This window comes from Stegodyphus dumicola, chromosome 9, assembly GCF_044657685.1.
Source record: "Stegodyphus dumicola isolate Sdum_Otavi_A_Nest chromosome 9, ASM4465768v1".
Lineage (NCBI taxonomy): Eukaryota > Metazoa > Arthropoda > Arachnida > Araneae > Eresidae > Stegodyphus > Stegodyphus dumicola.
The window spans coordinates 162,020,011-162,092,099 of NC_140776.1; positions in this window are offsets into that span (position 1 = coordinate 162,020,011).

Genomic DNA, 72,089 nt, shown 5'->3' on the forward strand with positions numbered 1-72,089 from the left:
TGTAAAAGTTTTACTGTTTACTATTATTGGTATATATATGTTTAATGTTATATTTATATAAATATTTGCAGAAGGTTAAGCTGTTGTTGGTGGGAGAATGTTGGATTTCATATGACATGAAGTTTATAATTTATGAATGTTTTCATTTAATTTTTTTAGTTTTGTGTCTTGCATGTGGCAATAGAAAGATGTGGAATATTTAAAGCTTTGAACGTAAGTTGTTTAGTGTGTTGAATTCCACGACGATAGTAGCTTGAATATTTTAATTAGTTTTATGATGCTCAATACGCATAATTTGCTATTCTGTTTACGTTTAAAACTGACTTCGCAGTGCTCCGATCTGATAAGTGTGTACATTTATTTACTCAATAATTATTTACAAGAATTGTTCATTCTACTATTTTATGATGAATTACATATATATAGGACTAGGCGTTTACTTGCAAAGCTGTTGGACTTTTACTCATCTAGTATTTTATCATCTCATTTTACTATTCTGTGTACATAAAATAACGGCGTTTCACTACTGCAGAACTTAAAAATTACTATTCTGTTGACGTTTAAAAATCACATTTTAGTGCTTTCATTGCCGCCTAAACAATTCGCCAAATTTTGAAGGCCAAAATAGTTTGGCTCCAACTTACCCCGCTTATGGAATTTTAGCCAAATCTTTCATAAAATATTATATTTAATTACCATTACAATAAACAGGGTTTGTAGTGAGTGATGCGTAACTAACTCTATAATTTAACTCTAATGAATAAAGTTTGTTATACTACTATTTACTTTCTGTTGTTTTAAGTATTAAAGGCTGCTTATGCAAATACGCTTATAACGTGTTTTAAAATTTACATGTGGCAAATGACTGATATATTAACTTCGATTTGATATGCCTCATCCAAGGAATTTTCCAACACTGTTGCTAAGTTTTCGAGTCCTGACTTTCGAGCTGCTTGTTGAATTAAAGCTTTAAGTTCGAAGTAAAACTTTGTAGTGTATTTACGTTAAATAACCATTTAGTTTATGTTCTGAATCTGTTCAGTCACTTCTCTCCTTCTGTTTTCCTACCAGAGTGTAAATTAGCTCAACTGCGTTTAAGTGAAGGTTTGAGATTGTTTAGATAGAGCGTAGCGTGTTTTATCTGCTGCATTCTAAGCGTTCATATCTTCAGCATTGCTTTATATTTACCGATAGTGCTTTCACACCTGTTAAAGTTTTAACAGCCGAATTCCGCGTTTAAATTCCTCTGCGTAACCTTGCGATAATATATAGTTAGATTTTTGTTTTAATTTTAAAATTCTATCTTGAGTTCACGTCATAAATGCTGTCTGATGTGTAAACAACAGATATGACTTTTGTTCAGGTTACGTAGTTTTAACACTAGATTGCCCAAGGAAGTCATTTTGACTAATTTTTAATTTCAGTTAGAAACACACAGTTAAAGTATTATAAATATAAGACACAATTTCTTAGAATTTTGTGACTTTTTTTTACAACATATAAATGCGTTTATTAATAATTGTAATTACCTCGCCCTTTTTCATTCCGGTATATATATATGTTATACCTATATTGCCCAAAAGCGGTCAAAATGACTGCTTTTGTTTAGGAAATTTTAAATAATCAAATGACTCTTATTATTGAATTGAGTAAATTTCTTATATGACCAGTTCGGCTCTACATTGAAATAACATTTTTCATTTTTTTCGATTACGTCACATGATAACATACAAGTACATGATAAGTTGTCGATTTGGGCTTATACTTGATAAGTTGCAGTTTCTCAATAAGCTAAAGTAGTACTTGTTATTCGAATCTCAGTGAACACGTTGTTCTGAAACTTGTCGAGCCGTATACAAAGAAAAAATATCACGACCGATAACGTTTTCCCTAGCATGTTACTCACTACAAAATTGTTGGCCAAATAAACAACTCTAGTTGGAACTATTAGAGGAAACAAAAGAACCCAAATCAGTCAAACAAACGAAGCATAACATGCTTCGTTTTTCCACTCTGCTATATAAATCAGAGAATTGTGTTCTTACAATATATGAAAGCAAAACGAATAAAAGAGTAGCTGTTCAAAGTTCTAAGCATAAATTTGTGAAAATTGGTAAAAGTAATAAAAATTATACAGTAATTTATTCAATTTTATAAAAGCACAAAATTTGGAGCTGCTATGACGGATCAAATGGCTAGAAAATATACAGTAAAAGCTAGTTCTCGTAGATGGCCCCTCCAAATATTTTCAATATTTTAGATTTGGCTGCTATAAATGCTTGGATCCTTTACAAATAAACGACAGGAATACAAATACAACGAAAAGAGTTCTTGTTTCAATTAACAGGAAAGCTTTACACCGAAAACAGAGGTGCAAGACAAAAAAGTCATTAGAACATGAAGACCCACAAAGATCAACTGCAACATCGTCAAACGCAACTCATTCTAACAAATGCAAAATTTGTCAAGTAAACCTTTGCCACAACAACAGAATAAATATTATATGTGAAAAATATCAAACGTATGTTTGCAGAAGATATACACAAAAAGATTTCCACCTTCATTTGCAAAACAATGTACAAATAATAATGCATAAATTATTTTTTCCAAGTGAAGTAATTTTTATTGTTAATATTTACTAATAACTTGTTATATAATTGTAAATAATATAAAAATATTAAAAATTAATTTTAAATAAATTTCTTTAGACATTAGTTATTCTTTCACAACGCATTCATTTTGACTGCCTTTTAAGCAATTAAGTATATACTAAGTTTCAGTCTTTCTAGTGTTAAATAAAAGGGTCTTTTACACCCTTCTTACTTTTCTGTTTCCTTTTGGACATAGCGACGAGTTGCGTACGGTCTAGTGAGGATTCGCTACAAGTAACATTTAACAAAAGGCATAATCTCTATAACTTTTATGGTTCGTTGTATTAAAGCTTGTATGGTTCTCTAAGTATTTGTACAAAAGTTCCCATTAAATGGTCCAAAACAAGAAAAATATGTAGTTATTAAATCCAGCCATCACGATGACCAGTTAAACTTCGAAAACCCTAAAAGTATGCAGCCACCAAAATTTTCCCTAAGATTGGATTGGATTGGATTATTCTATTAGGGCAAAGCATACGAGGGCTATCTGCCTAAAGGGAGGGATACCTTCGTGGAGGACCTTTTAAGGGGAACTGGCTGGTATACACGTTACACATGGGGAAAACCACGAAAACGCCCATGCAGCCAGCCCGTTTGCGGGATTCGAACCTCGGGCCGAACTACCAGTGTTCAGCGTCTTTACCGCTCGGCCGCTGGTGGGCCAATTTTCCCTAAGAAAACCATTGTGCATCGCTGAAATGTACAGAACCACCTAACATGTACAGAAAGTGCAAGCCTTGATACCTGCAGATTTTGCTCCAAGTGTAGAGTTTGCACGTAGGTTTTTGCAGCAGCTAACAGCGCAACCTGATTTCAGTGCACATGTGTTATTCACGGATGAATGCACCTTTACTCGTAAAGGTATTTCTAATACGCATTTTTATCGCCCCTTAAATTTTTTCCCATGAGTTTCGAAGCACTCTGTATATATGTAAGATTATACGATAGCTGCTTTAAAAAAATAATTGGGGACCTCAAAATTAACATTGTAGATTTGGTGCTCTCCCCCTAAATTCATCTGTTCTCCCAAATTCGAGATCTTTCTATGTACATTGGTTTTTAAAAGGAATGATTGAGGCATTTTAAAGAAGGGGAAATTTTAGCGTTGTAGAAGGTAGCACAATAATAATGACGTAGTTATTGTGGCAAGCGTATTTATACCAAGTCTGAGGTACAAATAGAGCTAATCTGTGATTGGTTAATATTAGTTTTAGTTGCCCTTTTTCAGTAACAACTACTCAATTTCATTACAAGAAATAGAATTCAGACCATAACGCCTCGTGGTTAATGGCTTTGTTTACTGATTGCTACTTGATGATGGCGAACTTTGCTAACGCCACATTTTGCTAAATATACCTCACACATTGTTAATATAGAAAGAAGAATATATCAACTACAGTTTAAGTTCCGATTAGCATGCACATTTCTTTACGGAATTTTATTTTGAAGCCCATTCCTTAAATTTACTTTTGCCTGTTTATAATTGGGATAAATATCTACTTCATATACAAGGTGATGCTTTCTTTCTTTAAAACGTAAATGATTTCTTTTCTTTCATAGAAAAGGAATTTCCGTCAAAGCTCTTCATCCGGTCTTTAAAAAAATCATGGATAAATTATTCTAATTCTCTTAGCACATTTCATACCGAATTGCACGTTAAAAATAAAATGTAATTTGATAAAGGTTTGAGGCTCGGTGGCGCAGTGGCTAGCGCTTGGCGCAGAAGCACCACAGGTTCGGGGTTCGATTCCCGGGCTGGGCAAGGTCGACTAAGCCTTTCATCCCTTGATTTTTGTCACTTGGGTCGATAAAATGAATACCGAGATCGCTTGGGAACTAAACACTGGGGGTCCTGTGACAAGCTGACCACTTGTTCAGGGCATATACTTACGCACCCCGGGGCCCACGGTGAAGAAAGCAGATTTCGAGCACTGCAGACCTTGGCCCATTAGAGCTGTTGCGCCACTGAGTTTAATTTTAGATAAAGGTTAAGGCTGATAATGAGAGAAAGCTTTTTATTGTCTGTTTTTAGAGCTCGAAATGTTTTTGCACCTTATAGCTATTCGTTGGTTTTATTTACGTAGTTGATATTAATCTCTGTGATGCACAAGAACATATTATTGTACAGAGTTTGCCAGAAAACCGCAATCAATACTAAATGGAAATATTAAATGACCAGGGAGCATAATATATGTTTTTATTGCTCACGTAGAAGGATGGCATTTTGCCATTCATCATTATCAACGAAGATGTTTTAATTATCACTATATCTGAATTATTTAGAATTTATCACACAACGCGTGCACTGCGCTTTATTGCAACTAAACCTTATCATGTTATTTAAAAAAATCTGATGTGTACACCACATGACTTCCTTGTATTGGAATATAAAATTGGAATATTAAATTATACGCATTTTTTGCTGCATTTCATTTAAACTTATTGGATTGAATTAAATCTACTTCGCCGACAGCGCATAAAACACAATAGAATAAATGCATTCTTTAAAATTCACTCTAGTATTTGTTTACCTTAGCGACACTCTCGCGCTAGATTCACTTAACAGTATTAATAACTATGTAACAGTTAACTTATATATTTCGTTCATATTATAACTCATAATGCACAAAATTTATATCATTTAAAGAATAGAATTATCTAATCGATGCCACATGTTATATTCAAATACTATAATAAAGCTAGAATGATGTATAAAAGAAATTAAGCAAACAAAACAAAAAAGAAACAGTTTTTCACAGACGATTGATTATTTCTCATTTAATTAATTCAGTTCTCACTTCGCGAAAAGGCAAAAATACATAAAAATTCAAAATATCTATATTAAAAATTACGAAGTAAATCTCAAACACTTATTTCCTCGAAAAAATTCCAGAAAGAATTAAGCATGATTTAATTGGCAATAATAAATGAATGCGTTATGTTTGTTGTTGCGAAGCTAATCACTGAGTCGGGTAACAGAGTGGATATATATATATAAATATATTTATATACGTTTGTTGCGGCCGATTGCAACCAAAATACGAGGTGCACATCTACATGTTATAGCAGTCCTATATACAAAATTTCAACGTTCTGAGGCTACTCGTTTTTGAGTTATGCAAGATACGTACGTACGTACGTACGTTCGTACAGACGCCACGAAAAGAATCTCTTCAGAATTCATTTTAAAGCAGTTTTATAATTTTTTTGAAGGAAAAGAGTAATTTATTCTGTCCTTAACTACAGATATCACGCATAAACATCGTTAAATTGCATTCGATAGCGGTCAAATGGATATTTTCGTTGAAATATTCTGCCTGAAACTTTTCGCGATTACAATACTTCCTTTTTACGTCGTACAAGGAAGTAAAAAGATATCGTTCAAATAATTGGCTTCATACTAGATATGTAATATTTATTTTAATTAACACTGTGTTGCTTATGTTTGTTAAAACTGCCTTATATTCCTATTGTTTCCTCTACTCCGGATAATATTTAAATGAGAGAAATTTTTAAATATGAGTAAGAATGTAAATAGGGTTATCAGGTTTAACAGGCAGTTGTGAAACTCTACTGTTTGTATCCGACGTGAGCGATACTATTACTAGTTGATGAGTTTTAATTTGAATATTTTGAAATGATTCATGAAATTAGTCGACATAAGGGCTAGGATAGGACTTAAGTTGTAGTGAGAATGGAAGTTCCTCATACCACGCAGTTCATCAGCATGGACACTACGTAACATTAATCGGAATCGCAGAACTACACGTGCATATAAATACTCGCCAAACACGTTTTTCCCTCTCTTTGCTGAATACGTCTCGAACAAGTATGCGGGGCTGCGGATCTTGCATATCTCACGGTCATGGAACGATATCTTTTTGATGAAGAAGAAGGAGAGAAGCAGCATGAGAATTGCACATATTATCCTGAGAGATTATGTTGAAAATTAATCCAGCTAGGAAACAATTATGTTAAAGTTTAAGAAATTACTTGTTAATGTGTATTTCGTATTAAGAAATTGCTGCTATTGTCATCGGCTCGTCTCCTCGTGGTATTCACCTTGTGACGACCAGAAAAATGTGTGTAAAAAAGAATAATCTAAGCGTATATAAAGCAACATCTGCAATGGTAACGTGGAAATATATATATAATATAACGTGTAGATAACGTGGAAATATTTCCAATACGAAAAGCGAACGATGAAATAAATGTAAATTTTGCTTTCGATCTTCACTAGACGGCGCCGTTCTTACGTTCTTGTGTTTTTTGTGTGCTATGTTATTGTGAGAACACAGAATTCTCACAGTGAACACGGTGGCTGTATCGATTCTTAAATCGTTATCGCGCCCTGCCACGTGCATCGCAGTTGATAAAAACTGGAAGGACTGGTTTTGTCTCTCTCTTTCTGCCTGTCGTCGTGTTAACGAGCGTGTGTGCCTTCGGGCCACACACACACACATACAGCTCTCGCCATCGTCCACGGTACTCGATCTGAGGTCCTTTTTCAAGGATTGAGGAGAAAATATGTTCTTGTACGAAGAATATAAGAAATCAGGTAAACTTTACTGATTAGGCTGCGAGGTAAAAAATTGTTCCTGTGCTGTGACTCAACGTGTATAATCCTGACAGTTGGATGTTTCGAAGTGACGACCATGTGCGCCAATTTCAAGCCTATCTGCTAGAAATTTGATCTCTTCTATCACGAGTAAGTGAACTGCATATTAATTAAGCTTCTTGCAAGATGCTGATAAGTAATGTGCCTTTGATGCAGCAAGATTAGGAATTGCAATATACCGTAAAAATGAACGCTGTGACAGTCCCGTCGGACTAACGAGTAGCACATGCCGCAGGGCATTCATGAATGTGTTTTTTTCTTATAACATATCGAATATAGGCTAATCAAGAAAAGTGTATTTTTGTGATTTATATAGGCTAATCAAGAAAAGTGTGTTTTTGTGATTTATCTAGGTTAATCAAGAGATGTGTGTTTTTGTGATTTAATAAATGTATATTTAAAAGAGAGATACTGATTTATGCATGCCTTATTGGGTAAGTCATTTGATTCTTATTATTAATAATCATGCAATGTACTAACTACTAAATTTTTAGATTAACGATTTACGCGGAATTAATTCGCATTTGATACTCTTAGTATATTTACTTTTATACGATCACGGCCAGCAACACCACAGTTATCAAACTGATATACTTATTCCACATGTTTAAATAATTGAATAAAGAGAGATTGAGAAAAGAAATGTGTCTCCGCAAGTCACATGCATATGTGTTTCTGGGGTCATGCATATGTGTTTGTGCGTAATTTTATTACTCTCTATTTTAGGGTTACAACGCAATATACGACATATCTTTTTTCAGCCCAGTAAATATTGGACACACGTAAGTTTGATTTGATACTTGTAAATATCTAGTTAGATAGTGATTTACACACAACACCACAGTTGCAAACTATAAATAAACAATTTTTCTGTTTGTCATTTCTGCGAGAAGCAGACTTACATTTGTGTTAGTTAGCTCTAAACCGCTAGCTGAACTCATTAACAGTTTATTTATTTATTTTTTTTTATTTTTACGTAAGGTGTAAGGTATTTTTTCTCTCCTTTCTGCATGTCTTCGTCGTGTAACAGTAGTACACTCGGGGCATAATCGAGAGGTCTAGGTTCGAGTTCCGAAGAGGACACTGCTCAGTTTTCATGTATTCTGCTTAAAAAAATAAACCTAATGACTCTACAGTGTCGCCCAAACTAAAAGATGGTAGATGATGGTTTATAGACTGGGTCACCTAACACCTATTCGACTTTTGAAGTGGGCGTATGTAGGACGTTTTCTTCCTCCTTTTCGCAAGCCTTCGTGATATACTGGAAACACACTCGATGTGTATTCGCGAGGCCCATGTTTGAGTTCCAATAAGGGCATTGCTAATTTTTCTAGTTTCCTGCTTCAAAACAACCTAATCACTCTATAAAGTTTCTGGTGTTGTTAGTTAAAAGCGGTGTAAAATTTCGTGTGGAAGGCTAGAAGGTTAGACTAGCAATTATTCGGTTGAAACATAAGTTATAGCCGTTTATATTGTGTTTAAAATTACCCGGTAAAAATAGGATGTATTGGCATAATGTTTTACGTTTATTCGAAAAACAAATCTTTGTCTCTACAAGATGGCGTATTTGATTTTTTTGTCTGAGGTAATTTTTGTTATTTTTCAGATCATTCAAATTGAGTGTCAAGTCGACGAAAATAAGCATTATCGACACCTTCTTCTTTTTGAGTTTAATCGAGGCGCCAATGCTGCAGCAGCCGCCCGATAGATTTGTGAAGTGTATGGACAAAATGCAATGCCTAAGCGAACTGCAAGGAATTGGTTTGCCAAATACAAAAGTGGAAATTTCGACCTCAAAGACGCTGATCATTCTGGACGACTACATGAGTTTGATGGAGAACATTTGAATCAACTTCTGCCCGAAGACGCGTATCAAACCGCTGGAGAATTAGCAAAACGAATGGGTTGTAGCCAAATGAGTATATTTAGACATCTTGGGTCTATGGGAAAAGTCCAAAAACTCGGATAATATTGACTAATTTATTGTTTTTGTTTTGTTAAAATAAGAAATTTTAAATTAAAAAAGCGGCTGTTAATTATGTTTCAACTCAATAGATTAAGCAAACATGAACTTAATCTGATATATGCATACTGTTGAAGGTTCATTCTAATTTTCCACATAGCGCATATTATTTTTCCTGATATGTTGCTGTACTTTCCTTTCAATTCTTAAACGTACAGTTAGCGCACATGACTTCAAGATCTAGTCGTAGTTCACGCCTGAACTACGACTAGATCCACTTTCAAGTGTCCTCAAAAAAGGAAATACAAATTACGAGCCCTGGCGTGTTTGTGTGATGCGGAATGTAATCGTTAGTGAAATAACGGAAGGGGAACAAATCTCTTAAGAAATGCATGAATGGTATTTAGTAAGTAGTATCACGATTAATCCTTCTCCAGAATTGTTGTTATTATAGTCGTGTCTATGATGAAACCTATTCGAATAGTGCCATGGGCGAAGATGACAGCCCTGGCAATCTGCAAAATCTTATGATCGTAGAGGTTTGGTCTTTTCAAAAAGATTACAATCCAATTCAGCAAAGGTGGCTGGACAATCAAAAATGTGTGCAGTTGTCGACGAATGGGTTGTAGCCAAATGAGGATATTCAGACATCTTGGGTCTATGGGAAAAGTCCAAAAACTCGGATAATATTGACTGTTTTGTTAAAATAAAAATTTTTAAATTAAAAAAGCGACCGTTACTTATGTTTCAACTCAATAGATTAAGCAAACATGAACATAATCTGATATATGTATACTGTTGAAGATTCATTCTAATTTTCCACATAGCGCATATTATTTTTCTTGATATGCTGCTGTACTTTCCTTTCCTTTTTAAACGTACACTTAGTGCACATGAGTTCAAGATCTAGTCGTAGTTCACGCCTGACGACATCCACTTTCAAGTGTCCTCAAAAAAGGAAAGCCCTGGCGAGTTTGTGTGGTGCGGGATGTCATCGTTAGTGAAATAACAGAAGGGGAACAGATCTCTTAAGAAATGCATGAATGGTATTAGTAAGTAGTATCACTACTATCCTTCTCCAGAATTGTTGTTATTATAGTCGTGTCTATGATGAAGCCTATTCGAATAGTGGCATGGGCGAAGATGATAGCCCTGGCAATCGGCAAAATCTTATGATCGTAGAGGTTCGGTCTTTTCAACAAAATTACAGTCCAATTCAGCAAAGGTGGCAGGACAATCAAAATTGTATGCAGTTGTCGATTCTTTCCCCAGGCAGTTATCGCAGTTTCTTCCTACTCTCTCCGTCAAATTTCAATCCAATAGGATGGCCAGTTCTAAGCCTTGGCTTTAGTTATCAATCAATTCCTATTGATGTTATGGACATGCTGATTTATTCATTTTCTCAGTACAATATTAATGATACTGTGTAGAGACATTAGGTTGTTTCGATGCAGGAGAGATGAAAAATGAGCAGAGCCTTCGCCGGGAATCGAACCACCAGCCTCTGGAATACGCGCTCAATGTGCAGACCACTACACCAGGAAGGCATGCTAAGAAGGCGAGAGAAATACCTTATATGCTTCCCCTTTTAAAGGGCGACTGCGGTTTAGGGAACCCAGTCGTCAAATCCTGGGTGTGGAGAATCATCATCTACCATCCTTTTAGTTGGGGCTCCACTGTAGAGACATTAGGTACTTTTTTGGAAGCAGGACACTTGAAAAATGAGCAATGCCCTCGGCGGAAGCTGAACCACGGATGTCTCGAACACGCTCCGAGCGTGCGGACCACTACACTACGAAGGCATGCTAAGAAGCCGGGAGAAATACCTTATAACTGTTCCTCATTCACAGCAAGAAATAGATAGATTATTAAGATTATTCAGTGGCTCTTCCTGTTTGTGTAATTTTCATTTCTCTTGCGGCTGTTATTTCCATTTTATATCAAAATAATTTAGTTAAAAATCTTTATAATAATATAACAGTTTTCTTGTCCTTTTCTCAGCTAATCATAACGAGATTAGGAGGAAAAAATATGATTGCCGTGTTTTAATTCACTTTCACCAATTTCACCCTTTAAAAGAAATAAATAAAGCCATTCTATCACCAATAATTCTAATCACCAATAATCTTCATTCCACTCTTTTTTAGTTTCTCACATAAGGCAGTGGCTATTTAGGGGATTATTTTAAACAATTTCTTTTAAAATGTGTGTTACTTATCGTAGTTTAGTTTAGTAAGAAAATGAGAAGTTTTTTATTAAATAAGATTAACTGCTTTTTTTTTTTTTTGTTACGAAAGCTTCGTAAGCCTATGATGTAATCTAATAGTAAAGAGCCATTTTTATTTTTGAACTTGCTTCCTTATGTTATGTAATCTTTTGAGTAAAATTTGTAAAAGGTTGTTGAAACAAAGCAAAGAATCAATTATTTGAATTTAGTTTGATAAAGGTTCCACTAACAGATTTATTTTTATCCGCGGAGATGTAATACAAGTTTTAATTTAGCAAATGACTTTAAAACGAATGAATTAAAAAGTCCACCGCAAAGAGGCAATAAAGTATGAAAATTGTATTGTCTGTAATCTCCAGTCACAGTTCAGCGTATAAGACCGTTAAAGAAAGCTTCAGTTGTATGATAGTCAATTTATAAAATATTTTATTGCTGTTACTATTTTAGTTTCAGAACTGAAATGTATAATTATATAAATTTTAAAGTATTTTTCCATCATTGTCCATGTTCTTAAATGAAATTAGACAGATATATATTTTTCATTTAATTGGAGGAAGAAGATATTATAGATAAGACATGATCTGTAATCTCCAGTCACAGTTCAGCGTATAAGACCGTTAAAGAAAGCTTCAGTTGTATGATAGTCAATTTATAAAATATTTTATTGCTGTTACTATTTCAGTTTCAGAACTGAAATGTATAATTAAATAAATTTTAAAGTATTTTTCATCATTTTCCATGTTTTTAAATGAAATTAGCCAGATATATATTTTACATTTAATTGGAGGAAGAAGATATTATAGATAAGACATGATCTGTAATCTCCAGTCACAATTCAGCGTATAAGACCGTTAAAGAAAGCTTCAGTTGTATGATAGTCAATTTATAAAATATTTTATTGCTGTTACTATTTTAGTTTCAGAACTGAAATGTATAATTAAATAAATTTTAAAGTATTTTTCATCATTTTCCATGTTTTTAAATGAAATTAGCCAGATATATATTTTACATTTAATTGGAGGAAGAAGATATTATAGATAAGACATGATCTGTAATCTCCAGTCACAGTTCAGCGTATAAGACCGTTAAAGAAAGCTTCAGTTGTATAGTCAATTTATAAAATATTTTATTGCTGTTACTATTTTAGTTTCAGAACTGAAATGTATAATTAAATAAATTTTAAAGTATTTTTCATCATTTTCCATGTTTTTAAATGAAATTAGCCAGATATATATTTTACATTTAATTGGAGGAAGAAGATATTATAGATAAGACATGATCTGTAATCTCCAGTCACAGTTCAGCGTATAAGACCGTTAAAGAAAGCTTCAGTTGTATAGTCAATTTATAAAATATTTTATTGCTGTTACTATTTTAGTTTCAGAACTGAAATGTATAATTAAATAAATTTTAAAGTATTTTTCATCATTTTCCATGTTTTTAAATGAAATTAGCCAGATATATATTTTACATTTAATTGAAGTAAGAAGGTATTATAGATAAGACATAATCTTAGTTTAATGAATGGCTGTTCAGATTAAATTAAAAGAAACTGATACGGTTATGTTTGCATTTGTATTACGTTGTTGCTTTCATTGTCGTGACTTTTCTCACTTGTCTGATAGTGTACTAAACAATGTCTGTTACATATTTATGTTTACATGCAGGCCTTGTATGCCCATGTAATATTTATTTTTTTATATGGAAGAAATAATCCCTTCTGCCAGGATACCTATTAACACTGTAAGACTTATACAATAAAGTCAGGTCTGTGGTTATCTCAGGCAGCGCGAAGTAATATCAGAACAAGCCCACGGGATTCCTCGTGGCAAGAAGGGCACATTTGCGCCTGTCCCTGGGAAGAGCCTTGAGTACCATTTAGGTAACATCTGAGGATGGTTTGTAGCTTTTTATAGGATCTGGCATTATATAAACCTTGTACAGAATAACTTCTCTATATCATGTCCATCACAATTGGGTATAAGTTTCTGTTTTCCAGTAGATGTTCTTAACTATTTTAAGCATTGTGAACTATTACAACCAATTCAACTTAGAGCGGATTTATTTTATTAGCTGGCAAATTGGAATACACTAACTGTAATGAAAAATTGGTTGCAGTATTTGAAACATGTGTATTTATATGGTATAATTGATTGGTATATAATATGTATATCATATTTGTTACAATTGGGAATTTGTTCTTCTTTTTCTGTAGATGGTTTTAATTATTTGAAGACATTGGGCACTATTATAGCCATATTACAAGAATGATTAGCTATATTTGAATATGTGTTCTTATATTGTAGGAATACATGTCAATTTGTATAGATTTAAATTGTTTATTTGTGCTATTTATAATTGCATAATAGAAATTTATTATTTTAACTGTAATGAAAAACATTAGTTGCAGTTTTTAAAAAAAAAACATGTGCATTTGTAGTATGTTTGATTGGTAAATATTCTAACTGTAATACAAAATGAGCTGCAGCATTTGAAACATATGTATTTTTGATGATTGGTAAATAATATGTGCTGAATAATTATGTATTTTATGTCTATTTTAATTGGGAATTAGTTCCTGTTTTCTATCAGACGTTTTATTTTAAAATATGTGCTTTATATTGTTGGAATACCAGTCAATTTGTAGTGACTGGAACTGTTTAACAAATCTGTAGTTTTGCACAATTTAGAATTGTATTGGAAAAATTTAAGAATTAGTTTCCTTCTCTTTTATCATCTGGGAGCCAAATCATTATTTACAAAACATTTGCTTCTGTGGATAATAGTAAAATAGTGTACATATTACAATGAACTTCCTAATTGCAATTTCGTGATTGCTTTGTGGATAATTGAGACACAGTGTGCAAATTGCTATTGACACACATAATGAGGTGTGCAAACTGTTAAGGACATGAAGGTATGATGTATCGAAGCGAACAAGCAGTATTTACTTGAACAATGAACTTAACAAAAGTGTACTTCGAATTTATCTAACGTTAACTTAGAATTCAGTTTATATGAACATAGAATAGCCTACACATACAGTATATCATTATCATCATATACTTTGGGCTATGGAACTATCAACTGCCTAAGCTGATGTGACTGACCTACTGCCTGAGCTGATGTGACTGGCCTACTGCCTGAGCTGATGTGACTGGCCTACTGCCTGAGCTGATGTGACTGGCCTACTGCCTGAACTGATGTGACTGGCCTACTGCCTGAGCTGATGTGATTGGCCTACTGCCTGAGCTGATGTGTGGATAACTGCAAAAATAATACGGACACACATCATTAGGTGTGTAACTGATAAGAATATGAAGTTATGACGTATTGAAGAAGACAGAGGTCTAAAAACTGGTTAATATATAAGTTCCGCTTTCCACAACGTAGATCATATCCATGACAATGTAATTATTAATTGATCGTATATTTATTTTTTATACGGATTATTATGCAACTATTATTGTATACATGACATTGTCAATTTAGCATTGTAATATTACTATCATTGATTCAGTGAATGCCGCTGGCGGTGGATGGTAGATTCTTTTCCGTCGCATGGACATATAACTCTGATTGGTGTAGAACCTTAGGTCGGAGGTCCATGCGACTGCGTTTCAGTACCATTTAGGTGACACTGCGACTTTGCTCAATTCCTCTTCTAATTTTGAATGAGAACACACCAGGGGGACGCGCTCCTCCAACTCTACCTCCATCCTCTCGAGAGAAGTTTCAGCTCGCCGCATATTTAGAGTATCCCCATGCCGGAAAGACCCTATACATTTACAAACATCCATGCGTTCTCTGGTATTCGTACCCGGATCTGGTACGACAGTCGATACTGTACGGCAATCAGCATCGCTAATCACTATCCCGGTTGGGTTGCTGCGTTTGTATAACATAGAAGTATTAAATAATTACTTGGAAGTAGCACAAATTGCCACTTTGAGATTTAGTTTACTACGAAATAAGATGGGAATCTTTCCGATTATCTATAACATCCTCATTAAATATACAGTAGTACAGACTTTTCACTTTCTTCATAAATATCTCTTGACACATGCAGGTCAAAATATGCCACCTTGGGACCATTACTAAAATTCTATTACATGCCACTTGAGCATATAGCTGATAAGCCCAACTATAAATTGAATATGACTTACGTATTCCCGAGACGCTTCCGAAACATGACACTGCACATAAATTATTCCACAGTCATTGTAATTCTTAGAGCCCTTCAGACATCATTTAAAATTCCTTATGAGACATTATCTTCCTTTACATCTTTTATGACTGACAATTATATTCTTTCGTCCCAGAGCAACTCATCATGTCCAAATATTTCTTTAAAACATTATTGTAATATGAGCAGAATAACAGAAAACTTTTCTCAATATCTTTCTGCATGTAATCCCTTTCAATTTTCTAATATTTTTAATGTTTAAACACCAGCTGTAACTATTCATCGGATATTACGCTATCGATCCAATATTACACCGTATTTGGCTCCGGTTATAAGAGATGTTGGAAATATTTTCAGCTTATTATTTAACATTTATCCAAATACAGAGAAAAGTCGACAAAAATATGCCTATTTAAAGTTTCCGCTGAAGACATTTGTTTCCATAAGGAATTTAATATAGTCACCACATGACTTCCTTTTACGACCTATTCGATTATACACCTTATTTATTGCACTTCATTTAAACTTATTTCATTGAATTATTCTAAGTTAATAAACCGATCCATCAAGTTGAAAATGACATAAAAAATTGCAAGTTTTGAATTTAAATATTCTTATCAATTTTTTTCGTACGGGAGTCTAATTTTCTACAATTTTGTTTTTTCATAATGCATATAAAGTTCTTCGAATATAAATATAGGAACGAGAGACTGCATTAAAAGTTAGATTTCTGTATTTATCCAAAATTAATTTTTTAAAGTATTATATTATACTACCAATTTTCTTCATTTAGAACACTTCTGTACTTTTGCTACATTTCATTTAAACTTGTTTCCTCGAATTCTTCCTTGTCCTAACTTAATTAACCGATCGCTCAAGGTAATTTGAAAATGACATCAAAAATTGCAAATTTTGAGATTAAATATTTAATTCAAATTCATCATTTAAAACACTTCTATAACTAGAAGTTTGACTACTGCCAATGATTGCGAAAATAGAGGCAGGCTAAAAAAAGAGGCACATATATGTAAACTAGGAAAAAAAAATCTGATGTGTACACCACATGACTTCCTTGTACGGAATATTAAATTATACGCTTTTTTCTTGCATTTTATTTAAACTTATTAGATTGAATTAAACCTACTTCGCCGACAGCGCATAAACCGCGATAGAATAAATGCATTCTTTAAAATTCACTTTGTTTACCATAGCGAAACTCTGGCGGTAGGTTTACTTAACAGAATTATATTTCGTTCATATTATAACTGTGAATGCACAAAATTTATATCATTTAAAGGATTATCTAATCGTTGCCACATGTTGTATTCAAATACTATAATAAAGCTAGAACTATGCATAAAAGAAATTAAGAAAACAAAACTGAAAAGAAACAGTTTTTCACAGACGATTGAGTATTTCTCATTCAATTAATTCAGTTCTCACTTCGCGACAAGGCAAAAATACATAAAAACTCAAAATATCTGTATTAAAAATTACGAAGTAAATCATAAACGCTTATTTCCTCTAAAAAATTCAAGAAAGGATTAATCATGATTTAATTGGCAATAATAAATGAATGCGTTATCTTAGTTGTTGCGAAGCTAAGTTTCTCTAGATTGGCAACAAATCCACTAGTCTCCTGTTTCAAATGTAAACATCAATGGCCGCCATCAAATTAGGCTTAGCGGCACTTAAACAATTTAAAAATTGTTGATAATTCTAAAAATATATATACAGATTTACTAAAGGCATAAAACCCTTAACCGGAAGATAAAAATAACATAATTCAATCATTTTTAAAGCAAAAAATGTACAATTTACAAACATATAAGAGTAAAGAAGCTGAGATCACTGATCCGATTGACAGGGCCGATTGACGAAATTCAACTTGCGTTTTTCATCTCTCGAAAGGCCGACTTAGGACATGTATTATTTATATATAGCATCGTTCTAATATATTTAGTTTGATACAAAATCCGACTTTTTCTGAAATAACATGCCAATTGTTTTCCATATTAAGATTCTACGAGTCAAGTTACGCCAAACTACCAAGTTTTGTAAAAATAGCACGAGCATTTTTTAGAAAGTTAGGTATCAAAATTTTAGCTCCTCAATGTTAATTGACTTTGGTATATATTTATTAATCTCTCTTTTTTATTGAACTTATTTGATTCTTCCTTTCACATTTCGAAACTCAGGTTCATTCCAAATACAATTCACCCATTTTTTATGATTTATTTTTAAAATTTGTATTTTGAAATAATTTTTATAAATTTTTAAAGAAAAATCTTGAATTATAATCTATAAAAATTTTACCATCATTTTACCTGCAAAAAATTGCTGTTTTTTATCCAAAACTTCCGAAGATATACATGAATTTATATATTGCCCCGTTTTGAAATTTGGCATTTTTGTTGAAAGCGATAAAAAATTTGCTAAAATTATTTGAAAGTCGGAATGATGTGACTTTTTTTCGCTTATGCACGATGTAAGAAGATACGAGTTACCTTTCTTTCCGCTCCGGCATAATGGAAGGTAAAGGAAAATTGGTTGCCATATTTTAAGAAGTTCGCCAAGTGGCGCAAACTGAAAAAATTGCGCCAAGATAAAAATTGGAATTTCTCTGTAAATTTCGCACCAAATTTTACAGAATTTAATATCCAGACATAATTTGAGTTGTAGAATTGAAATATGGAAAAAAAATTTTATGTTATTTCAGAAAAAGTCATTTTGTGTCCAAATACCTATGTTAGAACAATGCTATATATAAATCTAATATATGTCCTTAATCTTACTTTTGAGACATGAAAAACGCAATTTGAGTTTTGCTCATCGGCCCAGTAGAACGGGAGATATAGAACTGTTGCAATTTCTTTTTTGCACAGTGTACCTTTTTTGCTACCGATTGCAAAAAAAGAGCGACACACTCAACTAGATGTTACAGCAGTCCCATATACGAATTTCAACATTCTACGACTAATAGTTTTTGAGTACGTACGTATGTACATATCTAATATACGCACGCATTTACGTACAGATGTCACCCAAAAAATCTTCCGAATCGGTTCGGTAATTGACAGAATGGATATTTCTGTTGAAGAATGATACCCGAAATTTTTCGCGACTAAAATACTTCCTTTTTATTTCTTACTTTTAAAAAGCTAAATCCTTGTTCTAAAAATAAAATGAAATTATTACAATTATATTGTTTTGAATAACTTTTTAAGTATATTAATGTGTTTTCTAAATTCTGAAACTTGATACTGAATAAACAAACTGTGCAGTATCAACTTTCAGAAACAATACAATGAAAACCGAGAACAGAAAAGTTAAATTATTATACAGACTATATACCAAACTTTCTTATCACCTGTTTGTTTGTTTGGTGGAATGTAATTGCTCAGTCCAGAACAGATTACCACACGCAAAGAATTTAAAACCTAGCAGCGCTTAATTGCATCTTAGTGCCTTCCTGAGCGTAGAGAGGTCTTGCTGTTCGGATTTACTAGCCAAAAACAGCTACTTACTCAGAAGGAATTTATTATTGCTGGGAAGCCACATCATGTCCCATTGCCATCCCATAATTGGTAAATGTCTTGTGTCTATTGTTGTAGCTGAGGAAAAAACGAAGTGACCTGTTTTAGAGGTTTTGATTTTGATAATTGTAAATTAAAAAAAATCAGCTTAATTATTTCCAGTGATTGTCATTAAATAAACAACTCTCAATTTGTAAATCGTTTTAGTTTAGTCCGCCAACAGGGGACAATTATTTTGAACTTATGCAATCTGATAGAAATCAGAATCACTAGTTAATCAGGAAAGTAACACGGTTACAGTTAGAAAGTAACGCGTAATGAAGTACCATTTCAAAAACATAATTTTAAGAATAGTTAATCCCATCAGCGGTGAGCGGTAAAGTTGTTGATCACTGAAATTTCCCTTGGAAAATCCTCTATGAAAGCATCCCTTCTCTTAGGCAGATAGTCCTCGAGTGCTTTGCCATAGTCAAGATATGAATAGTTAAGTCTTAGAAGTTCTTATAAACTATTATTGTTGTTGCTGTGACTAATCTTGCTTGTTTGATATCAGAGAAAGCCAACGAAATTTATCGGGGCAAGGAAGCAAAATTATACCTGTCGTTGACAAGAGTCTTGTTTAGCATACAAGGGACAGTACGACTTTGTGTTTAAAACCCTCTAAGCGGCAAGGAATATTTATTGTGATATCTGTAAGAACGTATATATACGTGCATATTAAAATATGTCAACGAAATTAAGGCAATAAATATATCAAAAGAAAACAACTCCAGGAATGAAATACCAGGAGAGTTTTTACATTAAAATCAAAAAATTAATTTGTTCTCATAATTACCATAGTTTTGGGTAATCGTAGTTTTGGGAAATTTGTGCTTTCTTAGAGAAAACCCTGGCCACCCAGAGGGTTAAGTTTCGCTCCCAGTTTTCAAGAAGAGCAGCCCGGGGTGACGGGTCCGAAGGTCTTCTCCTACCACCAAACTCCCGAGAGGAATGTTCTGCTAGTCACATATTTAGAGCGTCCCCATGCCTCATAGACATTATACATTTACGAACATCAATGTGTTATTCGGGGTTCGAACCAGGGCCCTTCGGTACGGCAGTCAGCATCGCTAACCACTGTCTAGGTTGGGACCCTTTTATAAACTGTACTCAACTAATAGCCGTTTGGCTTTTAATTCTGGAAAACTCCTAATTAAATTAGAATTTAAGAGGACGGTTGCCTTCTATCTATCAAATAAAGCTAAGGAAAAGGCCAGGGAGTGACTCACTAGTTCAAAGCCAATTATTCCACATTTCCCTCGTGGTGTAACCGTGGTATTATTTCGTCTTTTGACTCTTCACAACTGTCTGAAGGAACAACGTTTTAAAATTCGACTTAAGGACTCTTTAGTCTGTATCCTTTGTAACTGTGGATACTCCATAGATAAGGAGCACATTATGCGCTGCACTATTATCTTTTAATTCTATTGTTTTTAAGTATTGGGAAGCAGGATCAAGGTTTTGTGGCCAAATGATTGGCATTTTTATAGATAAATAAATAAACTATAAAGTACTAGAAAGAAAAGTTGCCAGTTGAAACTACACAGATCTCTAAACACGATTCTCTGTTTTTGTAAAACTGAATTGCGTAAACAAGGTGCAGACATCATTGAAATATAGATTAAAATTAATTACGATAATGTTTTTTTGTGAATTGGGGAAAATATATCCAGGCTCGCCTTTCATTTTTATTTTCTATTTCATGGAAAATATCGGATATGATAAACGCGTTCTCGGCAGTTTGAACAATTAATAACACAAGACTTCGAAGTTCTACATCATTTTTCTCTTTAATTATCGACTATATAGATTGAAACTCACAATTCGTTAATATAAAGCACTTAATTAGGCTAATCCAAAGTGTGTCTTTGAAAGTTTCGTCATAAATCACACGAACCATCTTAATTAAGAAGCTTCCTTTCAACGCAGTCGGTTTTGAGAGAGATTCAAGTTTGAAGACATAAGCAGGAATAAAAGCCAGAGATGTTAAGAGCTGATATCAAATTACACTTTTATAATTCGTAAACTTTGACTGTTCAAATGAAATAAAAATCCGAATATTCAGTGACATTGTAGAGGACAGTGCAATTTCTCTTTCCATCAAAAGCATATTTTTTAAAAATAAATATGACGTATTTAAAGCCAGCTAGCATTTAGAATTAGAAAAATTAGCATGAAAATTATAATGTTCTTAAAAAAATAAAGTACAGAAGAGAGAATAGTATTTTGTTTCTTTCAAAAATGTACCTATATATCATTTAAATTTAAAATATAATTTAGAGTTTAAATAATAAACATTATTTAAAAATTTCAGCAAAAGAAATGAAAACTATTCCTCTTATACTTTGATTTAGTTTTAACACCAAACTAAATGAAAAGATAAGATTATAAAATCCTCTTCAGTACTTATGGAGAACAAATTTTCGACTTTGTTTAAACAATAATATTATATTTGTTCCATTCAGTTTTGAATGTTTTTAGTGTGAAATGGTTTCCCACAATTTTAGCATTGATATTAAAAGAAAAATGTGAAATGTTTAGAGAAACTTTACCAGTTCACAAAAAGACTCACTTTTAGGGTATCATTTATTTATTCAGTTGAATGCAGAATAGCAGGAGAAAACTATCTGATTTGGGTAGCGTTTCAATAGAATAAATTGAAAGATGTATTAACTACATCTAGTTTTCACGCGGTGTTATTTAACTCTATTCCTCTGTTTGCTTGAATCAGATTTTAAAGTTAAACTAGCGGGCAAACCCGCCAGATAAGCGGGCTGCAGCCAAAGGAAAATTTGAAGAGAAGATCTTTAGCCCGCCTGATATTTTGAGTACCCCATGCCGCACAGACACTGTATATTTACAATCATCCATGCCTTTTCAGGGATTCAAACCCGGTTCCTTCGGCGCGATAGTGAAAGCCATAAACCAGTATCCCGTTTGGACAGCAAATTTACATTTAATTAAGTTTTCCTTAAAAAATGTTGAATGGAAATGAACCATTGTTTCCATGGATATTATGACAGTAAACTGTGCAATTTAAAAAGTTCTTGAACATTTATTTTTTTATATTAATTTATAAATATGTCATGTTTACTCTATAGATTATTTACCTCCGAATATAAATCGCTTTCTGGAATCTCGGCCTAACAGTATAAGAATCAATAGTGAGGAAAAATAATCTTAAATTTTATAGCGGAAATCACTTCTGTATTTAAAAGATTATTTAGCTGTTCTTAGAGATTGATTATCTGATAAAACTGTAAATATTATATCACTGCGAAAGGGTGTAAAATATTATCTGAAAACTTTATATTTTAATCCAATATCTATAAAGAGCTTATTTTTAAAGTTAAAGAAGTTTAAAAATTTCAGATGCAAAAATTATAAGATTAAAATGATTGCAATCTGCTCTACATAAGCAGGTTTCAATTTAATTCCTAATGCAATTTTTGAGCTAAGTCTTTATGATAAACTTACTAATTTAGAAATTATTTTCCTAGAAGTTTTAGCTACAAAATGTAAAATTGTCTGTTTAAAAACTGTTAAAAATCTAGTTCAAAATAGCGAAGCCAAGGGGAAGAAAGCAATTAATGTGATATTTTATTTCATCTTAAATTACGTCACTTAGAGAATTGTGCACTTAGTTAATAGAAACTGAGACTTAACATGTTTACGACGTAGAGTAGTTTTTATTTCCCTGGTTTGCTCAAATGATAAATTTATCTTAACTGTGATAAATCTTTTATTTTATCAGGCCACGAAATCCGCTTATTGAAATAGTCTTAGACTTCTGCTTAAGAAAAAAAAAATCTCCTTAGAAAAGAATTTCTTTAGATTTTTCTTACTATTATATTTTCGATTTGAACAGAATGATAAGTTAAAAATCTTGCGCATTACAACACGCTAGTTTTTGAAGCCTGGAAATTGAAATTTCTATTGAGTTTCAATACATTTATCAATAACTCACAAATTAATTAATTACTTGAAACATTGTTGTTCTCCTTTTATTATCATATGTAATATTTAATGCAATATATTTTAAATTTGAAGGTTTGTTGTCATGCCTCATCCAAATAAAGGAGTCTACTGTTACGAAATGGCCGGCTGGGCGTTAAGATAGCTTTCTCGCAAAGCGAGTTTAGGGTTGCGAGATTTGAAGCGAAATCACCCATTTGGCGATATTTGAGGATATACCAGAGACGGAGCGAAAACATTCTAAAACGAATTCTTATCGGTTCCCCACCCCCCGAATGTTCTTGAAGGCAAGTCGAAAGCAATATTAACCATGCTTGTACGTGAATTAGCAGTGTATTGTGAAAGAAAATCTTCAGTTTATGGTGAAGTGTTCTTGAGTAGTAGGAGAGTATGTTGAATTCAGTAGCAGTAGCTTGAGTTCAGAAATTACCTCGTGAGCGATCAACCTAGTCAGAAGCTGTGCTTTAGTGTTTTACCGTGAAGCTGTCTTCTCCGTTATAGCTTGATAGCCTGAAGGCTTTGTTACTGATTATTTCAGCTTGTTTATCGTAGTTTTTCGACGGCTGTAAACGCGCCTTTGGAACTCTCCTGTGTAATAATGATGAATAAATTGTGTTTAGATTCATTATCAACTGTTTTCCTCAATCATTTCTAATCCACGAACTCGTAGAACGTAACAATACTATTAGAGTATGTGATTCAAAATCAGTATTTACTTATAGAGTCTCACCACCACGCTCAGTGCGAAGACAGAGAAAACGTAAGAAGGATGTAAAAAAACCCTTTCATTAAAAGTCAGAAATTAACAGACGGCACACTTTTTGCTTCAAAAACCAGCCAGAATTTATGGCGCAAATCAAAACGTAATGAATTCAAATTTAAATTAAGTTAAATCTTAAGCTAGCCAGAGGTTACAAAGAATGAATAACACGCAAGTTGGCTCAAACATAATACCGGCGTGACCACCCAATTTGCAAGAATAATACAAAGTCGCAGGTAGGTGTCTGCCGAAAATATAGCGGTTCAAAAACTTCACTGTTTGAAAACATTGTCGTCAAAAATATCGTGGTAAAAAAAACAACTACAAATCATCACATGTCGTTAACACTGAAGAATGCGTTTTTTAGGCTTTAAAAATTGTAAATACGTATTCGTATGATTTATGGGCTCAAGAAGGAATGAAGAAGCGTGTTAGTTTTATTTTTTATGCTTTTGACTTAACTAATAAATATTTGCGGAAAAAATAAGAAGCTAGTTCAAAAACCGAAAAGAAATAGGAAAATATAGAAGATATAGCAAGCAGTTAATAAGATGTTAAACGTATACAGTGAACTAATAAAAGTCATTAATTAATTTATCTCTTTTACAAAGTTTTACTGGTAACTATGCATGCAAAATTCAGTCTAAAAATTAGAAAAAGGAAGATGAATAACTGCATGTTACCTCTATTAAAATTGCTTAATTAATTGTCAAATTATAAAATTTTATAAACTGTTATAAGTAGCATTAGTTTCTTACTCATTTTCAGTTTCTGTATGCTTAAGTTTCCTTCTTAATTTTTCAGTAAATATTTATTAATTAATTCAAATAATAAATTTAAATGTAAAATATTCCTCATTCCGTCTTGCGCTCACAGATTAGTATGCAAATATGCCTTTACAACTTTTAAAGCCTGGAAAACGCATGTGTGCGATGTTATCATCATGCGATTATTTGTAGGTGCTTTATTTTTTAAACACGATATTTTCTACGACGATGCTTTTAAAATTGTAATTTTTTGAATAGTTTTATTTTCGACGACGATGTTTTGTACCGCGAAGTTTTAGAACTGCGATTTTCTCCTTGTTTTGTTTTCTCCCTCGACGTTTTCATCTTGCGTTATTTTCTCTGCGCCGCTTTAGTCTGTGATGTTTTTGCCGCGATATTTTGTCCTGAAACCCTCGGACAGAGAGAGAGAGAGAGAGAGAGAGAAAAAAAAGAGATTCAACTAGTAACGTGGCCTTCAGCATGTAGAACACGCTCTGATTCAACAATCTAAAATCTTCCTTTAAATAGTATTTCTTTCTACCTCATTAGCGTACACTTGAACTAAAATTTGCATTCTGAGCGGGAAAATGTAAAGCGATAATGGTAGTAAAAGTACTGAACATAAAGTAACTGGTTAGCTAAAAATAAATAAATACTTATACATTTTTAATTTTTAAATTTTTACTGGAAAAGAAAATTGTATTTAATTGTAAATAAGGCCCTTTGAATATAAGACATTGTTTTGCTTTAGGATAGATTAAAAGAAATAAAATTGTGGGTGAATATTTATTTCGACTTGCAGTAATTCTAAGAAAGAGAATCTCATGGTAATTACTTATGTGGTTTATTTAGTATTTGAACAATGCAATTCTATTTAGTACATGACAGTTTAATTCGTTTCTCTCACAATGAAATTTCGTTTATAAAAATACTTATTTGCATAAACCTATAAAAATTCAGGACAAAAATATAGCTCCCCCTGAAAAACACAATGTTATGTTCGATTAATTATGATAACTTATTATATAGCTATCGAAGAACAATTTTTTATTTTAAATTATCCAATGCAATTTCAGCTACATTTTCTGTAAAACTTCCTTTAAATTACCTTTGACATTAACTTGAGTTACAGGAATTCCAAATATGATAGACTTATACAAAGTTATGTTACTATACTATACTATGATTAATAATACTAATACTATGATTAATTAGACTTTAATAATATGATAGACTTTAGGAATAAATTTTCTTTCCGTATCATACGTGAAATAAAAATCGTATAAGCTTTACCTTTACTTAATAAATTCTATGTGATCAATAATTGTTTAATTTGCATTGATTGCTGTATGCTGCATTGTCAGATTTTAAAATGCTGGATCAAAGCTTTAAATTAAGTGACATAATAAGTGCATTTAATATTAACGGATGCTAAAACACTCGAGTCTTGATCATAAGCAGGAATTATGTAACGGTATTTTATCCTTCCAAATAAGGACAACTCATCTGCGGGTGAGAAGATTGATTACTCCATGAAGACATTGGTCCCAAAGTAGTTAATTATGGGAAGCGTTTCTATAATTACTTAATATAACAACTTCACACAAAAAGAAATTTTAGAAGTCCCCCCAATGAATGAATTATAAAAGCAAATAATTTAAAGAATCACTTAATGCCAATTAAATGCGATATTCTATGCTACACTGTATAATTCTATATACAGCAAATGAGATAGTTCAAAACAATTCAAACAGAAGGATACAGGAGACAGAAAGAGATTGTATTACTTTGTTTCTTTATGCATTAATGGAAAGGAAAGCGAATCAAGAAAGCAACACTGAGACCAATAAATTTCGAAAGACATTGTTATTCTTTCACTACAGTTTCCTTTGCAAAGACACTTACTGTAAGTTATTACCTTCTGTGTATTAGGTTCCATTATTCTGAAACAGGCGCGCTTTATTTAGCAAGTTCAATACCTTAAAACGTAACCAAAGAGGAATTTGTACAATTGCCCAGACGATATTTTTTTTGAACTTCCTGAAAGAGCGAGGTAATAATGAAAACAGAATCTTGCACTTGAACATAAAAATCAACAAAAGTAGTCCAAACATTATTTACAATAAACACTTGGCAAAGAAGTCGGTAGAGAACAAAAGTGTTATTATCCGGGGCAGAACTCCCTTCTCAGCAGTCTAAATAAACTTCTGCACTACACAGTGGTATTTGGAAGTTGTTTTTATTGCAGACCTGAGGGAATTGTTGGTGAACCGCAATTGTTCTTCCGCACGTTTTCTCTGTAGAGAGCAATGTAAAAGCTAGAATGCGTAACGAATTCTTTGTAACAATTGTTTAACTTTTTCCGCTTAGTTTTCCTGAACTAACTCATTTAGAAATAAAAATAAATATTAATACCTTGTACTATGCGAATATCATCGGTTACTAAAAGTTTGCCACATAATATTTTTTCAACCTTTCCCTATTACTTTCGTGTATTCTTTATTCTTGTATAATCAAACATTTTTAAACCTCCCTGACATTGGTTTCTTCATTTCATTTTGTTTCAAATCGTTTTTGTCATATACACTACGAATGTTGTTATTCTTATACTGTGTCTCGTTTCAATTATTTCTTCATTAACGAGAGAAAAACTCACGAAAGTTTTGGGAAATTGGATTAACAAAAATGGTTTTCGTTATAATTTTCTTAGTTACATAATTCTCGCACGAATATTTGAACTTTTCATAACTACATTAAAATTTGCATTTGAATAGCATTAATTCCAGTCGCATACTGTGCTGTAACCACAAGCAAATCTTTTACTATTAAGTAGCAGAAGCAGGTATGTAGTGCTTTTAACTTGACAACAATTTTTAACTTTTAAAAATTTTACTGACAACCGCCATTCATTCCATTAGCAGATGCGCACTATGTGCTAGCGTTTTGCTGCGCGAATTACTTTACAGTCGGTCAGCAAGGTTAGGTAATATGAATATAGCAAAACCACCAGGGCTAGCTGCCTAAGTTGAGAAATGCCTTTGGGGGAGGACGTTTTGAGAAACACTGGCTCGTATTCATGTTACAAATGGGAAAATCCACAAACACTAACCATGCAGCAAGCCAGTTCTCCTGGAGATTTAACCCAAACGAAGTCGAACTACCAGCATTCAATGATCGTAACTCCTCGGGCTTTCACTGGACTCAGTGTACGCACCAGCAGCCGAGCGGTAGAGTCGTTGAACACTGTTAGCTCGGTCCGAGGTTCGAATCCTGCGAACGAATCGCTGAGTCGACTGAAATCGAAGATGACCTGGAATGTTGTTTCAATTGCTAAACAAGGGTAATTTTGACACATGTAAATAACAGATAGAAATTATACTAATTAAAAATAATCATTGGTTCTATATGTCTAGGACCATTTCGAAACAAGAAACTGGTTTACTCTTTTTCAATAAATGTTTCAGGTTGGAAACTGGCATAATGCTATGCTGTCAGAATATAGTTCTCTCATATAGGCTCGTAAAGTAACTCATTCAAGTAATAAATAGGTACATAAATTGAAATACAAGCAAGATGCTATCATTGAAAACCCTACAGCTGAACTAGTCTCTAAGGGGTGTGCTCAAATACCTGGTCTTGATTTCAATGAAATGTTTTTCTCTGTTGCTATATTAAGTTTCATATCAACTGTTTTAGTCTATGCTGAAGAACACAGTCTAAAAGGCTATCAATTAGATTTTGTAATGGCCTATGTAAATAGAAATTTTAATAATGAAATCTATATGGAAACTGAGGTTATTCGCGATAGAACTAGATAAAGTTCGTCTTTTAAAGCGATTTATACTTCTTGAACATTCAGGAAAGCAATGGTACAAAATGTTAGATGAAAACCCATAAACAAGTTAAATTTCTTAATTATATTTAAAAAGCATCTAATAGTGAAGTAATTTATAACTGTATATGTTGTCGATCACTACATATGTAAGCTTTCAGTGATTTTAAGCAAACGTATGAAATAATTCCCGGTAATTATGCTTCTGCTTTTAAAAGGAAGGAAAATTACGCTTAGGAAAATTACGTTATTGCCGTAGCATATAACTTTGTCAAAATAAAAGTTCTCAAGAGAAGTACACTGATGATGATTTACACCAGGATAACTTGCAAAATACTAAATCCGTGCCTCACTTGCAGATAACAGAAGAATATTATCGAAAGAGATGGGTTATAAGAAGGAAACGAAATTCCGGAAATGAAGAATGTCATATTTAGAAATTTGATGGGATCACTTACATTCCTATTTTCTCTCTCCTTCCAGCATGCCTTAATGGTGTAATGGTTAGTAGTCTCGGCCCGTATTCTAGAGGTCCATGCTCAGGTCCCAGGGAGGGCAATGTAGATTTCTTCAGTTTCCTGATATCCAAAAATGTCTTAATGACTCCAGACTAGCGCCCGAACTAAAAGGTAGTAGATGATGATTCTTCACCACCAGGATTTGGCGACTGAGTTAACTAATCCCCAATCGCACTTTAAAAGGGGGAGTATATAAGGTATTTTCTCCCTCCTTCCGGTATGCCTTTGTGGCGTAACGGTTAGCACACTGTGTGCGACTTCGATAATTCTAGGTATGACTCCCGGCGAGAGCATTGCACATTTCGTCAGTTTCGTGACATCGAAAAAAGTCCAATGACTCTACATTAGTACCTACGAGGCAAGATATCACATACGCCGTGAGTTTTTTCAGTCAGTTTAACAACAATCATGGAAAATAACGTTGGCATGCTGCAAAAAGAATGCTTCGTTAGCTAAAGGAACCCTGAGGTAAAGGGCTAATTTATACAAAAACGGGAAAATTACTCATCGCGTTTGTGGAGATCAGTAGAAATCTACACATCGCCTTTGTAGATGCAGATTGGGAATCAAACATTGGGATCGAAATCCCATACAAATTTTGCATCTATACTATGTGGTTATGCTATAACCTGCGATTCACAAAAGCTACATAGTGCAGCTCTGTCTTCAACGGAGGCGGAATAGATCGCTCTTTCTGAATCCGCGAAAGAAGTCGTCTACTTACATCCTTTCTAGAAGGAACTAGGTTTCAACAGCGAAACCTCAATAATAATATATAGTGATTATCAAGAAGCTGAGAAAATGATGGAGAACTCAGTTTTCATTCCCGTATAAACCTCTAATATGCTAAACATTAAAGCTGTTGTATGTTTATTGGACTTATTGTTGAATATATATTTTGGTTCATTTTTCAGGATGAGGGCAAGCAGCGCCAAAAGAGGGTATACTAGCTACCGCAGGTGATTGCTTTAGCACATACGCATGATATGCTAGCCTTTTGCTCTGCGCGTAACACTTTCGAGTCAGTCAGAAGCGATAAACGCTGTATGAATGTTAAAACTATTTTATTAAATTTCTACTCCGTTGTCTTTATATATAAAGTTGTCTTTATGTATCCATCCTCTTTATGTTTATCACCATTAATGTTTATCTTTAAGATGTCGCCATCTAATCCCAATCTTAATAGGCTCTGGTATACTGGTACACAATCACATTATGATATTAACCAGTTCGTTTTGCATATGCTTTAGGCCAAGGTGCGAACGCACCCAGCCGAAGGCGAAGATACTGCGGCCGTGGAAAGGCGAGACAAGGTTTCGTGAGAACAATTAAGTTGCATGAGTATGTCGTCATGATTCTACACTTATTCATATTCAAGAGTGCTGATATCCACTTGAATACATTAGTACAATAGTGGACAAATTAATTAGAAGAAAGCGAGATTTTTGATAATTTATATGCATACCTCTGTATACAATAATAATAATAAAATGAATAGAAAACATCTCCTCCTTTAGCGCAAATGAGCTTTATTGCGTTTAGACATTGACTCTACTCATCTTGTGCATATATTGTCTACTTCGTTTCCATGGAGCTTCACTTTTGTAGCATTCTTAATCATGCTATATTTTGCCGTGCGATCCATTTTGATAAGATGTTCCTTGAGAATGTGCCACAAGTTTTCGATATAATTTAAGTCTGGGAAATTTACAGGCCAATTTAGTACAGTAATTTTATTTTCCAGTAGGAGCCTTTTGTCAGATTTTGAATTGTGGTGTGGAGCTAAGTAATGCTGAAATATTTCTGCAAAGGTTTTCGAGAATGGCACAGTCCTAATGTTTAAAATTTCTGTATACTCCAATGAATTCATTATTCCTTCTAAAGGATCTAGATTTGAAGTAGCAACTGGAGTGCAAAATCCCCAAAACATATATCTTTAGGATGTTTTACGTTTTGTAGGTTATTTTGAGGCTGACTGATTCAAGCTTGCTTCGTTTAACAACGCTAGATGTATAACCATGAACAAATAGATGAGTCTAATAACTGAAAATGACCTTTAAATGACCTTTCTTTCAGTTATTTGTAATCTATGATTTGACGTTTTTGATCCACAATAATCAATTTGCTGGATTCGCCATGTCAAAAGTTGTTTCTAATAGGCTTTCTCGCCTTCCGACCAGGAGTGAGAAATTTCCGCTCTACGTTTGATGATTAAATATCGGTATCAATAGATAAAAGATCACTTTTTAGATCTTTACTAACTTTTATTGGTGCTAAAGCCATTTCGGAGTAGGAATCGATAAGAATTTGGAGTTGTTTCTTTTTTCTTCGCACATTTGGTCTTCCTTTCTGAAAAAAATAAAAGGATCCAGTTTCATGGTGTTTTCTCAGAATTCGAGAATCGCTCTATTTTCCAACACCAACCACGAAAGATATATTTGTTAAAATCAAGGATGTGGGATTTATAAATTCGATAATCTTTACTTTCTTTTTAGGAGAACTTCTTTACTAAAATGAATGAATGCAAAACGTACTTAAAAAGTGTGCAAAAGTAACATTCTCTTCTCACAGAAGCAAGCTCTAAAATCGTGTAATAATAATTAATTGCTTAAACCAGCTTTAAGTAGTCCAAAGCAGACATCCAGACTACATTAAAGAAGGTAAAATTATTCTGAGGGATCTGCTGGCTCGTTAGATGACACACTCTTTTATTTAAGCCTAGTAACAAATAAAATGAAAATTTAAAAAAGGAATTATCTGCAGAATTGCATGCAAAATCTGCGTTTTGTATTCCAAAACGTGTGGAAAAAGAGAATAATAAACTCTTTCGCAAAAAATTTAGGTATTCTCACCAGAGAAACAATTAATGATTTTAATGATATGATAAATGTATAATATTAATAATGTTCCACAATATAAATATTGGAGGATTTTTATCAATCGTCCACAGCGTAGTCAATTTTATTCAGTTATGCTCACTTAGCTAAAAATATTCCCAAAATGCCGTGTACAAATATAAATTTTCTTTTAACTCAGATTGTATTGGCTTGGTTAACGTGTAGAGAGTTCTTCACTTTGGCCCGAGATGTACTGGGAAAGAAAGTAGGATGAAAAAATGATGTTTTCAACTACTTTAGGGAGGAATTCATATGTTCACCTTCCTTGTTGTCCGTGATCCCATTGATGTTGCCATTGTGCATTTGCAAGTTGTTTCAGCTTGCAATTCAATGCTGACTTTGGCCACGGGATTGAACACCAGAAACGAATCCCTGACCTGGATCTAAAATCATGCCTTACAGTGCGTCGTGCTCCGGACACTGTCCAGCGCGGCGCAGTCCCCGCGGTCTTCTTCGGACTTCCATGAAGTATGGATCAAAGAACGCTATGACAAGTTTAAAAACGATGACATCTTTGCCCCCGGGCACCACTTCAGGAGCATCAATAATTCAAGAGGGTGTCCAAACTAATGCAAATCCCCCTGAGGGACCGAATGAGACCAAACCCCCAAAGACAGCCACATATCGTACGACGGAAAAACCTCACAGCCAAGGGGCAGACAAAACAGTACCAGTACGATCCTTGCAAAGCCTGAACCATCGTCCGAATGAACGGAGGTTCTACTCATGTGAAGATTAGTTATATAACCCTTATGCCCACCAGCGGCGGAGCGGTAAAGTCGCTGAACACTGGTAGTTCGGTCCGAGGTTCGAATCCCGCGAACGGGCTGGCTGCATGGGCGTTTTTGTGGTTTTCCCCATGTGTAACGTGTATACGAGCCAGTTTCCCTTAGAAAGTCTTCCACGAAGGCATCCCTCTTCTTAGGCAGATAGACCTCGAGGCTTTGCCATAACACACATTACATTACATTACATTATATAACCCTTATGGTTGAGACTGCTTAAGTACAGATTCTAGCCAGCACTTTCCAGGAATTCTCCTTAAGCAACCCCGGGATGGGTGTCCGTACTTACAGTTGTTACGCAAAAAAAATCGCCCATATGGGTTTGAGAATGGTCAAAATAGGTATTTCGGTTGCAGTATGATACCGGAAATTTTTCGCTATTACCGTACTTTCTGTACATCGTACAAGGAAGTAAAAGTTGAAAATCTTGCACCGTTCAACATTTAGGCCATGGAATGAATGAAGTATGACTTTCTGTACTCATTTCATTAAGTAACTGTGAATAGCCTATGCAGACTAAGGACAGATTTTTCAGGATGACTGATTATCTGCGAATAATTGTATGAGAAAAAAATTTATGAGTAATCAGTTTCGATCATTCTCAGCAATCAAGATTACTGCCGTGTTTCAAATTTTTACATGAGCTTCAGCAAATGACAAACCTTGTATTTTGACGTTAAAGCGTCATTAAGCCAAAAAGCGCAACTGTAAATATGATGTCCTCTCACAAATATAAACTTATTATTTTTAGTTTTGCAAAAATCACTTTCCTGCTAATTGATTGCTGAAAATCCAAAGCGTATATACACTGGTGTGCAAAAATTAAGGACGAGACGGTTTTTTCAATATAACTTTGTACAAAAGCTTTCCAAATCAACACATTTAATACCGTAAGATCCCCAATACGTAAGGACATGAGTAATGTAAGCAACACTTACTAAAAGAGAAATCAGAGGGATAAAAAGAAGCTTTATTGAAAATGTAGCATGGAGCGCAATGCGACTGAAGGCCGAAATATCCCTGTGATGGGTGTCCAGCAAGAAACATCCGGTCTGTAATAGGGGATATGATCTCCCCTGACTGGTAGGTATGTTTCACAGCGTCTCCCCATGCTGAGAATGAGGGTGTCAATGAGTTGTTGAGGCATTGCTGCCCATTCGTCTTGCAGGGCCAATCGAAGCTCCGGAATCGTTACTGATGATAAGGTACGAGCTGCCAAGCGTTTGCCTAGAAAATCCCATACATGCTCGATGGGATTGAGATCCGGAGATCGTGCCGGCCAATCCATACGTTCAATATCCTCACTCTCTAAGAGCTGTTCGGCAGCTACTGTGCGATGACATGGTGCATTGTCGTCCATGAAAAGGAACTGCGGACCCATAGCGTTTCTAAAAAGACGCACATATGGAAGAAGAATCTCGTTACAATAACGGGTCCCGTTGACTGAACCTGCGTCGAGGATGTGAAGGTCTGTAGGACTACCAAGCATGATGCCTCCCCAAACGAGAACACCGCCACCTCCATACCTGTCCCTTTCAATGATGTTCGAGGGATGATTGCGGCTTCCCCGCTCTCTCCAGATGAGTATGCGATGAGAATCGCTACTGAGACTGAATCTGCTCTCATCTGTAAAGAGTACTCGTCCCCATTCATTGTCTTTCCAATTCCGGTGTTTCCGCACCTCAGAGAACGCCTTCTCCGATGGGCAGGCGTTAGAGGTACACACCGTACAGGGCGTCGTGCAAACAGACCACCACCGTGCAGTCTTCTGGCCACGGTAAAACGCGATATCGGTCGTCCAGTCGCCTGTTTCGTGTTTCTAGCGATTTCTCCCGCTGTCTGCTGCCTGTTTCTTCTGGCCTGTAAGGCAATATACCGGTCATCTGCGGGTGTGGTTCCTCGTGGACGACCACTACTAAACCCCCGGATAGCTGTTCCTGTAGTTTGAAATTGTCTCCAAAGTCGTGAAACGATGATTTGAGCAATTCCGAACTCTGCAGCCACACTTGTCACACTGCGGCCTTCCTCCAACTTCCCAATGATTCGACCTCTGGTAAAAGCATCCAGATGTCGTCTAACAGATTGATTATTCGCCATTTCTAGCTGAGGCAGCAAGTCGGTGTGATTTTAACTGCTATACGGCGTGCAATCTCTTTGCCAGAAATACTGATCTTACACCGACAACATGCTTTATACTACTCAGACACTCCCCCATTACGTCTACCTGCATATCTGCGCATGTGCTACCGTACATCACCTTACTTAATCTCCTGATTGGTATTTCTGTCCGCTCTGGCTCTTCGTTCAGCTATCTCTTTTTTTATTGTTATATGTTGGTAAATTGTGCATATTTTGCTTTAAAAATAATTAAATTATGTTGTTCTTATCTTCCGGTTAAGGACTTTATGCCTTTAGTTAACCTGAATGTTATTAATGTAGAATTATAAAGAATTTAAAAGTTGTTTAAGTGCTGCTAAGCGTAATTTTTTTACCACAACAGCCATATTTTTTTAAATTTGAAACTTAGCAGAATAGTGGATTTGTTGCCAGTCTAGAGGAACTAAGCTTCGCAACAATACAGTAACGTCTTCTATTGCTATTGCGAGTTAAATCCTGCTTAATCCATTCTGGAATTATCATTTTAATTATTAAATTATCTCATATACTTACTCAGCTCACAACAAATTAAGTCAGTTTCTACGCCTTCAGTGTGTTTTTTGTCGAGTGAGACGAAAAGGAAACTTATAGTTTTGTGCACCAAAAAATATGTTTTTCTGCCCGCTGGATGTTGGCATTTTTTGCACAGAAACCGTAATTTTAATTGTAAAAAAAATTGTATTTGGTGTTTTATGTTTTTCAATATCTGTCAATTTTTAATATAGATATTTTGAGTTTTTATGTATTTTTGCCTTGTCTTTGCGAAGTGAGAACTAAATTAATTGAATGAGAAGTATATATGTAATCAAATTCGAGGAAACAAGTTTAAATGAAATGCCGGAAAAAATGCGTATAATTTAATATTCCGTTTAAGGAAGTCAGGTGGTGTACACATCAACATTTGTTATTTTATTTTGCATTATTACTAGCATTAGCCGATGCTATCAAAGCGCAGCTGGATTAGATTTTGAACTATTTTTTTTTACTTTCCTGTACGAAGTAAAAAAGAAGTATTGTAATCGCGAAAAGTTTCAGGCAGCATATTTCAACGAAAATATCCATTTTGACCGCTTCCGAATGTAATTTAACGATGTTTTTGCGTGATATCTGTACGTAAGGACAGAATAAAATACTCTTTTCCTTCAAAAAAATTATAAAACTGCTTTAAAATTAATTCTGAAGAGAATTTTTCGTGGCGTCTGTACGAACGTATGTACGTACGTACGTACGTATCTCGCATAACTCAAAAACGAGTAGCCTCAGAACGTTGAAATCTTGTATATAGGACTGCTATAACATGCAGATGTGCACCTCGTATTTTGGTTGCAATCGGCCGCACCAAACGTATATAAATATATTGATATATATATCCACTCTGTTACCCGGCTCATTGATCTCAGTTTCTTTACTCTTGTATGTTTGTAAATTGTACATTTTTTTCTTTAAAAATCGTTGAATTATATTCTTTTTATCTTCTGCTTAAGGATTTTATGCCTTTAGTAAATCTGTGTGCACTATTTTTAGAATTATCAGCAATTTTAAAGTTGTTTAATTGCCGCTAAGCCCGTTTTAATGGCGGCCATTAATGTTTACATTTGAAACAGGAGACTAGTGGATTTGTTGCCAATCTAGAGAAACTTAGCTTCGCAACAACTAAGATAACGCATTCATTTATTATTACCAATTAAATCATGCTTAATTCTTTCTGGATTTTTTCCGAGGAAATAGGCGTTTGAGATTTACTTCGTAATTTTTAATACAGATATTTTGAGCTTTTATGTATTTTTGCCTTGTCGCGAAGTGAGAACTGAATTAATTGAATGAAAAATACTCAATCGTCTGTGAAAAACTGTTTCTTTTTCGTTTTGTTTGCTTAATTTCTTTTATACATCGTTCTAGCTTTGTTATAGTATTTGAATAGAACATGTGGCAACGATTAGATAATTCTTTAAATGATATAAATTTTGTGCATTCTGAGTTATAATATGAACGAAATATAATACTGTTACCTAGCGCCAGAGTGTCGCTATGGTAAACAAAGTGAATTTTAAAGAATGCATTTATTCTATTGTGGTTTATGCGCTGTCGGTGAAAGTAGGTTTAATTCATTCTAATAAGTTAAATGAAATGCAAGAAAAAATGCGTATAATTTAATATTCCGTACAAGGAAGTCATGTGGTGTACACATCAGATTTTTTAATATCGCATTTACGAAAACTTTTTCCAATATTTCTAAAATAGTATTACACCGGAATCAAATGCCAGAGGCTCTTTCACTTTTTAAATGAAACATAAATTCGAATAAGTTTCAGCGTTATCATTACCGAATGTCGGTCTGTTCCATAGCCCATGTTCCTCATTCGCTTGATATTCCCGTCATTCATCTGTGTAATATCATGCCTCAGCAAGAAATGAACAGAGAGGGAATAATTGCAGAAATCAATACCGAAACTGCAGATGCATATTTTAGACCATCTGTCTCCGAGTGCTGAAGTCAAATTGTAGGATGAGGGAAACATATCTTGCCGGAAGCTTTTGAGCAATAATTGGGAAATATATCTTCCTGTCGTCCTAAAAGTTTAAAGTGCTCTCATTTCTTTTCAGATTTCGAAATCTTTAAGTGGTATTCACTTTTCATCATTATTCGTGCAGAGCGTATTTAATATTTTTCCTCGAAAATTGCTCGTTTCACAGTCGTACTGGGTTTTGATAAGTGCTGAGACTGGAATGGTAATGGTAAACTTTCTAAATATTCTAGAATATATCATTTCAAGATAAGGCTTTATTTCTCACTGAATTAATTAAATGAGAAATACTCAATCGTCTGTGAAAAACTGTTTCTTTTTTGTTTTATTTGCTTAATTTCTTTTATACATAGTTCTAGCTTTATTATAGTATTTGAATAGAACATGTGGCAACGATTAGATAATTCTTTAAATGATATACATTTTGTGCATTCTGAGTTATAATATGAATGAAATATAATATTGTTAAGTAAACCTAGCGCCAGAGTGTCGCTATGGTAAACAAAGTGAATTTTAAAGAATGCATTTATTCTATTGTGGTTTATGCGCTATCGGCGAAGTAGGTTTAATTCAATCTAATAAGTTTAAATAAAATGCGAGAAAAAATGCGTATAATTTAATTCTCTGTACAAGGAAGTCATGTGGTGTACACATCAGATTTTTTTACTTTGAATTTATTCAACTTTATTAGCCCACCAGCGGCCGAGCAGTAAAGTCGCTGAACAGTGGTAGTTCGGTTCGAGGTTCAGATCCCGCGAACGGGGTGGCTGTATGGCTGTTTTCGTGGTTTTGCCCATGTGTAACGTGTATGCAAGCCAGTTTTCCTTAGAAAGTCCTTCACGAAGGCATCCGTCCCTTTAGGCAGATAGCCCTAGTGTGCTTTGCCATAATTAAATACACCACCACCAATTTTATTATGTTAATGTAGTGAAAATAAGCTGCTGTTGCAATTTCTAATTACATTTTATTTAGTAATTACATCATTGTTATGTTTTTAGAAGGAAATATCACAGTTCCACAGTTGCTAGTAGCTGTAACGTTAGCATACCTAAGCAGTAAATGAAAGATCGGAGGTTAAAACGCTAGTGAGAGTATAATGGACTTTGCAAGATCCCCGACTTTGAAAAGTTGAATAGATTTTGTAGAAATACGAGCTTGAAAATGATGCAAGCAAAAATTTGTCACCGCTTGCTTTGTAGACTGAATCCAGTGCTTTTCCTTGAATGTCCTTTAAATGGGGGAGAATGTAAAGAATAAAATTTTCCTTCTTGGCATGCTGTTTTTGTTAGCACGTCCAACTGACATCTGAAAGATTCATAGCTTGAACCTAAAAAAGGCACAAATCATTTTCATAAATCCAGATCATAATCAGATAAAAATATCGTATTATTTCATAAATATAAATATCTTTTTCGTATTTGCTTTCCTTCATGGTGTTGCAACTTTAACAGCCAGTAGTGTATATATATATATATATATATATATATATATATATATATATATATATATGTAATAATAAAATTCCATAATCAAGAATACACTTAAAATTCTAACTTCATGATGTTTTCATTTTTAATGGCGAAGTTCTCTTATTTGAAAGTACGTGGAATTAAATCCACAGCCCCGTTGTCAAGTTGTTTTTCCCGCCTTTTCTGCACGTACAGTTATAGAATGTTCTGGACGTATTTAAAGCGAACTGGATTGGCTGACGAAGCTGACGTCATTTCTTGGAAGCTCCGCCTTTCCAGAGGCTATAAAAGGACTCGCAAAAGGAATATCGGGGCTTTTATTTACTCCGGATATCTGATTTTTGTAACTGCTATTTCTCCTAAATAGTAATAAAAGTATCCTGCTTTTTAAACTTATCGTCTGATTATTTAAGCTACGACTAAAGCTGATACATCACATATATATAGTATACGTAAGAAAAATAAAGAATATGTTAAAAGATTAAATTAGCAGCGTGAATTAATTTCCTTTCTGAATTTTAAAAATAGTAACCCCTCTGCGCACTGCGTCATTTCGAGAAAAATCTGTGTCATATGACTCTTACGTAATTCTGGTGATGTAAGTTGAACTAAAACTCAAGCGGCCAATAATAATTTTACAGCAATATTAACTATCCAATCAAAATGCTTTGAGAACCAAAACTAACTCAGTTTGATTTAAGATTTCATCCTGATTATTACGCACTTGCTTTGAAAGCTTTGGCCTGGCTGCACTGCTGTCTGTCTGCTGCTGCTTTCTTGCTACAAAGTTATAAAAATGTAAGCCTTTTGGAACAGGAACATTTAATATGCAGATTTTTGTGTAACCGCAACATGTTCCTGAAAATAAAATAGAAGATTTAGTCTGCCTTCGCCTCCAATATCCTGGTCATTATGGATCAACACTTCTACGCCATCCAAATTCCTGCTCCTGGTCATTGCTTCTGAGTTTGAATATATATTACATTTTAGTCTGAATATATTACATATATATATATATGTGTGTGTGTGTTTATGTGTGTATGATAACTTAGAGGTTCGCAATCGTGGTTCATGTGTAGAATTTAGCGGAGAGCTGATTAGAGAAAATGAAAGCAATCAATTTATTGATCATGTCGCAGTGGTAAAACATGTGACACATATGTAGATAGTGTAGTAGATGTCGGGAACTCTAAGAATAATCATATAATCCCTAAATAATAAAAATATATCTTTATTACTTGACGATTACGCTGTTCAAACATCATACTGAGTAACACAACGCAATAGGGGCAATCTGCTCCCCCACAGTTTTTATTACGCAATCACATTTTTTAAGTAATAGAGAAAGAATGTTAAGCTAGAGACGTGGTTTATTCAAGAAGCAGAGTAGATGAAAAAATGTGATGCGTACTAACTCGGGCGGATTTATAAAAAGAAAAATTTTTGTTTTAATCCCGAGCAGCGATTGCGCTAAAGATTTCTCACTGCGACAAAATTATAGGGAAAGAGTAATGTAACATGCTGCAAAGTGGTGACGCAAATTGGTACAAAGGGTATCTTTAAAGCTAGAATGTTTTTAGTTAAAATTTATGAATTTAAAGGTCTGTTGCCAGTTTGTTCCGATTAAATTTAATAATTTTGTTTTATATTTTGTATCTGATATATTCCTTCATCAAAGAGGAAAACACTTGGCGAGGGAAAATTCTTTTGAGAAGAAAGCATTAGTGTGCTAGCAAATTTTATAGAATACTTAGAATATTTAAAACTGCAAAGAGAAATCAGATGAAATGCTTCAGGGGACATAGTATTTAGGTTTCACTATGTCCCGTTTGTTCATGAGCTTTCTCACATTTGAATATAGAAAACCATGTAGAAATACAATTTAAAAATATAATAAAAGTATATTTATAATATATAATTTTAAAAATGAATTAAAGTTTAATTTTAAAGCCTTTAAGGGATACTGCTATAAATATCTTGGAATACTGTAGAAACATTTTATCCAAATATCCTGAATGTAGTTTATCAAATATTGAGAAGGTTTAGAGTTCTTGAGAACACATCATGAATTTGTCAGTGTATCAATTATTGAGAATGCTCAGAGTTTTTGAGAAAACGCATCATGATAGTCAGTTAAATGTATCGGAAAACTATGTGATATAATCAATAAAAATTGTGTAACTCTGAATTGCACTTTAAAACTTTAAATTAGAAACTTACCCTTAATTCATCTTTTTAATTTGAGCCCTTTCGTCCTTTCTATTCTAAAATTAGCAATAATTGTTACAAAACTGCGTCAAATCTGAAACCTGGTTCCGCATCAAGTCATCTTAACATTCTATATTGCGTATATTTCTTAGTGAGATTAATGAAATATGTTATTATAAATACCAGTGCAATTCAAATTACGCACTGTTCGTTTGCTCCCTACGCTTGCTCGCTAAAAGAGGTCTCTTTGCCTATTCGCATTCTTCTAATGCTCTAAAATGTAGCTGAGTATACAAAACTGGGAGGTGCCTATTGCACTAACAATCATGTATGAAGCAAGCATTGTGTCTCTAGCCCCTTCGAGCCGGGTAGCGAAAACGCGCACTTATCGCGGAGGCCGGCAGTGTCTTCCGCGAGCGTCTCTCCAGGGCCGGGGCTTTTTTGCTACTAAGCCTAAATCCATGAAATTTCCGAAGTATCAACGCATTGTTTAATAATGCTCTATAGAGTATTTAAACGGCTTATGCTTTATAAATATTTTTATATATATACTTTAATTACCTTATTTCTTGTTTAAATGCATATCTTACACATTTTATTTTAATTACTCACCATTTTATGACTTTTAACATTATACATCTGAAAATTAAATATAATACTTAAAATTCTCTTTTCGTATGAAAAATTTGAAAACAGGGATAAGTGTGTTCGTTGCTGGCACGTATACGTGACAGTCGGCGCGAAGGGGCTAGAACTGCTTTATTAGGTTGAAAATTATGTTGCATTCGACCACTGCTGTCTGCAATTCCATCATTTCCATCGAAACGGTTCTGTTCATTTATATGCACAGTTGGAAATCAAAAAATCATCTAAATCATCAAAACATTGCATATATATATATATTGTATATTGTAATGAAGTGTTTAGAGAAATCTCGCCATTTTTGAGCGAACAACCAACTTTATTAGTCAAAACTTAGAGAATAACTGAAAAACATTTTTAAGCGCTCTCATCGTCTGCGGATATTCTTTGCGGTAATTTACATTTCTTAGTGGAATTATATTGGTAGCGTAGCAACGCCAAATACGTTACAATATACAGTGGTGGCCAAAATTGTGGACACTTTTGGAAAATTTTATGTTTTTGAACTTTGCATGCTTATAGAAAATGTTACGTTTCGCAAACTGCAAACTTGTATATATCATTTTAAAAAGAATTTATTACTGAATTCAATACAAAACACAAAATTCAATTATTTGCAATACAAAAAAAGTTATATGTACTTTAATATAAATAAGAAACACAGTTATGAAGTGGTTTGTAATGTCTAGCTTTCCTGGCCAATCTTGTTCTGAGAACCAATCAAATGTTAGTAACTGCCAGTAGAAGCTGACATCATGTTTACACTTGAAACAATTCATTATTTTGCTTTGTTCTGTAGAAGGAGGACCTGTTTCTTATACACTGCAACTACAAGTAGAAAATTTTGTAAAAATTTTTAATATTTAGTCAAGAAGCAATGACATCAAATAAAAGAGTAGATTGGACACCTAGAAAGAGATGTAATATTATTGTGTTACGAGAAAGTGGTCTTTCCTATGCTGAAATTGCAAGACAGGCAGGTGGTTCAGTGACTACATCTGGAGTCCGAAAGTTTTGTTTACGATATCAGGAGACAAATTCAATAAAAAACAAAGAAGGAAAAACCGAAAAGGTGCACCATATCTATAGATGACAGAAGAATAAAAAGACTATCTCTCCCAAGATAGAAAAATGTCATCAGCGGCCATCAGAAGTGATATGAATGATGCTGGTGTTTCTGTCAGTTCAAGAACAATCATGAGAAGATTAACAGATGTTGGACTGAGAGGTAGAATTCCACGAAAAAAGCCTTATCTTAATTTTCAGCAACGAAAAAAAAAAAAAAAAAAGACTACAGTGGGCAATGGAACACATTAATTGGACATATGATCAGTGGTCACAAGTTATATGGAGTGATGAAACTAAGATATCGTTATTCGGTAGTGATGGGCGAAAATATGTAAGACGTAGAATAGGAGAAGAGCTACATCCTGAATGCATTCAAGCAACTGTGAAGAACCCCGTTAGTGTTATCATTTGGCCATGCATGTCAGCAGATGGTATTGGTCGCCTTCATGTCATTGATGGGACACTGAATGCCAGAAAATACATTGACACTATTCTAGAATCAAAACTTCTACCTTCCATCAGAGATCTCTTTCCCAACAATGCTTCGTTTATTTTTCAGCAGGATTCTGCTCCTTGCCATACGGCCAAAATATCGAAAGAGTGGTTTCGTACAAAGAATATTAAATTGTTGTCATGGCCAGAAAACAGTCCTGACCTCAATCCTATCGAAAATTTGTGGCACCGTTTGAAAACTCTTGTCCGAATGAGGCGCCCATTAAGTAAAAGGGAACTGATTGAGGCTATAATTGTTTCCTGGCATCATGTAATAACGAAAGAAGAGCTTAAAACTCTTGTCAGCTCAATGAAACATCGATGTGAAGCTGTAATCAAAAATAAAGGGTACCCTACTAAGTACTGATAACTCACTGCAATCATCACTATCTAATGTATATCGATAACTAATATCGTTTAACTTTTTTTGTATTACAAATAATTGAATTTTGTGTTTTGTATTGAATTCAGTAATAAATTCTCTTTAAAATGATATATACAAGTTTGCATTATGTGAAACGTAACGTTTTCTATAAGCATACAAAGTTCAAAAACATAAAAATTTCCAAAAGTGTCCACAATTTTCGCCACCACTGTATACATTGTATATTGTCTTTTACATTTTAGAACATAAAAAAAGAAAAATAATGTAGGAAAATTATTCCTTTTAATATTGTGTAAGATTACATTTACTTCATTTAAATTTCTAAACCATAAATCATATTAAAAAACTGTAGCAAAATAAAGGAAAAATTATCATATTTTGAATTTTGAAGGGAAATCCACTTCTGAAAAGATAAAGGATACTAATCACGCCTTTTTAAACAGTCGGACATAGTATCATCTCTTTTCTGCTTACAAGTTTTTAATAATAAAATTGTCAACAACGGAATAAAAAACCAAACCAAACACATTTATTTTTAACTCATCATAAAATTAGAGGAAAGACAAATCATTAAGAAAATTAATTTCCTGTTTTTTGGCTGAACATACAAATACAATTCAAATTCTTCGCGAATTAGAGTTTAAATTTGAAGTCTAACAACTTGCCTAAGCTATACCATAAGTACTAACATAATTGACATCAAAAGCTAACTCATCAACTCGTAATACATCCGTAAAGGCAGGCAGCACCAAAGACGTTTCAGAGCAGTAAGGTGAGGTTCCTCACCTTTTCTCTTAAATTTAGATTTTTCACACTTATTTAAACACATTTCATTTATGTTTTCTGGTGGAGTACATATAATCGCAGAAAGGCAGAAAAGATTCAACACGAGAACATGCTAATAAAAATAAATTTACAATTTCATAATGATTTCCCTGTTGTAAGTTATAATTGTAAAGTTATTGATTTTTCAAACTCAGTGATTTTTAAGTTATTTTGGCACTCAATGTTTAACACTTTTTATCTCATGGCTGAAGAAATAAGAAGCAAATAAGAAATACTGAGAACTAAGTACATTGCTAAAAATCATCCGTCACTGGCTCAGAAATTTTCCTAATTCCCAAATCTGTTTCGAATAGAATTTTGTGTAAATTACATAATTATAACAACGCATTCCAGTTGCGATGGAAATGAGTAAAATACGGAAAGAATTTTGTCTCATTTAATGCCATTTAATGAGTATTTCATGAGGAATTCATTAAGTCCGAGAGAACTTCAACAAAAGCTTGTAGATCATAATTTATTCTAAAACTCAATTAAAAATGAAAAACAAAATGGTGAGGTAGAATACTACTTACTAAAATAAAACTCAGGTTACGAAGCCAAGTAAATAAAAACTAGTGTTAACTCATGTTAAAAGACTAGTCTGTCTATTTTATTGACTTCTCAAACATTCTTTTGCTACATTTTCAGTCAACCAAATGTTCAATGATAAAGCTGCAATCGAGTCCAGATTAAATGGGAGGGGATTATCTGTGTTATAGATTAACACAGACGTTGTATAAACAAAATTAATTAATTTATTACTCTATAAGGTATTTTATCTCTCCTTTCTGCATGCCTTCGTAGTGTAACGACGGCACATATGGTGCGTATTCGAGGGGTCCAGGCTCGGGTCCCGGTGAGAGCACTGCACATTTTTCCAAACTTCAGCTTCAGAAATAACCTTAAGACTCTACAGTGGTGCCCGAACTAAAAGGTTGGTGAATGATGATTCTTGACCACTAGGATTTGGCGACTGGGGACCCTAATCCCCAATCGCCATTTAAAAGGGTGGTATATAAGGTATTTGCTTCCTTCTTTCTGCATGCCTTTGTGGTGTAATGGTAGCACACTCGGCGCGTATTCGAGAGGTACAGATTCGATTCTCGGCTAAGGAATCATTCATGTTTCACGGTCTCCTGCTTCAAAATAATCTAATGGCTCTACAGTGTCTTTTCAAAATAATCTAATGACTCTACAGTGTCTTTTCAAAATAATCTAATGTCTCTACAGTGTCTTTTCAAAATAATCTAATGTCAACTACAGTGTCTTTTCAAAATAATCTAATGACTCTACAGTGTCTTTTCAAAATAATCTAATGACTCTACAGTGTCTTTTCAAAATAATCTAATGTCTCTACAGTGTCTTTTCAAAATAATCTAATGTCTCTACAGTGTCTTTTCAAAATAATCTAATGTCTTTACAGTGTCTTTTCAAAATAATCTAATGACTCTACAGTGTCTTTTCAAAATAATCTAATGTCTCTACAGTGTCTTTTCAAAATAATCTAATGTCTCTACAGTGTCTTTTCAAAATAATCTAATGTCTCTGCAGTGTCTTTTCAAAATAATCTAATGTCTCTACAGTGTGTTTTCAAAATAATCTAATGTCTTTACAGTGTCTTTTCAAAATAATCTAATGTCTCTGCAGTGTGTTTTCAAAATAATCTAATGTCTCTACAGTGTGTTTTCAAAATAATCTAATGTCTCTGCAGTGTCTTTTCAAAATAATCTAATGTCTCTACAGTGTCTTTTCAAAATAATCTAATGGCTCAACAGTGTCTTTTCAAAATAATCTAATGACTCTACAGTGTCTTTTCAAAATAATCTAATGTCTCTACAGTGTCTTTTCAAAATAATCTAATGTCTCTACAGTGTCTTTTCAAAATAATCTAATGTCTCTACAGTGTCTTTTAAAAATAATCTAATGACTCTACAGTGTCTTTTCAAAATAATCTTATGACTCTACAGTGTCTTTTCAAAATAATCTAATGACTCTACAGTGTCTTTTCAAAATAATCTAATGTCTCTACAGTGTCTTTTCAAAATAATCTAATGACTCTACAGTGTCTTTTCAAAATAATCTAATGTCTCTACAGTGTCTTTTCAAAATAATCTAATGACTCTACAGTGTCTTTTCAAAATAATCTAATGTCTCTACAGTGTCTTTTCAAAATAATCTAATGTCTCTACAGTGTCTTTTCAAAATAATCTAATGAACTAAACGGTGGTGGGGGATTATTCTTCACCGCCAGCATTTGGCGATTTGGTCCGTTAACTCCTAGTTGCCCTGTAAAAGGGAGAGTATATAAAGTATTTTCTCCTTTTTATCTGCATGCCTTCGTGGAGTAACGATAGCATACTCGGCGCGTATTCGAGAAGTTCAGATTCGAGTCCCGGCCACGGCATTGCTCATTTTTCACGTATCGTAATGAGTCTACAAAGAATTGACTTGGAGAATATGATCACAAAAACACATTATCGTTATACAAAACAGTCTACGTAAATCAAGTAAAAATATTTATTGGGACCCTATGACATCGCAACATTTAGGAGTTGTTTTTATGTCTAAAGTGGACGATTTAATTGTGATTAATTTGAGATGTATAAATATTGCACAATAAAAGAAAAAGAAAATGTCGAACTGGCTTTTATTTTATTCAAATTCAGTTTCTCGCAAAAGCCTCTGTTGAAAGTATTGTCTTTCATCGCCCTTTATAAGTTAGTCTTCATTTCTTAAACATGTTAGGTCTTCAGTTATATACAGTGAGTTCTTTCTGTTTTAAATATTGATTCAGTTTGTGTAACTAAATGAATTTCTTTTTTTTTGAAGATTAAACTGCTTAGAAATACAAGTAAATTGTTAATAGTACGTTTTCGTCAATTATATTATGCTTTATTTATCTTTCATGTTCTTTTTAAATTACGCCTGCATTCGTCCTTGATTTTAAGCTAACCGCGGACGTCACCTCCAGTAAATCTGGAAGTTCAGAGCTTGCTACATAAATCTGAATTTTTGTAAATGGAAGAGACAATGCCTTTATTATTTGAGTGTATGATTTAAATATAACGTATACTCTGAAAATAGCATTTTATGAATTCTTAGTTTAATAATTAATTTTCAGTTAAAAGGATTTACTTATATAGATTAAGATAATACATCATAAGACCTTTAAAACTTTAGAAGTTTTTTAATGCCTGCTTATTTTTTCCGTAATAATTTTTCATTCTTAGAAGCTTGGGAAACTAAATAGTTACAGAAAAGTTGTAGACTTTTAGGAACTTTTTGGAAGCAGGCGAGATATAAAATGAGAAACGTATTCGCCGGGAATCGAACCGCGGACCTCTAAAATGCGCGCCTAGTGTGCAGACCACCACACCACGAAGGCATGCCAAGAAGACGGGAGAAATACCTTACAAAGTGTAGTTTAAAAGTATATTTTTCTCCTCAAATGTAAGATACACAAAAAGATAAAATTCAGTTTGTAATACATCTCAAGCGAATTAATTATCTTTTTTGGCTTATTTATAGAATTAACTACATTCCGTTCGTTTTCAATTAAAAACAAGATCAAGCGAGTATAACTGCTACATAAACTGTCGAGAAAGGTTAAAAGAACTACTATTATAAAACTCACCCAACTTGAACGGATTTGCAGCTGAGAACAGAGAACTTGCACAAGATCTTTATTTGCTCTGCTTATTGAAAATGAAGAATTACCAGTTCTACAAAAATATAATTTCAAATTAGGATGTGTGATAGAAAGTAGGGTAGATTAAGAGGTGTCACAGCATCTCATAAAAATCATCATACAGAAAAATGTATGAGGGATTTGGTCCCCTCTAATCGAAATACAAACTTTAAAACGATGTTCCATGTTGTGAAATAGGTTGCCCAAGGATTCTTGTGGTAAGCAAATATATTAATGCTCAGTAATGCCTTGAAGCCTTTGAAGGTAGCCAGATGGGGGCTGCAGTGATGCAAATCGGCATTCGTAATGAGTCCTACACATGTTATATTGGATTTATATCAGTATAATACGCTGACCATTTCATCCGCTGGATTCCTTCGCCCTCACGGTGCCCACCAGCAGCCGGGAAGTTAAGTAACTGAACACTCGTAGTTTGATCCGAGGTTCGAGTTCTTGACAACGAGGTGGCTACATGCGAGTTTCCTGATTTTCCTCATATGTAAAATGTATACAGTTTCCCTTAGAAATCCTCTACGAAGGTACCTTTCTCTTTACGCAAATATCCCTCTGGTGATTTGCCATCAATTAATAAACCAAACCAATCTTTGTCCTCAAAACCATAACTAGCTCTGCACGACTGGTACGAAACCTATCGTATATTAAATGATGGTCGCCCATACTAGGTGGTGTGGTGTATTTAATTATGGCAAAGCACACTAGGGCTATCTGCCTAAGGGGAGGGATGCCTTTCGTGGAGGACTTTCTAAGGGAAACTGGCTCGTATACACGTTACACATGGGGAAAACCACGAAAACGCCCATGCAGCCAGCCCGTTCGCGGGATTCGAACCTCGGACCGAACTACCAGTGTTCAGCGTCTTTACCGCTCGGCCGCTGGTGGGCCTTGCCCATACTAGGAATTTTACCATCGTTGTACCGGTGCCTTTCAAGGCTGTCTTACTTCGACCAACCTTTAAAATATCTGTAAAGATATTTTAAATCAATAATTTAAAATATCTCTTCAATCAAAAACGAGATTCATATTTACAGAGAACTTGCCTTTGATGCTCGGTATTTCAATCACCATTATTTCCACACGACTGCAACCGAGTGCATTTCGCAACCTCAGTTAGTATAAGCCAGATCAATAGTTTCCTTGCATATAACCATCTTTTATGCATCTTATCACGCGGTACATCTGAATCATGCTTCTATAGTTGCTGCGAATTCCAATGCAATCTGGGATGATGTCAGTTACTTATTTCTTATTGTAATTGTTGCCAAATAATGGTCTAGATATTCTTGCGCCACATTTTGGGGCTTGGTCTTGTTGTTTACATATATCACCACTGTCTTTATATCACTTCGAAATTGCTGGCTTGACGCTTATGGCTATTTTTCTGTCTCTACAGATCTGTGCCAGTGTCTTTCTTGCTTTAATTCTCCCAAACAAGCAGCATTTCTCGTAATCAGTTCAGATATCTTCTCAACGACTTGTTCCACCTTGCGCTCCAGAAACGTTTACCTACGTACTTCAGGAAATCCTTCGAATTAAAATTTGTAGCACCTCATACAGCCCTTTTTATGCCTAATGAACTAACAGGCTTAATATTGTGCCTCTTTCTATGTAGTACAAGTAAAAGGGAAGTCCATTGGACTATGTGTTAGAGCTCACATTGAGCTACCAATCAAATAGTTTTCATTGGACTTCACTAATTAACGCAAAGCATCTTGAAGTTAAACTTATATTTTACCTAAAAATTAAACTTAATAAATAAATAAAAGTTAAATAATCGAAAATTAAGCTTATATTTTAATATTTTTCCTTTTTCTCGTTTCAGAATTTTAGAAAACCATTTTAAAAATTACCGCAAAAATAGAACAAAGAATTTAATCTTAACTAATCTAATTGAAATTTCGAGTGCTCTCCTAAAAATACTGCAGGCGTGCTTCAAGAGAAATGACATATGAACCTAATAGCAAATATTTTGAAACCCAAAGCCATATATTCAGAAAGGAAAATTTAAATCTTTAAAAAGTTGGGAATGTGTAAATTTTGTCCGTAATGTCGAAAACTACGCGTTTTAGATAAGGAGGGAAAAGTAACCTGAAGTATTCCTTCTGTAGGAGGAGAATAAAAGAATTCACACTCACTAAATGTTTTGTAACAGTGAATACCATATCTCAGCAAAATTACTTAACTGAAACGGTAGCCTGGAGAGCCATCGGTCGTTTAGAGACGGGTAAGCGCAATCCGTTGTAGTGGAAGCGTTAGAAGGTTTTCAAAATATCCTTTCCAGACTACGTAATCAGTTTCTGGAAATTGGAAATGTTAGCCAAAGATCGGGATACAACCGTTTCCCTGCAACAACGCAAAATGAGGATAGATATTTAAAACTAACGGCCAGAAGAAACCGCACTATGCACTCTCCTATCTTGCAACAGCACTTCCAGGAGGGTAGTGGTACCAGAGTCACCAAACTCTTTGAAAGCGGCTCCACCATGTGGATTTGCATGTTCGCAGACCTGTGGTTGTGTTTTAATGACGCACGACCGCCGTGCTCCTTGCAGAAGATGGGCATGGGAACATGGGTTCGAGATGATTGGAGCAACGTACTTTTCACTGGCGAGTCCTGCTTTAGTGTACAACTTGGCAATAAGTGGGTTCTCAACTGGACAGGACCTGGTACATAGAATACTTGCGAATATGTGCTTGGACGTGTCCGGATGGAAGCGGAGTGATAGTCTGGGCAGGTATTTCTATCAATGGCCGCACCGACTTGCACATGATCAGGAATGGAGCATTAACGGCTCAGCGATATAGAGATGAGATCGTCAAACCTGTTGCATTTCTTTACGCTTCAGCAATCAGGGAGGAATTCATTCTCATGGATGACAATGTCAGGCTACATCGGGGTGAGTTAGTAGACAGTTTCCTTTTCAACGAAGAAATTTTCGAATGGTTACCAATATGGTCAGCATATTCCCAAGATTTGAACCCAACAGAACATTTTTTGGGAAATTCTAGGAAGAAGGGTTGTTACTCGCTTTTCGCCCCCAGAAACAATTCAGCAGTTTGAATGTTCTTTTCTGCAGGTGTGGGAAACAATACCCCAGCCCCTCATTGATACCATGACTTTTTGGTGGACGACATTGCTTTCGGTTTGGGGGAGCAATTCCCCTTATTGAAACTCATTTGTATTCTAGAAATCACAATTTTTGTTTCTTTATATATTATGCAGAAATTAACAATATTTTTTTACCTACACATATCATCAAGTATTCCTTGTTTGTTGCTTCTTTTTCGTTTATCATATCTTACAATACCTATACATCATATATCAGTCCCCAAAACATTTCCTCATCAGCAGTTTATGTCAGACATCATAATATCCTCTAATTCAGGGGTCCCCAAGCTTTTTGTCCCTAAGAGCCACATTCTAGAATATTTGTTGGACCACGGTCAATGTGATTTTATAGTTAGATAAAATAAATAATCCATACACATAAAAAAAGACATCGGTCACATTTCGCTTGGTTTTGGTAACTCTGTTAGATGCCATTTCTATTTCATTGAAAATGAGAAACTTTCATGTATTATATGGTAAAAAATTAGATACTAGCTTGTAAATGCGTGATTTAAAAGAAAGTATAGGAAGGGAAGAAAAAGAATACTGGTTAAAAAATTTAAATATATCTTATGCGATTGAAAAACATTGCGTTTATAAATCAGAATAAAACTGGCATTTTTAATTTTTTGATCGGAGGTTCAAAATATGTCATGAAATATCTTTTGGGGTTATGGCGAAATTTATAATTATAATTCCATATTTGAGATGAAAGTGCAAGGAAATGTGAAAAGCTTTCATTCTTAAGTCATTCCATATCTGAATTAAAGATAAAGCATATAAAAGAAAAAAAGATGCTATATGCGAAAAAGGATTTTGATGAAGGAAAATGAAAGTCTTCGTAAGGCTTCAAAGTACTCTTTTCTGGGGCTTCTGTTTGGATTACGATTTTAAACTCCTAGTACTTTAATATTATCCCTTAGGAAGTTTTCTGGTTTATTCTGAATCAGGGCATATTTGCTTTGGTATTTAGAAATTTACCCAACATTGATATTTAGCAATTTACTGCAACTTAGACATTTATTAGAACATTTATTTTATACAGCTATGCAGCTTTCAATCTGTTACAAAGATAGTTAATTTTCCTTTATCGTGTATTCTCATAATGCAAAATCTCAGAGAAATCTCATACACTAGGTGAATCTGAACAAGGAGCCAAACTTTACCGATATTTAAACTGTGGAGACAGACCGCAGTCATATAAGCAATATTCGTCATGTAAAGTCTGGGCGAACGGGTTACGGGCGAGTCTGGGTTATACGAACTACGAAATTTCCGGGGCGATGGATTGGTCGAGATGGTCCCATAGCTTGGCCACCAAGATCACCGGATCCCTCATGTTTGGAGTTTTCTTGGCGAGCGGTATGTAAAGCTTAATCTTCGAATGCCACGTTGAAACGAGTATGTATCTATTCGTCAGGTTCGTCGTTGTTGCCGGCGATACTCGGGAAATGCCTACCAGAAGGCACAGTGGGTAGGGAGGTAAACCGCTGAGTTGGCTTCTGACCCATGTATAGATATATCCATGCAGTATTGGTTACCAACTCGGCGGGAGTCAACCACTAGCTACCAGGCCGCAGCCCTGGGCAGCCCCAGCTGAGCAGTCGACATTTATAGAATGTAAAAAAGAGATATACATATGCATACAAGGCACTTGAAGGAGAGTACAATCAAAATATATGTATATACATATAAATACAAACTCATATACAGATATATACACATTTACATACATAGATATTCCGAAACAAATAGAAGTATACATACTCTCACTCATATATACAACTATACGTATACGGTGTCATGATAGTTAAAGTTTACAAGAAACATGCCATTGAGGTACGCGTGATCCTTAGTATAAATTAGGTACCATAAATAAAAGATATAAACATGTAAAGATATAGTACAACATTCAGGTACAGTACAAACTTTGTGTATGAAAACCTGGTATAGCATAAATACAAAATTACATATTGAACATACATACTCTGTTGCTGACACATTGAACTAGCTTAAATATTGCTAACGTGCATACTGCTAAGCTTTGCAGAGCAATTAATCTATTTTCAGGTTAATAAATGTTCAATTTCAAGAAGAGTTAATGCCATACTGAAGGTGCAATGTCTATTTCTAAGAGAACTGTGCTTAGAAATGGCATTGTTAGAACCTAATAGTGTGTGTTAGATACGACTCAAGTTTGTACTATATGGCTACTATTTTCCATCGTCAGAAGAGTAATTGCTAGTACAGTAGAGTGGTTAGGGAGCCTGAAAGCGATATCGAAGGATCTGGGCTCGATTCTCGGAGAAAGCATGGCTGTAAAATTATCTGTCCCTTGATAGGAGGTAGCGGTGGCCGCTTATTAGGTGCCTCCACAATAAAATGGCCACCACTTCTGTCCTTAGGAGTGGCCAGTACTGTTATAGCCAAGTGCCCACCATTGGAAAAAAATACTCGGGAAATGCCTGCTGTCTTCGCAAATGTGCGTCATTCTCTTCTATCGCGCGAGTGTGAAGCCTGCATTACTAGCTGAAGGTCTTTTGAGTAATTGCTTTGAACATGTACATAAGTTACATTCCTGTTAAGAAAGTGTTTTTTGAAGTAACTCCTCTTATTCTTGTGTTCATTCTTTAAATGTTTCAGTGAAAAACTACCTTTTAATTTCTCACCGTTTGCATTTCGACTATACATTCTATGACGAATATTCCTCCTATAGCTGCAGTCTATTACCCCGCAAAAATTTCCCCCCTTGTTGACAATTACCCTGTATATATATTTAACATGCACCATCAAATTTGTAGTGAATGACATATGAAAGTGGCACCAGTTTTACTTTCGTCGTTTTGGTTCGGTAGTTTCGGGTAAAATAAAATACAACAGTTCAAAAGAAAAGAATTTTTTACGATGAAATACGAAGAATCAATATCCAGAATGCATAAAAATAAATTGCATTTAGACCGTAAAATGGAATTAAGAAGATTACTTAGAAAGATACAGCATAAGAAGAAAACATCCTTTTTCAGTGAATAAATTATTATTTTGAAGTTTTCATCCTGATCAATGACTTTTAGAATTTCTTTGTTAATATAATTATTACAGATGGAAAGACTTAATTCCGAATTTTGTATTCTCCCACAAAGTGAACTGCAAGAATTTTCAAGTTGTTTATTCCATTACTGTGGATCACCATGCTTCTCTCTTGCATTCAGGAGCGAAGCATTCTTCGAAAGTGGAACGCCTTCTTTGAGATCCGGTATGTTCAGTGAAAAGTTAATACCCTGCCATTGATACTTTAGAGTAGTGACCTTAGATTTATTGAACATGAAATAAGTATATTTAATTTAAAATTAGCGAATTGTGGATTCCAATAATGTGTATTATTCGTTGTTTTCCAAAAAAGATCTATTTTATGCCACAAGAAAATTGCAGTTTTGTGCAAGGGTCCAATATTTAAAACATGGTACGAAATTGAAACCTACATTATCAAAGGTGAAAACTTTGTTTCTAGACTTGCAGAGATATTAAATAGAAAAGGAAAAAAATCGTATAAACTCACCAGGATTCTAACCACTGATCTTCAAATTGCCAATTGGTTATGTTACTAACTGCATTACGTAAGCACGCAAGCGAAGAATTCAATGATTACAGAGAATTTCGTTAAGAAGGCCCAAATTCCTCAAAACTGTCATGACAAAGAGGTACTTCCTTGATTTTAATGCGGAAAGACCCTGGTACTTTATTCTTGGGTTTATGTACTTTTACTAAATTGCCTTAATTTCCTGGACAAATTTAAGAATGACTGTATATATATTTTCTTAAAAACGTTACGATAATTATTCTAGACCGTATATATATATAAACATATGTTACGGTGAAATACCGAAATCTGGAGAATGTCGACTTTCACCGGTGAATGTCAACATTCACCTAGTCGCTTGGTGTATGTCCGAAATATTTTCCAAATACTCTTATTTCTGACTTACACAGGTCAATGTCGACATTCACCATGTACTAACGGTGAATGTTGACACATAAAAATATTACATTTTCTTCTCCGTAATTCAGTTGCGAAAAAACGCACTTGAGACTTAAAAGAAGAACTTAAGAATATAAGAACTTAAAACATACTGTACATTCAAAATGAGAAAGGAAAATAATAGAAGTTAAAAACTTACTAAATTACGTGATTCAAATCTTATTTATTGTAACAACTTAAACTATTATGACACTTTGAATTGCAGAAGAGGCCCTTGCTTTTACAACTGCTTTTATTTGTGGAACACTTCCTTTTGCAACGACAGCATGTACATATACTCCTCTCTTTTCGACCTACACCAGAGCATATCTGTGATTGTCGACATACACCGGTGAGGGTCCGAATGTACAAGAATGTAATGCAATATTCGATTTTTCACCGGCGTATTTGGTGAATGTTGACATTCTCCGGTGAGTGTTGACATTCTCCGGTGAAAGTTGACATTCTCCAATTTCGGTCTTTCACGGTAACATATATATAATATGCCATTGCCGGTCAGAGGGTTAAATAGTGACAGAGGAGAGGCTTGAGATCTATTCGATCAAATCAGGTAGTATACACATTGACGTCGCATATACTTTATTTAGTGTTCGTGCATCACACGTTCGTGGCTTTTATGAGGTATCTCTTAGATATTTATTTGCATGAAAAATGGGGAGTTTTGTTTAGTGAGACAGCTAGCTGAGAAGTTCAATAGTAAAGGTAACTTTTATTGGACTTCGCCATATGTTCGTACTCTTCCACGGTTACAAAAGATTGGTACCTTTTCAGATCTTTTAAGAAACTACTTACTTCGTTTTTGGTAAGCAACTTCAAATAATATTCATGTGAACTTTCAAGAATGTAATCTACACTCATGTCCATAAATTAAGGATAATGCAAAATCAGGCAAAGGAAGAGTTAAAAGCATAACAAATTTGACTTATTTGTAAAGCTTATTTATTAAACAAAAGATAAAGAGCAAAAAAAAAAAAAAAAAAAAAAAAAAAAAAAAAGATGCTATATGTTTGATATTATTAAAAATATTAGCGATTTTTTCTCCCTGGAGCAAATTACAAAAAAGAACTATTTACAAAAAAACAACATTACATGGTTGGTATGATTGGTAAGGATGCAATACAGTCCATACAAAGCCTAGGCATGCTGAATATCAAATTACCGATCTGATCTTGGGGGATATTACACCACTAAAAAAGCAACGCTCTCCGAAGTTCCGGTAGGCATGTAGGAGGAGGTTGACGGGCTGCAACTCGTCGGCCAAGCATGTCCCACACGTGCTCTACTGGATCCAAGACCGGTGAGAATGCTGGCCAGTCCATACGGGTGATATTCTCCGATTGAAGGCATTCGCTTACGATGTTTGCACGGTTAGAACGGGCGTTGTCATCCATAAACACAAATTCTGCGCCCATGGCGCCACGAAACAAACGTACATGTTGTCCCAGAATGACGTCCCGATAGATTTGGCTTGTCATGGTTTTAATTTGAACATGCAGGTCAGTTCTGGAACCCAGAATAATTCCACCCCAAACGAGCACTCCTGCACCAACCACCGTAATGGTGTCGTTCAATGATGTTTTCTTGGTGGTAACGGGTACCTGGAGCTCTCCATATGAAAGTCAGGCGAGAATCAAATTCTAAGCTAACATCAAACTGCAAACTGTAAGCGTCGGAAAACATCACACAAGCACAATTTTTCGGTGTCCACAATGCATGCTCTCTACTCCAGGCTAACCGCAGGTGACATTGAGTTGCAGTAAGTAGAACGCATCTGACAGGTCTACGAGAATATAGACCAATCTGCCCTAAGCATCTGTACACGGTCTGCCTTGAAATTGTTCTACCATTGGCTGAAGAGAGCTGACGAGACAGGTCTGAGGCTGTGCTCCGCCTGTTTCATTTCGCAGTAAATGCCAAATACTGGTCCTCATTCGGCGTTGTAACACTGGGGCGACCTGTGCCGTAACGTCTACTCACATTATCATCATCTTAGTTTAGTTGCCAAAGGCTGGAGATGACATTTGGGCAATTCCAAGTTCGTTTGATACTTCCAGTTGGGTACTGATATAAAGCATATTAACGTCATTTGTAATTATATTATACCAGTCTGTTTCTTATGGGAAATCAATTACCTAGTGTGAGCTTATGTAATATTCACGCATCGCTATGCCTCAACAATCAGTTTCGTTTACGGATGACCCAGTGAATGACAACTTTGATCCTACTGCATTGCTTGCAACTGATAACAATTATAGTGACAAAGTTAATTTATTATACGATCATATTCGTGCCATTGCAACTCTCTATCGAGGAGGAAAGTATACACTTCCTTTCGAACCACGAGAAAAATTGCTCCATTCATTGGATGCGTTACGGCAATTGGCTCTTCAGGGCCCGGATTACATCCCGAAACCAGCCACAGTTGAGGCTGAGGTGAATACATCAACAGTGGTCTGCTGTGAAGTTATTCATAACCCACCTATTATTTCATCTCTGCAGCAAGTTCCTTTAGTTCCAAATCCCCCTGCTTTGCCTTCTCTAGCTCCTGGACACTCTTACGCATCTGCATTACAGCAATCCCTTCCGTCAGTTCTTACACCTACTTTACTAATATATCCAAAAGAGAACACAACTAGCAGGAAGCTTAGAGATAAACTTTCCCAGGAATTTCCTTTGCCGAAACTTGGAGTCCAAGTTAAACGGATCAAACCTATCCAACGGGGTGGATTGGCGGTGGTCTGCCAGTCAGAAGAAGATCGGAAAAAATTAGCAGCTACTTTAACGTCTGATCACGCAGCTACATTTGTTAACGTAAAGAATCCCACAACAAAAAAACCCCTTATTGCAATTCATAATTTATCCCCAGATCTGACACAGGAGGATTTACAGCTTACCATACAAGAAGACTTTGGCCTCACTAGTGACGAAGTTAAACTTATATTTCGTCTAAAGCAGCGACGCAATGTCAAGTGGGTTGCCGAGTGCAGCCCAAGGGCATATCAAACCTTCATGTGCAACCCTCGCATCTACATCGGCTGGCAAGGCCACCTTATCACTGAGCACTTTAATGTCAAAAGATGTTTCAAGTGCCAACGTTTTGGGCACCTGCAAAAAGACTGCCGCAGCGTCCACTATTGCGCATTGTGTGCTGGACAACACGATACCAAGGACTGTTCGGCCGATGCCGATACAGCAGCATGCATCAATTGCATCGATTATAACAACGGCAGCAGATATCAAGTCCCGATTGAACACGCAGCAAACTCCAACACCTGTTACTGCTACCAAAGTAATATTGACAGAATCCGAAGCATCACCACCTATGAGTAGAGATGCCCAGTATAATGTTTCATGTAATTCTGTTCCTAACATCAAATTCTTGCAAATTAATCTTCAGAAAGCTCAAGTTGAAACTGCCCAGGCAATAGAGTTTGCGTTAAGCAACAAAATTGATTTTCTTCTCGTTCAAGAGCCATATACTAGACATGGCAAAGTGGTTGGTTTTCCTTTATTATGGACTGTATATCATCAAGAAAATTCAGAAAATTCTCCACGCTCAGCAATAATTAATTGTAACCCTCAATTCTCTCCATCAATTATTACTATTACTAAAGATCAAGTAGCACTTTTATTAGAATTAGAAAATTTTACTATAGCATTATTTTCGATCTACTCCAGTCCCTCAGATGATATCAGCACTACAATCTCTTTCCTGGAACACTATACAAGAGTTCTTGGTAATAAACATCAGATTATCAGCGGCGATTTTAACGCTCACTCTGTTGCTTGGGGCTATCGAACAGCAGACCCCAAAGGCCGTCTGTTAGAAGACTTCTTATCTTCTAAAAATTATGTATTACTCAATGCCACGAATACAATTCCTACTTTCGACAGACTATATGCTGTAGGTTGGCCGGACCTGACCTTTACATCCGCCAATACCTCTCACTTAACAAGTAATTGGACGGTCAGAGATGAGATTTCATTATCTGACCATAAATACTTTTGAAGTAACACAACATAGTTCTTTACCTATCTTACCTCGTTATAATCTTCCTGGCAGGAAAATTAATCAGTTTAGTCGAAAAGTTCGTGGAACTCTTAATCGTCTTCGTCACCAAATCAACTCTTTAACCATATCTGAAGATATTGAACGTTTTTCAGAGTCCTTAATGCAAAATCTTCAAGATATTTGTCACGAAATACTTCCAAAGCGAACTACCAAGCAGCTCCATACTTTACATTGGTGGAACTCTGATCTTCGCATACAGCAGCGGAAGTGTCGTGCGCTTAGGCGACGATTAAAATCTGAACGACGCAATGGAATAACATCTAATACTCTTCAAGTTTTTCAAAGAGAGCGTTCTCTGTATAAACGGATGATTATGCAGAGCAAAATAGAAGCTTGGAGAAAATACTGCACATCAAATAGAGAAATATTTGGCTTACCCTATAAAATCGCTCGAGATAAGCTTTTCCAGCCTGCATCAACGTATCTTTCAGAATCATCACTTGCTGGGTCTAGCCCAATAGAAAATACTATTAATGATATTCTAGCATCCGTTCTTCCTCAGGATGATATTACAGATGACTCCCCAGAGCACTTGTCAATTAGGCAGCAAACTTCTATTCCTAACACAGAGGATGATCCACAGATTACAATTACAGAAATTAAAACCACTCTTCGAAGTATTCCAAAAAAACGGGCCCCAGGCCCCGACGGGATTGACTATTCTATTATTCGTGTAATCATTAATTCCCACATCTTCTTTTTCTGTGATTATTTTAATAAGTTATTTCTTAATGGTGTATTTCCTCGTATCTTCAAAGCTGGAAGAGTGGTTCTTTTTCTCAAAAAAGGCAAAGATCCGCAATTATCCACATCTTATCGACCTATATGTCTATTATCTGCTCTGGGGAAAGTTTATGAAAGAATTATTGTCTACCGTTTAAAACATTATCTTCACAAAATTCACTTTTTAAGTGATCACCAATATGGCTTTAGACCAGGTAGGTCTACCCTACAAGTATTATCAAAAATTACAGAAGATATACATCGTAATCGCAACAATGGTCACCACAGTGCTTTCATCAGTATAGATCTTAAGAATGCTTTTGACTCACTGTTGTGGCCTGCAATACTGGAGGCACTTCGACAAGCTGATTGTCCTCAGAATTTATTTCTTGCATTTCAAAGTTACTTGTCGGAAAGAAAAATTATCTACTCCACTAATCATGGCATTATTACAAGACAACAAAACAGAGGCTGTCCGCAGGGTTCTTGTGCTGGCCCTGATTTATGGAATATAACATTTAATTCTGTTATTGCCGCAAACTGGCCAGCACATACCCGGGCATATGCGTATGCAGATGATACAGTTTTTATCATTCAAGGACGAACTCGAGAAGAGTTGCAAAGAAATGCTATTGAAACCTGTGATCTCTTTTATAACTTATGTTCTAGAATTAAATTAACAATTTCCGAATCAAAATCGCAAATTTTATTAATCCCTAAAAAAGGAGGATCTTTGGTTCGACGGCCTCGAATCACCATTCATGGTACACGTATACCTATCAAACCGCAGCTCAAATTTCTCGGCGTTATCTTTGACGAGAAACTGAACTGGATGCCGCATGTTTTGGAACTAAAGAGACGAACTGTTATAATTGCATGTAAATTGCGTCAAATGCAGGGTCGTGGATGGGGAATTAGTCACTATATACAAAAGGTTCTTTATCTCACCGTTATCGAGAGAATGGTCACCTATGCGGCTGCTATATGGGCTGAACCCATGCAGGGTCGCAAAGTGCGCCACTTGCAAAGTCTCCAGCGTCAGTTTGCCTTACAGATAACTAGGGCGTTTCGTACTACCTCATCCAGTGCATTAAATGTCATGGCGGGACTGATCCCTCTTCATCTACGTATTCTGCAGGAAGCAGCAATACAATCCGTCAAGGTTTTGAAAAAACCTTTCATCCTATTTGATGAACTTTTCACACCATTGCACTATGAACAACCCTCACAACATTTGGATGTGCATCCAGTCCTTCAAGGAACAGGACTTCGGATTTTCCTTAAGGACGTAACACTGCCACCTATCCCAAGCATTCAATATTACACTGATGGATCTAAAATAGATCAACAGACAGGCTGTGCCCTTGTAGCCTTTCATAATGGTCAGTCAATTTATCAGTGGTTGGGTCATCTCCATGGAAATAATAGTGTATTTCAAGCGGAGGCCCTAGCCATCCTCAAAGCAGTTCAACACTGTAAAACAAGTGGTGCTATGGAGGCAATAATTATCACTGATAGTCTTTCGTCGCTTCAAGCGATTCAAAACCCCAGACATTCTTCTTCGCTTATCTCGGACATCCAATGTGAACTTCGTAATCAAGTGGGAAATAACATCACGCTAGCTTGGACTAAGGGCCATGCTGGGGATCACGGTAATACTTTGGCAGATAAGTTAGCCAAATCAGCTGCCGAAAATACCGATGCCGAGGCTGAAGAAGTGATTCTTAAGTGGCCAACATCTCACTTAAAACGAGCTCTTCTTTTAAAAGTTATATCCCAATGGCAACTAGAATGGGATACTGATGAAACTGGTCGACGAACGTACAATCATATTACGTATGTGGATCAATGTCGTCAGATAACAAATCATCAACTAGTAAGATATATTTCGAGGCATGGTCCATTTCCAAGCTACTTTTACAAGCATGGAATTGCAAATAGTGAATATTGTGTCTGCGGAACTCTAGGCATACCTGAACATTATATTACTACATGCCCGTTAACGGAGGAATTTCACATTCCTTTCCCTGTGGATAATCAACTAGCATTTAGTAAATTTTTAATTAAGCAGAAGTACCTTATCAGAAAACTCTCAAAAATTATGGACATTCTCCACAGTTATGGATCTGATCTATGTCAGGTTGTCTAATGTTAATGGTTTTTTCCTGTTTTCATAATACAACTGTATTCTTGTACACTCCAGTTGCATTCTTGTCTGTTTACATAGTGTTTTCATAATACAATTGTATTTTTGTACACTCCAGTTGCATTCTTGTCTATTTACATATTATAACTATATTCTTTCTTTTTAATAGTCCCAGTATTGTTACAAATATTATTAAAAATTGTATTGTATTTTAAATGCACTATAAGATATTGCACAATAAGTATTATACTCGCAACCTCAAACTATACATATGGTATTTCTATCTTACTGAATTACAAGCTACATATTAAGTATTCTAATCTGGTTATATATCAAAAATATTGTATCGAGCATTGTAATAACTATTGTATCAAACTATTAGCATTGTATCATATTTCATTATAATTACAATATACAATATTTGCACTCTAAGTACTGCATTATATTCTAACTAGTCTATTAACTTAATTTACTTATTATTTTAATTCTTGCATTAATTATTGTATTAAGTTGGTAGTTATGTAATATTATGTTGAGTTATAAGCTCTACCCTAAGAATATGTGATTCAACATATTGAAATTATGAACATCGTATCGCTATGTATGCTTTAGTATGGAACTGTAAATTAAGTTCTTTGCAATACAGAAACTGGATTATTAGCATAACGTTATAAGTAGTCTTGATTCAACTTGGCGTTAACTATTTTATTGAATTACATGCAGAATTTTAGACTTTAGATTTTAGATTTAGTTTATTGATTATATTGAATTATATGTCGTGTTTTGCATATTGCACAGAATTATTAATATTGAATTGATCATAAGTATTTTTATACATTATATTGGTATAACTATATTGTTGCATTGTATCGCATATTGCACAGAATTAATAATATTGAATTGATCATAGGTATTTTTATACATTGCATTTGTATATATATATACTGTTGCAAAATATGTCTTTTTATCCTCAGTATTGTACTGAAGTGTTGCTTTTGTGTATTGTATATAAAGTATTGCATTTAATTCGCTTTAGTTATTAAGAACATTGCCTTATAGGCATCATACTATTAAGAATATATATATTGCACTTCTTTTTATACCCTGAGATACGTATTGAATTAAATATTGTATTAATTATTTTACTGAACTAGCAATTGTGTTAAAATACTGTATGAAAGTTAAAGTAGTATTTTGGTCTCTTTTGCTTTAAATATTCCATTAAATTATAAATAGTATCATAGACGTAGCTTATCGATTTTATACTGTATCATATGTCTTGTATTGCATATTGCATAGAATTATTACCAATTACTTGACAATATGTATTTTTCTACATTGCATTTGTCTATATACTGTCACATACTCTATTTATTTACTCTTAGTATTGTATTGTACCTATTGTTGTGTCTTGTATGCTAACCCTGTAAGCATGTTAATTTACCTATTGTATCACATATCTTACGTATTTGCAGTACATTATATTATATCGTATAACCGTATTGTATAATATATATATTAAATTGTGAGCTATGTATGGATGTGTATCATCTTATATGAAATTGCAATGTTGTGAGCATCGTATACATAATAAAATTGCACTATAAGTCCCCTGCAATACAGGAAATGTGTAGTTGGTATCGTAATATAAATAATGTATCATTAATTTTGCATTAACTTTTGTAATTGAATGATATAGCATCCATTATCTTACGTATTAGTTGTAAATCATATTGTACTGTATAATGTATTATATAATATATACATTAAATTGTGAGCATAGTATAGATATGTATCATCTTGTATAAAATTGAATTATAAGTTCCCTGCAATACAGTACTGTGTAATATATATTAAATTGTGAGCATCGTATAGATATGCGTCGTATAAAATTGCACTAATATAGGAAATATACAGTTGGTATAGTAATATAAATAGTGTTTTATTAACTTTGCATTAACTATTGTATTGAACAATATGGCTTATTGATCTTATATTGAATTATCTATCTTGTCTTGCATCTCGTACAGAATCATTAGTATCGTTTTACCTTGTATTAGTATATGTCTGTATATGTGTATGTATGTATATATGTGTGTATGCGTGTATATATAGTTGTATAATGTATCCTCTTTACCTTGCATTGGTATTTATATAGTTGCATAATGTATTTATGTATTGTATCCTTGCTTTGTACACTAACTATTGTATTGAACTTACCATCAGTATTAAGATCATTACATCATCGATATCATACTATCAGCATTATTATCAGCCTAGTATGTAGCAGCAGTAGCAGTTTTGTAATATTTAGCATTGTATCAGATTGTAGTACTGTTTGTAAGTATTCTAGTAGTAGTTTTGTAGTATTGTAGTATGTAGCAGTAGTAGTTTTGTAATGGTGTTTACTCCTTTGGTTTTCTATTGTTATCGCTATCTGTATGTGTTTTGTTCTAATTATGTCTATGTGATTCTAGTATTTATTCAAAACTGGCACTTGCACCTTTGTAATCTTATGCTTTGTCAAAACTTCAAATGTACCCTTTATTTATCTATTTTTTTTTTTTTTTTTTTTTTTTGAGCCCTTGTCTGGCCATGTATTTGTTGAACTTTGACTCAATAAATACTAGGCCCGGGCGGTTGGTGTGAACATGCTTCTGGGGGCTTCTTTGGTCTTTTGGACTGCCACCTGGATGGCCTGGTCGCTGGGTTTCGGTGTCTGGTGCGAGGCGCCTGTGTGGTCCATCTGGCTCAAGATAGAGGTGGACGTGTTGCATATGCCAATTAACCATTACGGTAAAGGGATGGTGCACACGTCCCCCGTCAACTATCAACTATCAACTTCCAGTTGGGTACGCTCATATTCCAGACGGCCGATAAGTCTACCACGTAAAAAATCATCCAAATGCGTCCTTTGTGTCGTAACTATTCGGTTATTACACTGAAATGCTTATAAAGCGCCTGTGAACAACTTTACTGCTTTGCCTGTATTCCTTATATATCACTCTCTTACCCTCTCATCATTGTGACGTACCATCGGTGTCATCTGGTTACTTCCTGAAATTTGCATATGATTCTTAAAGATGTGTATAGTGATTTTACAGGTGATATATTTATTTTAGAGTTCGATTTCCGCGTGACTCCGAATTATCCTTATTTTATGGACATGAGTGTAAATTTGCCGCACTTTACATTGTCATTAACATCTGCCATTAACTATTGAGATCAATGGGGATATTTTTAATTAATCGACCTGCTCCTTTAATTTTGAAATAAAAGAAACTTCCATTAATAACTTTTCCATTAGCTGGAAAATTAAATCTTGTGTTTCCATTAATTAAAGAAAGAAAAAGTAATATTTATTTTTAAAGTAAAGAATGATTTATGTGGAATTGCTTTACTCTTATAAAATTTAACAGTCGAAGTCATCGAATTTTGGATGATACGAAAATTGCTGTTGTAAAATGTTATAGTAAAAGGCAATGAGTTTTGGAAAATGAGCGAAGCACATTAATGGCGAAAATATAACAGTTTTATAAGTGTACAATTCTAAAGGATGTATATGCATTTATAAGAAGAAAAATTTGGGATATAATATTGAAGTTGTAAGTATTTCTATTTTCTCATTAACAAGCACCAGCTTTACTTCTCAGCGCTTTGTGCGTTTTGAATGAATAACGTGCAATAAATGGAAATACTTATTTATTTGCTAATTGTAAAAGTGCAGCGTATACATGACGTTGCATTTAACATTACCTATATTCGTAATGAAATAGAACACTTATTACAGGTACCAATAAACACAGCTAAACACGGTTAAAGATGTCAGTGTCAGTATACCTTTCAGTTTGGTCTTAGTTAATGGATTTTGTTCAATTTCCAGACTTTACTAGTTCATAACTGTACTACAGTCAAAAGTCGTTAATCCGGACGCCCATCACCCGGAAGGATCTATAATCCGGACATCAATACTAAGAACTTTCTGCGCATGCGTCAACGCATAATGAGTTCACGCATGCGCATAATACGTTTACGCATACGCGTTTAATGTATAACGGACGGTATAAGCTAAGCTAAAATTATCTAATTATCTATTTCAGTTAATGTTGCAGATTGCGCTGTTCCTTAATCTCCGAATTGGATCCTGCTTATTATTTTTTGCAGACTGTTAGAACAATTTTATAAAAGTAAACTTGAACTTTCGATTATGTCAAATAGAATTTCCGATGCTGAAGCTGCCAAAGGATCTACAAAGCGAAAGCATGTTTCGATGACCATCAAACAAAAAGTTGAATTGCTGCAAAAAATGGATAAAGGCATATCCTTTGTTTCTTGTACCATTCCGAAATCTGTTTATATCAATTTCACGCTGGTCTGCGGGGGAGGGGAACGTCGCGGCGCGCAATGAACTGGAAGTTAATCTGTCAGCACTATCCTCATCTTCAGGGCAGATGTTTTTATTTGGCTTATAATTCATTACTAAATGTAGTATTTCATCTCGATGTACTCTGTCTTTAATATGATTTAAATCAAATTCATTATAAATATCACGAATACGCATCAAATAGTTTTCTGGTTGCAATTTTCTAATTTCGACTGTGCGTAATATATGCTTTACGCATACGCGCGTTGAAAGAAATGTTTAATAAAGTAAATACATAAATATTAAGCTTTTTTTTTGTAAATTTTGATACTCGTTAGATCATAATTGTTCTTTATTTCATAAATTACGGTTTCATATTTTTAATTTTATAATTTCTGCATGTCATCTTACCAGATTTAAACTGATGATCTATAATCCGGAAAAGTCGATAATCCGCAATCGGCGAAATCCCGACGAGTCCGGGTTAAAGACTTTTGACTGTAGTAAATAATATAGATATATATAATTTGAGGTATATATCTAAAACACCATGATGTATTTGAACTTCACCTAAACTATAATTTTACTGAAAAATATAAAGGTAAAATAAAAACTTTTAAAGATATTTTTCCCCGGAACAAGAAGCGCAAAAAATTTGGAATTCCCTAGACAAGATCTGAATCACGGAGCTTCCGATTTCTAGAAGATCGTGACGAGAGCACAGGAAAAGAAAAGAGAATGGAGATATTTCTTTGTATTCTATTTCATCCAAAGAGGAAGAAGACCCAGTCGTCCAAATCCAAACAAATTACTGCCTGCCACTTCTTAGTGAGACATTGTTCTAGAACTATTGAGCTTTTTGGAAGGAGAAATAGAAGCAAGAAACTAAAAACTTTAGATATATATTTTGAAAGTCGTTTTGCAAACGGGATGTGGTTACATATATCATATATTTTGTAAATAAATACATATAAAGATAAGATGTGAGTAACATGATTTTAACTTATTCATTCACACACATATATCAACTGTAATTGTACTTTTCGGATGAACTGTACTTACTTATTTTCTTGGAAGAATTTATTGACTGGCATGCACTAAAATGACTTTTAAGGTCACTATAGAACTGCAGAGTTATTAGGTTTACTTCGGAAGCAGGAAAGATGAAACTTATGTAAAGCCTTTCCCCGAGAATCGAGGCACGGACCACTGGAATACGCGTCCAGTGTGCAGACCACCACACCACGAAGGCATGCGAAGAAGGCGGGAGAAATACCTTATATACTCCCCCTTTTAAAGGGCGACTCGGATTTTTAGCGGACCCAGTCGCCAAATCCTGGGTGTGAAGACTCATCATCTACCACCCGTTTTTTAGTTCCCCGTCACTGTAGAGTCATTAGGTTGTTTCGAAGCAGGAAAGATGAAAAATGAGCAACCGCCTTCACCGGGAATCGAACCGCGGATTTCGGGAATACGCGCCCAGAGTGCAGACCACCACACCACGAAGGCGTGACAAGAAGGTGGGAGAAATACCTTACAGAACAAGTATGCATACATTGTTTTCCTTATGTAAAAAAAAGAAAAAAAACTACCTTTTTTCTTTTAATAAAGAATTCATTCTCATTATTTAATTGTCCCAGCTCCAGCGTTTCAACGAGAGAGTGCTATACTAATATTCTTGTTTCTGCTGCTTGCTTTCGGATTTTCACTAAAATAATCTAATCTTCAACTTAATATTCAGCGTGCAATAAACTACAATGATGATCACTAATTTCGTGTTGCAACAGGACAAACAAAAATTATAGTATACAATCTCTGTTATTTACATAGCGATTAATAGGATTAAAATTCTAGATATTTGTTTAGAGTAAAAAAAAATCTGTTCTTTGCAAAAAATGTTTCTCAAATGATGAAAAATTTATTAAATTTTATGTTATTTAAATAACAGTTCATCAAATACGTGATTTTATAAAGCCTGTATGTGTTAAGGATATATTAAGCAGGCTGGAAAATCCACCTTCGTTTTTTTCAGATTACTATTAATTAGTAAACAATAATGTGTTATGATTGTAACAAGTATTAAATTTAAATACTCATCTTTATGTAAACATTACTTGCAGCATTTACTGAAAAATTTAAGTATCTTTGCAAATAAGGCAAACTGAAACATAATGCATTTTAACTCAATAAAAGTGCTTCCTTCTATATCTATTTATTCTTAAAAATCAGGCTTAAAATGTTGAATTCAACCGATGATGCGTCGCTATATTAAAGAATAAATTAAAAAAATTTAAGAAATGAAAACTGCCTATGCACCTTCGTATTATACTTTTTTTCTTTTCTGCACTCTTGTACTGATCCAGGGCTTTATATATAACTGGAATATTTTTAGAAAGTTTCATTCTCAATGCAATTATCATCGCCTGTGATTTAACTTGAATGTGTTTTGCCTTCAATTATGTATAATAACATTTTTATTCCTGATAAGTATTCTGAGTTGAGGCAATAGGTGTCATTCCACATTTTCTAAGATCGAACTTGCCGAGTAATGCTAGAGGGCAATTTAATGTTGGTATTTTTTCCCGACTGAAAAGAAAACTTGACAAGATTCGAGTCTGAAGATCACCAAATTACTGATGCGTTTTTTTGCAAATATTTTGAAGGAACAGAGAGATTTGTTCATCCCAAAAGACTTAACAGGAAAGGAGGGAGAGCTGTTCGCTTCACTCGCTCCAGCAGATTCCATTTCTTTACAGACCCAGTAGATCTGGGCGGAAATAAAATTCGTAGTTACTATCTTCTAAGACCATACTGTGGACAGTGACCTTTTTTAAATTCAAAGAACTGTAAGGTCACTGGTTTTAATCATACAGAACCTCCAATTTCAATCCCAGAACATGACATTCACTCTTCACATTAAAAATATCCAACGAGAATTATAAATATGGATGAAGCTTTGTGATTACTAGATTATAGTACAGTATGACGAAAGTCAAAGACAAGAGGAATACAGACATCATCTTGCAGTTACTTTTCGAAAATTCGTGCTTGTTAATCTTGGTTGATTTCTTTTTAATAAACGTAATGTAAATCTATACATAAACAGTGTTGCTTAAATACATTGGGCATACATTTTAACTAATTAATTATTAATACAAACCAGGTATTTCCGAATGAAAAAGTATTTAAAATAGAGAATTTTCTAAAAGTAGTTTCAACATTGAGTGGAAATATTAAAGTCAATATTTATATATAGTAAGTTCTCAAGTTTCTAACAAATCGAATAAGTAAACACTTAAAACTCGTCATATGAGTTGCATGAGAGTGGGAATGGGAGAATTAAAATGTAGAGAACAAATTAATTTTGTCAAGTTATTATTTATAGAACATAGTCAACATATAGTCATATGCAATAATTATTACTAAACATGATTACTGGGTAATTGAAAATTCATGTTAATACCTATATTGTAGCAGGTAAATGTGTGAATATGTGCAAACATCAGTAAACAATTTTCTCAACCAATGCTGTATCAATCATACAATATATATGTGTAATTATATATAACATTACGTGTAATTATCTGAGTGAAACATAAACAGCAAAACAATTCTAAACTACAAAAAAGGTGTTTGCGTTGTGTGACCACTTAAAATACCTATTCTATGACTAAGGTCCAGTGTAAAATAACTAAATTTACTTACAATACAAGATAAGAAAAATCAATCTTGCGTTTATTTAGAGACATTAAAGGTTTACAGTTACAATTTGTTTAATTTGGGTGGTGGCGGTCATCAACGTTAACATTTTTTGACTGACATATCAAAATAAACAGGCACATACCTTACACTGGTGTGCAAAAATTAAGGACGAGACAGTTTTTTCAATATAACTTTGTACAAAAGCTTTCCAAATCAACACATTTAATACCGTAAGATCCCCAAAACGTAAGGACATGAGTAATGTAAGCAACACTTACTAAAAGAGAAATCAGAGGGATAAAAAGAAGCTTTATTGAAAAAGTAGCATGGAGCGCAATGCGACTGAAGGCCGAAACATCCCTGTGATGGGTGTCCAGCAAGAAACATCCGTTCTTTAATAGGGGATATGATATCTCCTGACTGCCAGGCAGGTTTCACAGCGTCTTCCCATGCTGAGAATGAGGGTGTCAATGAGTTGTTGAGGCATTGCTGCCCATTCGTCTTGCAGCGCTAATCAAAGCTCCGGAATCGTTACTGGTGGTAAGGTACAAGCTGCCAAGCGTTTGCCTAGAAAATCCCATACATGCTCGATGGGATTGAGATCCGGAGATCGTGCCGGCCAATCCATACGTTCAATATCCTCACTCTCTAAGAGCTGTTCGGCAGCTACTGTGCGATGACATGGTGCATTGTCGTCCATGAAAAGGAACTGCGGACCCATAGCGTTTCTAAAAAGACGCACATATGGAAGAAGAATCTCGTTACAATAACGGGTCCCGTTGACTGAACCTGCGTCGAGGATGTGAAGGTCTGTAGGACTACCAAGCATGATGCCTCCCCAAACGAGAACACCGCCACCTCCATACCTGTCCCTTTCAATGATGTTCGAGGGATGATTGCGGCTTCCCCACTCTCTCCAGATGAGTATGCGATGAGAATCGCTACTTAGACTGAATCTGCTCTCATCTGTAAATTCATTGTCTCTCCAATTCCGATGTTCCCGGCACCACAGAGAACGCCTTCTCCGATGGGCAGGCGTTAGAGGTACACACCGTACAGGGCGTCCTGCAAACAGACCACCACCGTGCAGTCTTCTGGCCACGGTAAAACGCGATATCGGTCGTCCAGTCGCCTGTGTCGTGTGTCTAGCGATTTCTCCCGCTGTCTCCCGCCTGTTTCTTCTGGCCTGTAAGGCAATATACCGGTCATCTGCGGGTGTGGTTCCTCGTGGACGACCACTACTAAACCCCCTGGTAGCTGTTCCTGTAGTTTGAAATTGTCTCCAAAGTCGTGAAATGATGCTGGGCTGCTCATCCCAAACCATCATTCTAATTTCGGCCAAAAATTAAACCTAGCTCAGGGTTTTTTTTCCGTGGATCTAGTTCTTTATCCTCTAAGATTCTGCTTTCTTCTCATACTCAGCAGCCATTCCGCATTTCTCATCTTCGTAGGGAATTTTTCGACTTCTAAAGAGGTACTGTGACAATCACGCTGCAATTTTTTTTGTTTTCGCTCTCTTTTTCCTTGTCGTCTCAACTGTGCAGCCACTTTAGTACCTGGCGCGCTTTTGGAAAAATTGGCGAAGTAAGATGATCGGAAGAACGCCAAGCACAGCAACCCAAACAGAGGAATCTTCACGGGAAGGGGTTTGCCGACTACCAGAAGACGCCAAGTATCACGGTTCAACCATTCGACCTCCAAGGCCAC